Source organism: Lolium rigidum, chromosome 4, assembly GCF_022539505.1.
Source record: "Lolium rigidum isolate FL_2022 chromosome 4, APGP_CSIRO_Lrig_0.1, whole genome shotgun sequence".
Classification (NCBI taxonomy): domain Eukaryota; kingdom Viridiplantae; phylum Streptophyta; class Magnoliopsida; order Poales; family Poaceae; genus Lolium; species Lolium rigidum.
In genome coordinates, this window is record NC_061511.1 from 217,629,975 (window position 1) to 217,702,063 (window position 72,089).

The window sequence follows — 72,089 nt, forward strand, 5'->3', positions numbered from 1 at the left end:
TATCTACAAGTTGTTTGCACATGTCTATGTCCGGAACCAGAGGCCCCAAAGTGACAGAAACTGGGACAACCGGAGGAAGGCTTAGGTATGAGGATCACATGTTTTCACGAAGTGTTAATGCTTTGCTCAGGTGCTCTATTAAAAGGAGTGCCTTAATTTCCGGTAGATTCCCTAGAGGCCCGGCTGCCACTTAGCTGGTAGGACAAAAGATGTTGTACAAGTTTCTCATTGCGATCACGTATGACTATATATGGAAAACATGCCTACATGATTAATAATCTTGATGTTCTGTCTTAATGCTATTTCAATCCTATCAATTGCCCAATTGTAATTTGTTCACCCAACATTTGTTATTGGAGAGTTACCACTAGTGTAGATAGCTGGTAACCCCGGTCCATCTCTCGTCATCATATACTCGTTCTACATGTCATTGGAAGTAGTATCAACTATTTTCTGGTGCCATTGCTCTCATATTACTATTACTCTGCTTTGTGTTACTGTTACTATTGCTCTCATATTACTGCTACTTTCACATCACCCTGTTACTGGTGCTTTTCCAGGTGCAGCTGAATTGACAACTCAGTTGTTAAGGCTTATAAGTATTCTTTACCTCCCCTTGTGTCGAATCAATAAATTTGGGTTTTACTTCCCTCGAAGACTGTTGCGATCCCCTATACTTGTGGGTTATCAATAGTACGGTAAAGTCACCCGTGTAGAGAAGAGGTTGTGTAGTTTCATCTCTATCGACAATTGGGCTTTCTTTGCATGCAAATAAACAAAAGGGCCTTTTTGGCCAAAATCATGCAGCCTGAGCAACCAAACAACATGCCAATTATGCTCGTGTTAGTGCCAGTATTTTCAATAGGATATGCTATATTTAGTCAATCTTAGAATCAAACCATTTGGTACAAAAACTTAGCCTAGTACTAAGTTATAGTTCCATGGACCGTGGAGTTTCACCAGGGATCGTTGAGCTGCTTTGCATAAATATTTACCAAAAAATCGAAATTGGCGCGAGAGAAGAGAGCGACAAAAAGGGAGGTTGTTGAGCTATAGAGAATGTGATTATTCTAATTTCTGTTATGCAAATGGAGATTCTACTTCATTACTAGCTCTAACATTGGCCCTGAGTGGTTGTCAGTATGGAGCACATGTTGACCTTGCAGATTATGACAAAGCTAAGAAGCATCCACATACATTAAACCTTGTGAACTATATGAACTACAAAGTGGAGAAGTACTCCATTTGGTTTTATTTGTAATAAACCTTTTTACTTCATCACCAACTCAGCTTCTGTTAATTATGTGTTAACTTTAGTGAGCCATCCTTTAGTCTACTTTATAAAAAATGAATTTTATGCATAACTAGCAACATTATCAATGTAAACCTATTTATGTATAACATTTATTCTCATTTGTGAAAATTTTATAATATTATCACTACATCAACATTTTCAGTGCTGAAGTGAAGGTTTATCTTGTTGATACCTTTTGTTTTATTTAGTAGGATGTTTAATAAAATATTTTTCTACAACAACTTCATCCATAAATCAAATAATCCATGTGAGTTTGTAAGAAAATATATTTATAATAAATAACCTTAGAGAGATTTCTAGAGTAGTACATGATTTTTCGGTTTAGGTGTAAGCAAATAGAAAATTCTAGAGTGCATGAAGCATCAACCGTAGTCACATTATCGAGAAAAAAAATCAACCATACTCTATCCCCGAACCCCCTGTTAGACATCTCCAACAGCGGCGCTAAAAATTAGCGCTGTAATACAGCGCACGTTTTCCAGTTTTAGGTCACACAACCGTGTTGCAGTTTACCGGGTCCGCACAAATTTGCGCTACGTTGCAGGCTTGTGCTTTTAGAGAGCACGATGAGAGACCTTATTCAAAGAATAAAGGAAACTTTCTTTAAATCGTGGATCTTCTTGATGAATTCAACCCTGAGATTCCCAAAGTGGTGTCAGGGAATGCCCCGTATAATTCCAAATACACATCACCCAAAATTTAGAAGGAGCTCTTGAGTATGTTTGCAAGTAAAATCAGGAAGCATATCCGGGCTGAAATCGAGGAATCTAAGTTCTCTATTTTAGTAGATGAGACATCATGTAGCAAAGAGAGAGAAAATGGCGCTAGCTCTTAGATTTGTTGATAAAGGTAATATTTTGCAAGAGAGGTTCTTTGTCTTGATACATGTAGCAAATACAAAGTCTTTGACACTTAAAGATGAATTGATCTCTGTTTTATCAAAGCATAGTTTTAACATTCAGAACCTTCGACGACAAGGTTATGATGGGGCCAACAACATGAGAGGTGACTTGAATGGACTACATGCTCTTTTCGTCCAAGAATGCCCATATGCTTATTATGTCCACTATTACGCCCACCGTTTGCAACTTCCTCTTGATGATGCGATCTCCATCAGTGGTGGTGCTTGGGCCAAAAAAAATTGGGAAGGGGGTGCGATGGGCCAAATCCGTACATATGCTTCACTAAATCTTCATGGGCTGGGGGGGGGGGCTGACTTTGCTGTAGCTCCGCCCGTGAGCTCCATCAAGCCCAACTAGATGAACTAGAAACTGCAATTGCTAATGCTAGCATCGAGACATGTCAAGGGGCAAACCAGATCCGCTCACTTAAGCGACCAGGAGACACAAGGTGGGGTTCACTTCCTGGAGATGCAGACACTTGTTTCAGCTACATGTCCTCCTATGAGTTCATATTTACCTTATGTCTGATGAAAGAAATATTTGAGATAACTGAATTGTTTGGCCAAGCTTTACAGAAGAAGTCAGAGGATATTGTGATGTTGTTCGTCTAGTATCATCAACAAAGTAGTGTCTTCGACCATTTAGATCAGATGATGGATATGAAGAGTTTATTAGCATGGTTGTTGAATTTTGTGGAAAACAACCCATTGAGATTCCTGACTGACGAAGTTTACGTCATGCGGGGTGGTCGTGCTCGCCATCAGCCTAATCAGCTCACCAAGGAGCATTACTTCCGAGTGGAAATATTTCGTTGAACACTGGACACTCAACTATTTGAAACAAACCACAAGTTCAATGAGAAGGCAATGGATCTCCTATGAAAGCCTGATCAGTTCACCAAGGAGCATTACTTTCTTACTAGGTTTAAGGCATGGGTATTGTTGAGATTAAATCTATGTTCATGATGAAGAATACAGTCACCATATGCAGCTGCCAAATCCATTAACAACACTATACTCAGCAAGGGTGAAGTGATGGTTGACGTTTTCTCCGTCGGCATGTCACATACATAACTCTATTGGAGAAGAGCAAGCAGTGTATTGGTTGTTGACTACACTGATTACCCTGTAGTGAAACATGTATCTATGGACATAGATAGTACTACCAATGATGATTTAGCGTAGTGTTTCATCCATCAAATAGTTTTTTATTTGATGTTTTATTACCATCGAGTTGTACAGATGATATCATTTTACAAACTAGAAGCCACGAGAGCCAAAATATTTCTCGATTTCCTTTATTTTCCTGATTATATCTAAGGGATTGCTACTCCATTTGTGATTGTGTGTTCTTTCGTAATTTTATCTTACATAAAGAAAACCTAAGAACGGAGTACTAAAAAATAGATTGATGTGAATTTCACGGGATCGTGCGCACCTCTAAATCTGGTCGAGTGAATCGTCATGCATGTTTGTGGCTTGCAGGAGCACGCCGCATCCGAAGTTCTCGGCGGGTAGGTAACGAATGCCCAGGCAGCGCCGCGCTGCCGTAAGCGTGCGCTCCAAGTCGCGGCGCACGGTTAGTTACAGCTGTCCAACAGAAACGCACACTACACACGTCCCTCTGTTCCGGAAGACGGGCCCACCGAATCATCTCGATCGTCGCTCCGCTCGCCGCCGTGCCCAGCCCCAGCAGCATATACACTCACGGTTAGCGAGCGTCAGACTAGCGACGTCACCCACCCTCCCCTCCTTTTCTCTCCACAAATCCGCACCTCCGGTCCGGAATCCAGCGCCGCCCTCTCCTCCAGCAGCAGGCACGGAAGGCAGGCCGCCGGCGCCGATTCGACTAGCAGGTGCCGTACCTCCGACTCCGATCCTCCCCCGCTCCGATTAGCACATCCGGCGAGTAATTTAGTTGCGCTTCCGGTTTGCTTGCTGCCGTACCGTGCGAGACTCACCGCGCGTGTCGCTCTCCGCTTAATTAGCCAGAGTTTTCGGTCGATCGTTTGGGGATGCGTTGCAAGTGTTTGATCGGTGTCGCTCGTGCCGTGCTGTTTGGTGATTTTTTTTTTCTCCGATTTGTGTTCGCATGGATGCGTTGATGGGTTTGCGTTGATGAGTATGTTGCGACTGGATTTGAGATCATGAATGCTGCTAGCGGTTCGTCTCCCGTGTAAGATTTACGGGCGGTTTTTCTTCGATTTTCCCTGACATTTCGATCGGTTTTGGCTTGCAGGGAGCAGTTGGATCGCGGAGCCGCCACCATGCAGGAAGTTCTCCTCCCGGCCCACCCCGTGCCGTTCGGGTTCGGGTTCGGCCCAGGGCCGCTGGGCTTCGTCGATCGCCGCCTCTGCTCCCCCGCGCTGCTGCTCCCCACCGGCGACGGCCTCATCCACGGCGGCTGCTCCCCCTTCACCCCGAACCCCAGGGCGTCCCCGCCAGCGCGCGGCGATGGCGTCTTCTACCGCGGCTGCACCCCGAGCCCCATGGCGTCCCCGCGCGGCGCCACCCCGAGCCCCAGGTCGTCCCCGCCCGCCTCCACCACCTCCTCCTCGTCCGGCTCCCGCGTCTACGACGACACCGCGGCGGCGGCGACGGAGCACCGCCTGCGCATGGCCCGCTACGCGCTGCAGTACCAGGACGCCGTCAACCGCTACCACCTCTGCGTCTCCCAGCTCGCCGACGCCGCGCGCGAGGCCGACGCGCTCCGCCTCCACAACGCAGGGCTCCGCGGCGCCAACAACGGCCTCGCCGGCCGCGTCGTCATGCTCGGCGGCAACCGCGGCCCCGCCATCGCCCTCGCCGGCCAGCTCCGACGCCTCCACCTCGGGCCGATGCAGCCCATGCCGGGGGCTCCGACGATGCTGCCTATGCCGTGTCCCGCCTCCCCGGGTCCTCCGATGCTGTTGCCTATGGCGCGTCCAGCCTTCCCGGTTCCTCCGATGCTGCCTATTCCTCGTCCCGCCTCCCAGGGTCCTCCGATGCTGCCTATTCCTCGTCCCGCCTCCCAGGGTCCTCCGATGCTGCCCATGGCGCGTCCCGCCTCCCCGGCCGAGAAGCACGCGGTGCTGCCGAAGAGCATCTCCATCCGCTCCACCGGCTACCTCAAGATGGCCAGGAACGGCGGCAGCGGCAAGAACCGCGTGACGAAGCCAGAGAACGTCGGTTCGGTGAGGCCTAATCCCAACCCCTCCATTGCGACTCAATCGTGCTTGCATTGCAATCCATGTCGCTCACCTGTTCGGTCATTTGCTTGCCGGTGATCATGCAACAGCAGCGCGTGTTCGTGGGCATGGACGGCGCGAAGCCGGAGGAGCAGAAGGGCCAGCTGGTGACGTCCACGGGCGGGCTGGAGTTCGAGGTGTACAACCAGGGCATGTTCAAGACGGAGCTCTGCAACAACTGGGAGGAGACCGGGGCGTGCCGCTACGCCGACCAGTGCCAGTTCGCGCACGGCATCGCCGAGCTCCGCCCCATCATCCGCCACCCACGCTACAAGACCCAGGTCTGCCGCATGATCGTCGGCGGCGCCCTCTGCCCCTACGGCCACCGCTGCCACTTCCGCCACTCCATCACACCCGCCGACCACCCACTCCTCCTCGCCGCCTGACCGGCCGCCAGTCACTCTCTGTTATAGCAATTCCACGGAAGAAGCACAATCCAGAAAAAAACGGGAGACGTAGATAAGGTAAAGTTAGATGCAAAGCAAACGGCACAATGTGAATAGAGCTAGTTGAGCTATTCTTATGGGGTTGATCTGGGATTCTGGATCATGGTCTGCGACATAGGATCTTAAGTTGGGGGTTCTTTCTTTCTTACATGGTCTCTTGACATAGCCACTGGTTACAGTTACATCACCTTGTTTCTTAGTTGCGTTTTTGAGAGGAAATGGTCAGAGTAGTGCTGTAACTAAGTTTTTATTTGGGTATATCGTTGATGTTATTTTGGGGCACACCTGGGAAGTGTCCGTAGGCGACATCAGTCTTAGTTGTACTGGTTCTGGACAATTGGAGATATGTTTTTGAGGAACATGTTTGAGGAGCATGTAAAGCATGGATGTCATATTCTCTGTTTCTAGTTTCCACTGCTCTGTTTTCTCCGGCTCTTTAAGCTTGCTGTTCGCCTGTTAGGCTGTTACAGTTCCCAACTGCAGTCTTTCAGTCTAACACATCAGTTATGTTGTTTCACGGGCAATTCTTGAAATTCGCCATAAAATTTCTGAGGAACATGTCAAGGCTTGATATGTCCTACTCACTCTGATCCATATTAGTTACCACTAATAATATAGATGATCTAAACATATTTTAGTTCTAGATACATCTATAGTAGTGGCAAGTAATATGAATTAGAGAGAGTACCTATATCTAGATAAAGTTGTGAATCTTATTTTAAAACTCAAGAAGTACCTCATTATTTACTTGATTTTTTTTTTAAAACGGAGACAAAAGCTTTGGTGGTCCCTTGTGTTGGCTACCGTAGGTGTGCTGTGTTATTCGGGTCTATGTTAGATTTGGTTGTGGGTGTATGTGAGTGTGAGTGTGTTGTTTGTGTGCGATGTGGTTGTAGGTTTTCGCCCAGCATTGTCCTAAAAACTGAGCACTTTCTACTTGATTTTTTTATGTCAAGCATAGATGCCACATTATGTGTTTCTCGTTTTCTGTTGCTCTATTTACTACAGACCTTTGGCCTCTGATGTTCTAGTTCGCAACTAAAATTTGTCTGTCTAGCTATTAGTTTCGTAACAATGAATGAAGATCTCGTATAGTTTCGTGAAAGAGAAAATTTTCAATTTGGTCTATGAAGTTTGCTCCGAATGTGCGCTTTGGTTACGAACTTGTAAATCGTAAATTGTGGGTTAAGAAGTTTCCTCGCGAGAGCGTTTTGGTCATTCTGTCACGGCCAATGTTAGTTTGCTGATGTGGCCAACTATTTTTTTGCAAATAGTACCTAAAAAGGTCAAACCGAGGACTAAAAAAATAGAAATAAAAATTTTAGGCGGTAATTCGAAAAAAACACAATTGACCATGTCAGCAAACTAACAGTCACCGTGGCAAAATGACCAAAACACTCACGCGTGGCAAATTCGTGACCTAGAATTCCACGATCTGCAAGATCCTGACCAAAATACACATTTGGGGCAACTTCATAGATCAAATTGAGGTTTTTCTCTTCGTGAAACCACCTAATGGTGTCTAGCTTAGGGCATGTACAATGGAGTAATATCAGCCTTCTCTTATACTTACCATGTTGGATTTTTGCTTAGTTAGAGGAGAGAGAAGGAAGAAAGAGAAGGTTGTCTTCCCTTAACTACGGAATGATCTCTTATGAAATAAGAAAAATCTATTTTTCCCATTGTACCACTTGTCTCATCCTGCAGAAGACTCAGAGCGGATCTATCTAATGGCATGGCTGGATGTTTTCTCTTAGCCACACAATTTTCTACTAAAAATAGTTAAATCTCATTTATTACAAAGGATAGCAATAAGAGATAATACATTGTATCAGTTATATTTATCGTCTTCTCGACGTGACGCGGATTACTAACAGAAGGCACGTCCTCCCTATCACTGTATATGCCCTATACCCTCCGCATCAAGATCTAGTTGCCCAATGCTGGCTCTGCTTTTCCGGTAGAGCCAAATCTTAATTTGCTCTGTGGCGGCCATCTTGGGTGGGCTACATTGTGATGTTCGCTTCCGAAAGCCTGCATTAGGCCTCGTTAGTTTTATATGCGGAGGCAAAGGATCAGCCTGGATTAGGGCCTAATCACGGCCCAACGAACCAATGGTCTTTGTTTAGGCCCCAGCTGGATTTTGGTCCAGCCGATCCTATCCTGTTTGGTACCAATCCCTGAAGGCCAGCCAGCGACGGGCTGGAGAAGCGCACTAGAGCAGCGACGCGCGGAACCATGGCGGGCACCGTGACGCCACACGCCAGCATTATGCGCTGTCACGGGCGCGTATGCGCTGTACTTTGGCTGCCGCTTTACTCCTTGGTTGCTGCAAGAGCTGTAATGTATACTTTCCTTTGTTATTTTAGCTCTGTTTTTTTCCTACCAAATACCGAAATACACATCACAAAATACAAATTGCGCGAAAGTAAACTAAAGTATAAGTACACCAAAAATACATCAAAATGCAAGTACTCAGAAGAGCAAAATACACCTAATTACAAGTACACACCTGAAGATCTGACAAACCTTTTTTGTCGAGGTTTCCTTACAAATCTTCCACCATAAATCTACAATAATTGATTTTTTGTTTACACTCATCCTCGTCCTTGCATACTATTTTTCGGTCGCCGCCGGATCATCCTTCCGCACCATGTACAGGAGGACCCTTGCCTACACACTGGACAACTACAACTAGAATATGTTTGGCTCATGGGAATTCGACCCGTGACGCCAAGTTGGTTAATTAACTGGTGATGTGGCCTACCTCAATGCCCTGTTAGTCCTTCGCCTCTTCGACAACTACGGCGATGAGGACGAGGACGGGGAGGAAGACGAAGATGGCGAGCGCAACGATGGTGGGCAACCTGATCGGCCTACCAACAACCTTGAGATCCACCCGCCAAAGCTGACTGGGGACGAAGCCATCGAGCTCTCCGTTGCCCAGAGCGAGCTCGATGAGCTCGCCAAGTTGCAGGGCCTTGCCACCCAGCTACGAGAGTCCGCGCTGCCATCGGGAAGGCCCGTGACACCTCCAGTCACTCGGGCACGAGGTGTGCCGCCACCTCCTCCCGCACCAGTGCCTCCACCGCTACTTCTGTTCCACCTGCGCCTGCGCTAGCAGCTACAGGTGGACTTCCTCGGGAACCTTACTTGCCCTTGTTATGGACGTCGCTAGCCTTCATCGACCTCGGTGACGACGAATAGGCGGCAGCCATGGCATGAACCCTAATAGCTAGGGTTTTAATTGTCTATTTTATTTTAGTTTTTATCATCAGACTATGTAATGTTTATTGATATAATTTGTTTTCGAAAAAATCCAAATGCGTGGGGCGCTACGAGAGACCAGTGGCGGAGCCAGAACTTCAAGTCTGTGTTGTCATTCTAAATCTGTGATGTCAAACGCATATATTTTTAATTGTTTTTAATATTTTTTGACATGATTTTTACTAGCACACAAAGAATTTGACAAAAATCTGTGTGGTCATATGACTACACAGGTGTACATGTGGCTCCGCCACTGCGAGAGACCCGACCCAAACAGAGAAGCGCTGATCTGTAGCTCGACCCAAACAAAATAAAACAAACACATTTGATGTTTAAAATGTATATTGGTGCGATGAACATACCCTAAGAACAATCGTGCACGTGACATCAAACCTCAGCGACAAACAAAAATCATGTGTGCAAGTGCAACAACACAAAACTTATCCATTTATTATCCTGATCTCAGATAGACAACAAAAATTGCAGCTGAAGCAAGCTTAATCATCTCAATGCTTAACACCCCTGCTGCAGCCTGCAGCTACACTCCACAGTAGGCCTTAAGCTTGTCCTGGTGGCGCCCCCCCCTCCTCGGAGACGCAGAACCGAACGAATTCGTCGTAGTCGTAGTCCCTGAAGCGGCGAGGGTGGCCGCCGGCCTCGTCCACGAGCTCGTCGGGCGCCCGGATCATTGACCCGCCGGGAATGGAGAAGAGCATGGCGGAGTACCTCGTGACTTCCCCGCCCACGCTGATCCGGTGGAACGGCGCGTGCACTCGGTCGTTCGACCACGCCTGCATGCGCAGAGCAGCAAATCGATCAAGGCGAGGAAAGATCGGCTACAGGGGAGAGCAAAGTTCAAGAGTCAACTCGATCGTACCCGGAGAGCGTTGCCGGCCATGACGACGAGCGACGCCGGCGACGGGCGGACGAGGATCCACCGGCCGTCCCTGGCCTGCATCTCCAGCCCGTCCACCTCGTGCTGGCACACGAGGCTCAGCGAGTTGGTGTCCTGGTGCGACCCGTACCTCACCTCCCTCTCCTTCTCGTCGGCGGTGGGCGCCCCGTACTCTGATACTCGGAACAGATGCCACATGGGCTCGCTCTGGGCCTCGGCAACTCCGAGCCCCTCCACGACCATCCGCCGCACCGCCCCCTCCAGCTCTGCCATCCGCGCCGCCGCGCCATGAACGGTCTCGCTGCCGATCGTTCCGGCGAATCTTTGGTGTGCTATATCAGACCGGCGAAGCAAAGAAACTGATGTATTGACGGAGTGTAGATATATTACCAGAAGGCAACGTTGTCGGCGCCGGGGAACATGAGCTCGGCGAAGGCCTGGATCTCGTCCGGCCTGTGCCCGTCGACGATGGCGAGGCTTTCGTATGCGTCGAAGCCCGGGAGGTCCCCAAGGTAGCCGTGGAAGGGCTTGCCGGGCCCGTAGGTGTTGCGGCGCTTGATGTCGGCGGGCAGCGCGAAGAGCGGGCGGACGGCGCCGTCGAAGAGCGCCGCGCGGTGCGCCGGGGCGAGCGCCGGGTAGTGCGCGTCGAAGCAGCCGAAGGTGGCCAGCGCGTCCATCACCTGCGCGCGCACCAAGTCCCACCGCCCTGTCCCCGGCGCGGACGCGTCCACGCCGGTGAAGTCGACCCTCGGGAGCTGCGCCGCGCCCATCGTCCTCGGCTCCTCGCTGCCCGCCTCTCGGTCGAAGCTGGTTAGATGGTCAAGCTCAGCTGTGTCTCTGTGAGACTCGGACAGCGATAGGGTTGGTGGCTACGTGGGCCGCCACAGTTGACTCTGCATGCGTTTGAAATGGAAAGATTCCATATCTCCTAAAAAAGAATAACATACTGCTAGTTCAATCAGTGAGGAGAGACTGGAGAGTGGAGAGGCCATATGCCCATATCTAGTCCAATGGAGTAGCTTTGCCTTTTTCTTTTGAATTTGGTGTAAAATGGATTCTGATTTCGCCGTGACACATTCAGTGCCTGGAGAATGGAAAAGCATGAAAGAAAACGTCAAACTCTTCGACTTAAAGAAGTCTAAGATCAAGAGGTTAACTTGGGAGAAACTATCTCAGCTTCGTAGCCTCGTCGATCTACCTTGTCTTTCTTTGTACTCCGTATCTTTTTTTTTTTAATGTTGTGCATGTTCTCTTCTACCTGATGATGGGCATGTTTATGTTGTTGCTCTAGACATTTTACTTTTTCAAACTCTTGTATAGTATGTTTTTTTATTTATAAAACGAAACGTAAGCATTTATTTCAAAGGTGAAGTTCATTAAGTGAAAATTTCAAGTTCATCCATGATGCACCATGAATATGAACATTTCAAGTCAAATGAGTCCTTCGTAACTCGTAAGTTACGCTAGCTCTAATTCACAAGTAAGTTATGTTACAGAAATATAGGTTAAAAATGTGTGATCAGCATTGCCATGGTATTATTTTGGAAGTACAAATTACAAGTAAAGTTAGAGTATCATAAAATACTTTCCGAGATGAATATGCATATATGATTATCGATTTTTGAACTAAACAAAGACAATGCTAACAATCGAAGTTTTGATTTTTTTTCAACGTAGGTTCAAAACGTATATTGGTGGAGATTGAGGAAACCATGGCTTTGATTTATGTTAATCCAAACAATTGGGGGGGGGGGGATATCCAAGATTTAAAAAGAAAAATTAGATAAATGAGAAAGCAGTGATGATGCCAAATCTAGGAGTGTATGGAGTAAATTCACGCAAACTCAAATGTTTGAAAATTTGTTGAAGTGCATACTCGAATAAGAGGCCGGCCAAAAACACAAAAGCACCCATTGACCATTAATGTATAGTAAATTCCACCTTTTTTTAATCGCGCAAGGTGCATTTGTGACAACTGTTACGTCATTTAGTGTAATTTGTATTGACATATTCCATGCGGGAAACCTTGAACATGGTTTAGCATTTTGCTTTCTTTTAGATAGTACCAACATGTCACTTCGATAAGGCACGGAAAAAATGTAAAGATTACAGGGTGCCATTGACGACCATGTCCAAAATTTTGCACTAGAAAACCTTGCTTAATGGTCGTGCACTAGAAACAAGGATCCAATTTATTAAAAGAGGTAATCTAGTCGAATTTTCACTTGACCAGTCAACTAATGGCCCTACAAATGCAAAATTAGAGGGGGAAAATGAAATTATTTCTTTTATTTACAAAGATCTGACAAGCCTAGACACACAAGGGTCAGAAATCACAATAGGTCCAAAACAGTGGTGAAAGGAATTAAATTGGTGGAAATCCACTTTCACTCGATGCACCCAGTGTCTAAGCCACATATATTATGATGCTAAAAATATCCAAAAAAATGTCCAGCTGTGTATCTAAACATTTTATGTTTGTTCGCTAATTTTCGTGTGGCATGTGTACAAAAATAACTTTTGATGCTCAAACAGCTTTTCATTTGACAACTTACTAGAATTTGTACATCCAGTGATATTTTTGAAATATTTCAACATTTTAATATGTATTTTTTTAAGATGTACTTTCTCCGTTAAAAAAGCTTCTTAACTTTGTCTAGATTCGTATATATATAGACGTATTTTAGTTATAAATACATCTTTATCAAGAAAAAGTTGAGAAGGTTTTTTTTTTTTTTTGAAACAAAGGGAGTATATCTACATGTGAGCCAAAACACACTTTGCGGAGATCGGTAAACTCCCGAGCATGCCATATGGATCCATGTTGACACCTTGCAGTTAGTGGACCACAGAGTACTCGTACCGAGATGTATCAAAGACAGGCGTGACAGGCCTGACGAACTACGTAAGAGCGCACACGCATACAGGGCCGTACCTGAGAAAACGGAGGCCCCGTGCGAAACAAAAAAAATTGGCCCTCAACATAACCATTAGCAATTAGAAAAGCAAGGTTTATATTATATTTATTATTAGGTGGTATAATGTTTTTGGACGAATTACATCTAGTGGGAAAATAATCTCAGAATTCAAAAGTACTGTCTTAAACATGATATTCTTCTTGCATTTCTTGAGATAAAATGTTCAATTAGTTAGATGGTGTATTGAGGGTGGAGTCTGCAACGGATCTTAAATTTATTCATTGTATCAACAATCTATTCAGTGAAAGTCGTGACGGAATTAAATCCGGCGTAGGAGCTGCTGCGAAGAAACTTGGAAGATCTGCCGTCATGCTGTATGAGAAATAGTCATCAAAGTAAAAAAGATAAGAAGGGATAGAGAAAGGGAAGCGTGTGTGAGTTGGACCCTCGTAGGAGGCATGTGGAGTTAATTGTATGGCAAGTTCCTAAGAGGTAGTACTACAATGGGTCAATGCATTTAATAGGTCCATCTAATCCTTTTATTAGGAGTATACTAATTAATAGCTAAACATGAAAATTTGGGGGCCCTCTGATTTTGGAGGCCCTGTGCGTAGAGCATTCTGCACCTGCCTCTGAGACGGGCCTGCACGCATATCAATGCATCATAACCACAAGTTTCTCAACACTCAACCGACTCGTGGCGTGACGTACTGCTATGCTTCTAGTCTTCTCTTCTAGATGAACGATACAAGTACACGACTACTACTACCATTCCGCTAGTACGTACGCAGCCACGTGCATAAGTTGACAGTGAAATATTCATCAGGGATAAGAATCCGATGTGCAATAATGTGGTTTATACTCTCTATATTTGTTTTGTCAAACGCATGTGTTGGAAATTCCCAAGCATTTTCATTCAAAGCACATGGTCCTGAAGTCGGACCATTCGAGGCTTGATCGATACGGATGGCAATGAACGCAGCCATGGAAAAGTTTACCTTGACAGTAACGTGCACAAGACCAAATGGTGGAGGCATTTGAAACTTGGGATACCTTGGTACTACTTTGAACAGGTTGGGATTTCTCTCGTTCTTACAGCTTTACATGGGACGAACACATAGCACAATACTACGACTGCTTACTACTCCACCGAGTAATTCGTAGCAGCAATAATAATCTAACGGGAAGCGAGCAAATGAACTTGAAAATCTCGCTTCAGATCAACATGCAGCTGTGCTCGTTGTTGACACAGACACGCCTTACGGCAGTGGAACATGATGCTTAGCTAGCTAGGTTGATGACGACGCGGTTGTGGCGGAGGAGTGGAGCATGGTGGTGAGCTCCTTGGAGGCGACGATGGACTTGTAGATCTCCATGACCAGCCGCTTCTCGAACTCCGACGGCCCCTGTGCCGCCGCCGTGCCGGGAAGCAGCAGCTTCTGGTGCTTCCGCCTTGGCACCCGCTTTGTCCACATCCCGTCGCTAGGCACCGCCGTGACCGCCGCCTTCCTGGCCACAGCGAGCATGCCGCCCACGTACGCGTCCCGCAGCCGGCACAGCAGCCGCCCGGGTAACGCGACGACCGCCCGGACGACGCGCACACGGCGCAGAATCAGACCGCGCAGCCGCACGCGCCACCCGCCGCTGCCGCTGCCGCGCCGCGCGCCGCCGCCGAGGCGCTGCGTGCTCTTGGTCCTGCCGCCGCCGTCTCCGTTCTCCAGGCGCTGGTACTTGCGGCGGCGCCAGTGGGAGCGGATGCCCTTGGTGAACCCTATCGGGAACGCCTCAACCTCCATCGGTCAGCAGGTGTTTGGACTTCGGAGTCTGGTGAGGAGGTGGTGAAGCTTTGGCAAGCGTAGCTGCTCGATCGGGGAAATGGGTTTGTTGCTGAGGTGCAGGTGTAGTTTGGCTTTTGCTTTTGCAGGTGTAGTTTGGTGTGGAATGGCGATGCGGCGGCGTCCCTTTTGTAGGTTCGGGTGCTAGCTCCTACACCCGAACCTTCGATGCCGTTTCGCGGCACATGACACCATGGCCGACGATCGCCACGTTGAACCGCACACCTGGTGGTGACTTTGCTGCTGGACCGGTCGTTCCCCGCCATCGTTTTCTTACGTCACAGGAGTCCCATGCATGGCTATTTCCTTTTGGTCAAATTCGTGGCTAATCAAGTTGCACGAATTAATGGGAGACTAGGGTAACCAACGGCAGCACCTACATGTACCATGAACGTCTAGAAGGTGACCGGGATTAATTAAGTTGCGGTTTGGATGGTAGAAGATTCCGTTGCTTCACTTTTTTGTAAGCTTGCAGTACTACGTACTCCGTACTAGCTGGATCACTGGGATTGAGTAGAGGGTTTGTGTTGCTGGTCAGAGACGATGGTAAGTGTCTCGATCGGTCGATCCTACCATGAATGTTCCTTCAAATATGGAGTCTTGGATATCATAGCTTGTTTTGGTGGTCAAATTAAGCGGCAGGTGACGTGGTAATCGGAAGATATTGAAGTCGAGTAATCACGTAGAGCTCCACGTGATCTAGAGAAGAAAATAAATATAAGTTATGTAATGCGTTTTTTACTAACATCCCTTAGCTAAGCAAATTCAGCCTTCTCTTTCTTCATTTTTTCCCAACTGAGCAATTATCCGACTTGGGAACCATAAGAAAAGACTGCCGTCACCCTATTGTTTATGTTTTAACATAATGGTTCTTGGTCAAGGCAACATCCGCGAGGTTTGACATTTTATTGCGGCTCGTGTTTACCCGGAGTATACGCTATGTGGAACTTTTGACGCCACTGTGATTTTCTATGTCAATGTCATCTTCATGAGAGGAGGACATGAAGAAGGTTATGCTTCTCTCCCACAGAAATATGTATGGAGCATATAACACCTGATTACAAGCTTGTGATCTACAAACTCAGTTAATCTCCTACAGAAGTTAACATCAAAAAAGCTGGTATGAGAAGATGAAGCAAAATAAACCAATGATCGATGTGTATGGAAATGCACTTTTGATCGCAGATTCCCAGGTGTAGATGCTTCCTTTACCCAATTTTTAAGAAAATATTTAAAATTTTGGCCCATATATCTCCACATTCTTTGTGATCACTTAAAAGTTTCGTAAAAAAATGTCATTTTTCATGGCATATGTAAAAAGACAAAATATGCCTCACAAAAGTCTTGTTGTTGCACGAAATTTGTGTATTTTGCACATGCCACATAAAAAATTGATTTTTATTGAAAGAACATATGTACACACAATACTTTTAAAATATTTAAACATTTATACATTTTAAACAGAACCCTCGAAGTGTACCTTCTTTAGTTGTCCAGATATTTAACACACTGTTGACTTTAATTTTGTGTACTTTTCATCTAGAGTCATGGATCCTACTTTCGCATTGGAAGGCATGCCTTCCAATCCTCTTGAGAAATATTATGCCCCAGCAAGACCGAGCATTTAGCATGGCTTAAAAGTTGACATGTACATTTTTCATATAGCTGAAGTACATCAACTACCTTATATGCTTGCTTGACATTTTCTTGTAAGAACAAGAGGCTATCATACACAAACAAAAGGTGGGATATCCCTGTACTACTACAAATCTTCAGTTCTTGTAACATGTCCGACTGAATTTGATTGAACAACAAAGCGGAGAGGCCCTCACCAACAAATAAACATAAGTATGGTGACAATGAATCTCCTTAACGAATCCGTTGGGTGGGGTTGAAGCTTTCAAGCAATTTCCCATTAAACCTAACAGAAAAAGGGGCAACTTCCCATTAAACGCAAGTCACTTTCCATTTTAGCCATGTTTTTAGTATACCGAATATTCTGAAGGCTTCCTCTAAAAATCACGAATCAACTCGATCATCTTCTTTCATCAGGTCCAACTTATATGCACAAAATTGTACAATTGTTTGTGATCCGCTGTGAAGGGCATGTATACATTCAAAGGCGATGGTTGCATTGTCTCTGATCATATGCCCCGGCAAAAATGCGTTGTGACTTCCTAAAATAATATCCCGCAGAAGAGGTCTCATCATATTCACTAGGCATTTTGCAACAACCTTGTACTAAATAACACTGCAAAGACTACTTGGTTGAAAGTTTTCTAAAGTCATGGGGTTATTTATTTTTGGAATGAGGACAATACATGTGTATTTACTCCTTCAGGCTGATCAGGCATGTCTCCATCTTCAGAAAAAAAAAAAACAGAATGCTTCAATATTATCTTCTTTGACCGTACCTCAATTTCTTAAAAAAAACGCTGGCGGGAAGCCATCGGGCCTGGTGGTGCATTGGACAGACCAATGTGCAAAAGAGCAGAATTGATTTCCTCATGTGTGAATGGTGCACATAAGGATTCATTAATTTGTTTGGTCATCAACTTTTTGCTGGAATAAATTGGTTATGATTTCCGGAGCTACGTACGGATAGATTGGTCAACAGTGTACAAATCTCTGAAAAAAAAAATGTTGTCTGTTTCTGCATAACAATCTCGGATCAGTGGTTGCATCATCATCAGCCATCACAAACTCAGAAAAACTTTGAGCTTTCGCGGGATCTTGATCTTCCACATATTGGTCCATGATGACACTTATCCCCCTTGTACCGAGCTAGAGGAGCCGGCTGAACCATCAAGCCAAGCCTTGCCAAGACCTGCATCGACCACATGTGCTTGGGCCGCCGGTCAGTGACGGATGGTACACCAGGTTGCTAGGCTGATGCTGTGTTTGTGGTGAGGTGCGCGGCGGAGGAGTGGAGCATGGTGGTGAGCTCCTTGGACGCGACGATGGACTTGTAGATCTCCATGACCAGCCGCTTCTCGAACTCCGACGGGCCCTCTTGCGCCGCCGCCGCAGCCCCAGGCAGCAACAGCTTCTGGTGCTTCCGCCGCGGCACGCGCTTCGTCCACACCCCTTCGCTGGGCAGCGCCGTGATCGCCGCCTTCCTGGCCACCGTCAGCATGCCGCCCACGTACGCGTCCCGCAGCCACCCCAGCAGCCGTGCAGGCGCCGCGACAACCGCTCGAACCACGCGCACGCGGCGCAGGATTAGCCCGCGAAGCCGCAGGCGCCACCCGCCGGAACGCCGCGCGCCGCCGCCGAGCCGCTGCGTGCCCTTGGTCCTGCTTCCGCCATCGCCGGCCTCCAGGCGCTGGTACTTGCGACGGCGCCAGTGGGAGCGGATGCCCTTCGTGAACCCTATGGGGAACGCCTCCACCTCCATGGCCAGCTAGCTAGCTGCTGTTCTTCCGCGTGTGCGCCGGCCGGCTGGTGGTGAAGCTTTCTTTGACAAGCGTACCTGCTGGGGAAATGGAGTTTGTTGGTGAGGTGCAGGTGCAGCTCGTCTTTTGCTTCGCGCGCTGCTGGTGGAAGTTTGGTGTGGAATGGTGATGCCGCCTCGTCTCTTTTATGCAGCAGGGATGATCGAGGCCGTGTTGTTGGTGCGTGCTAGCTCGTACATCGGGTGACGTGACAATATCATGCCACGTTGAGTCGCACACCGGTTGGTGACATGGTTCTGGACTGATCGTTCCCGGCCGTCGTTTTCTTTCACCACCTCCCCGTGCATTAATTCATGGCTGCAGATAAGTTACGCGAAACGGAACTAGGACCAGCATAACATATGTTGAACATCTAGAAGGTCGCCGGGATTATAAGACTAGTCACGATGGGAATTATCATATCATACCTAGTATCATGCACATGATACTAGTTTATGATACTAACCCCACAATGCATAGTATCATAAAATAGTATTATAGTATCATCATATTTAATGTTTTGTAGAATCTCAATGCAAACGTGTGTACATGATGTGTTTGTCATTAAGTTTTCTAGTTTTACGTGCTATGATACGGTATCATATTAGAGCAAGTACAATAGATCTTTGTCAGCTGGCTACAAGGTACTCCACATCAGCAAAATCTGAGGTGGAAGAGAGAGAAGGCATGAGAGAGAAGAGAGCAGGTGCTTCGTATGTAGCCCGACTACACACAAAAAACGAGACAATGCAGCCAGCTTGTAGCTTGCAGAGAGTGCTTTGGCCGGCTCTTCCATCCCCATCTAGTCTTGCATGCACATGCAATCATTAATTATTAGATCTATTTAAATATATCATAGAGCCAACACAAGAGCTAGCTTATTGTACATGTGTAGGCTTCAAGTGACATGTGCAGACTATATTATTAACCATGCTCTTATGATACCACTCTCATCTCTCACCTCATTAATTGGTATGCCACATCAGATTTTTGCCAACATGGCATGCATGATACTACTTATGATATTCCCATTGTGGCTAGTCTAAGGGGTACGGCTTTTCCCACTTTGACTTTAAAATGCTCATAAACAACCAGGCTTAAAATGCTCATAAACAACCGCGGGCTTAAAATGCTCATAAACAGCTCTTCCCCCTTTGACTTTCGCTCTCCTCTATTTCTAGTAGACTAAGCCTGGTCCTGCTTTGCGAGTCCAATAGGCCTAGTATTCTTTTGGCAGTCATGCATCGTGATTATTATTTGCTTACTGCTGCACATTTTATCAAGATTAACCTGTGGGAATAGTCGTCCCTTCCTTACCAAGAAAATACGTAGCTTAATTTTAGTTGCAATCTCATGTGTAACTAAAAATATCAGTTTTAACCAATGCCACTCATGGCTAGCATAAATCACAACGCAATCTTATGATTTAGAAGTCGATTGAGAACTAAATTAATTTTCAGTCAACTGAAAATTAGTAAAACCTATTATTAAGTGGATGTTTGGACGAGTAAATTGGCTAAAGATTAATTCAGTCACTTCATTTAATACTTCATCTGTTTTAATGAACAAGGCATAAATTTTGTTCAAAAATTCAATAGTCTTTATATTTGACCGGTCTTATAGAGAGAGAAAAAGAACATCAAGCGTAAAATATACTTTTATAGTATATTTGCTTCATATATATTTATATTTTTCTTTTTTATATTTAGTCAAACTTACTAAGCTTTGATTGTTAACTAAATTTCTATAACTCTTTTGGAATGGAAGTACTAGTACGTACGCTTGTATTTGAGCATTGACCAGCCGCTAAGGTGGGGTGTGTGTGTTGGGAGCTCGTGCCACTGTCTTGTGGTTCCTCTGGCCAGAGTCGACCTTGGAACGAATCTCTCCTGCCATGAAAGTTCGTTCATACCAAGTCACGGTTATCATATTATAACTTGATTCGTTCGGTCAAATAAAAGCCTCAGGGTTGACAATTTAATACACGTGTGGTAATGGGCCTCTAGCAAAGATTCTCAGACTCTTGTACAGGTAATAGTCAATTCAGTGGCTTGGCTTACACGTTCTTTGAATGTACGAAACTCTCTGAATTAGAACTTGACTATTCTCTGAATGTACTTCCTCCGATAGGATTTAATTACAAAAGGATCTTTCTAACATTGATTAAACCCGATCAAAAGTAGTACAAGTTTGGACTTGCACTGGTAACTCAGTGACTGGTGAGTGATCGAAGCGGTCACTTTTGCTTCGGTGTCCCTCCCTGTTCAAACTTTGGTGAACTCAAACATATGAATGGCCATGATCTTTTCGTACCTCCATAAGTATTTCGTCGGCCACATCGGCTGGTAGAAACATTAAAAACACCTAGTATATCTAAACGGGTGTATATATAGAATTTGATATGAGTTTTTACGGGCTAAAAAGAATAAGGCACCGGAAAAACTTACCCCTTTAAGTTTTGGTAGGGGGGGGGGGGGGGTTACCTCGTGAAGGAATTTCACGCATCTTGGGTTTTCTGTGGTCAGTTTCCAGAGTTGAGGACATGAAGAAGGTTACGGCTAGTCACTCTCACAAAAGAATTTATGAAATGATAAAGACTTTCACAATGCATTGTATCGTAGTGCGCCATCCTCTGAAATTCAATTTCTTTTTCATATACATTGCCGGCATTGTCATCGGCACACCCCAAACGTGTCCGGCATATACACGCCGGCTACAATTTGGAGCTCGCCGATGAAGATCCTCTAAACTGGTTGAAGATTCCTTCGCTTGAATGTTTGATACACTCGTACTATTGGACCATTGACCAACGACCAAAAGTAAGTTGCAGAGCTGGTGGTGAGGTGCTTTTGGAGTGTGCCGCTGGCTGGTGGCTCCTGGCCTCGTGGGGTCAGAGTAGCACGAACGTTTATTTCATATCAAGTCTTGGATATCATATCATGACTTTAAAGTTGGTCTCAAGCTCAAGTGTCGTGTCTTATTTAAATTGCACATGGATGCATAGTCAATGGAAGGATGATCATGGTCTTTGGCTGCGCTGGTTTATGAGTTCTTTTAGCACAATCACGTACACATGTGTTTGGTTTTTTTTTTCGAAATGGGTACACATGTGTTTGGTATGCTGGGATAACTGAATAAACATATATGTGCAATTTTAGTTTAGAAAGGTTGGTGCGTGATCGCGAGGATCACTTGGCAGCTCATCCGACGTACACTGTTGACTGTTGAGTGAAGCGATGGAGTTAAGTGACGTGAGGTAACAACATAATAGTTCCTACATAGGGATGTTTTAATATCAACATGATATTCAGCATCTCCGACAACACGATGAGGAAGTAGACATCGAGGACACACACAACTAACAATAAAGGGAAAAAAAGATCTACCATATTATACCCTATATAAAGTTTAAACAGATTCATGCCCCCAGATTGCTCGAGTACTGTAGACGAGCTAATTTCTTCCAATCGTTTGACAGCACGTATGCCACATTTACCCCATCTGTTACTGTAGATCCATCAAATTGGTTTGGCCACATTTTTTTTCCTCTTCGGTTACCGGTTGCTTCCCGGTTGCCCTCCCGGTTGCTTTCTTTTCATGTGGACATGTGGAAAAAGCGGCAAGACAAGCCCACCATGCGTTGGTCAAAGCGGTGCTGGTAGTTCCCACTTCCCACCAACGAATAATCCAGGAGCTCCTCCAAATTTCCGCTCCCTCCTCTACCACGAACCTCTCCCCTCTCTCCAATCTGCCGGCCGACAATCCCTCCTCCTGCGCCTCCATCCTGCCCTCCGACAGCGTGATGGTGCGAGACGGTCACGGTGGTGTGCGTGTATGTGCTGATGGTGGTGGTGCTGGGCCGGCGCCGGCGCCGTCGGCTAGGCGGAGCCCAAGAGGCACATCATCCTCCCGTGCCTCCATGTCGTTGCCCAATCGTTTCCCCTCACCATGGCACAGCGCAACAGCCCCCGAGCGGCCTACACGCCGAACGGAAGATCCGGCGGTACCGCCGCCATGGACCACCTCACGTTGGTGGCAGCCGCCACACAAGCGATGGGCGCGTATGAGGAGCACATCCAGCCGAGATGGCGATGGATGGGGAGTAATTGGAGGAGGAGGGGGAAGGAGATGCTGATATGGAGGAGGTCTGGAGGACAACGACGAGATGGACAGGCAGCGGTCGAACCAGGTGGCCACCCGAACAGAGATGCTGATGCCGCGACTTCTGCGGCACAGGAAGCTCCCCATCAACCAAGGAGAGATGACCACTGCTGGCATCGGGGTATTCAGGTGTCTTCAAACGAATGCCCAAGATTCAGTGCAGAGTATAGATCTGATGCAACTCCCTTCACGTGATTGTACAAATTAGGGGAGAAATCAGCAGACAAGGTAGCGGATTAGCTTCTAATTTCTGAATTTTCCCCTTTCTTTTCTTCCATTCAGATTTTTTGTTTACCATGAATACCTAGCATTCAGAATCTAGCGCCCCCACTGGAGATAACGATGGAGGAGGATCTCACGCAGGTCGCCAGGAGGATATGCGCAAACGCCACCGTCTTCACACGGAGCAGGGGTGGAGAAATTGACTTATTAAAAAGAGTAAGACAGATATGAGAAATAAAAAAAAACACACAAATAAGAAACTGGATCTCAAAACATTGTATATTGATGATGATTCGGAAGGGCAGCAGCCAGGACGCCATGGTCGTTTGGGATGTGTGCTGCTGCTAGGAGGCCACCGTCTTCACAAGGAGCAGGGGTGGAAGGGCAGCAGCCAGGACGCCATGGTCGTCGGAGGTGCGCTGCTGCCAGGAGGACGTGTGCCAAGGACGCGGCATTCACACTCAGCAGGGGCGGAAGAGCCCCAAAGAGGATGCCATGGTCGTTTGGGAGGTGAGCTGCCGGAAACTGTGGCTTTTGTTTCTTTGTTCTAACACACAATCCTGACTTGGCATGATTTCTGTGCTTGGTGGACGCGCTCATGGTGCATCTTCTAGCATACTTTAGAGTCTGTTTCATCCCAATCAAGCAGTGGATGGAGCCAGGCTATTGATCACCTCTGCATTTCGGATTTAGCTATCAAGATCAAAGACAGGCCAGCCTGCACTCCTAGCTTTGCTACCACAAAATGCTTAGCCACGCACTTTTGCATGTTCCTAGCCTCTGGCGGTTTCATTCCCTCCTCTGTTATGCCCCCTACTTATGCCGCACTAGGCTTATAATGGCAGAATATGTACTTTGAATTCTGGTTCTAGCCAACAGGGTATACTACATTAATATATTTGGCTATATATGATAATAAATAAGCAAGAGTGAACATATAAGGTACTTTGTGTGTTTTACTAAATGGCACGGTGTTATTCTTAAATTACATTGTTCACATATGCATGTAATTCTACTTTCAAATAACACGGGAACAACTATACAAACAAGCCAAAAAAAACCTACCTTAAATGTGAATTTCTCCTTGATAGATTCTCTAGGTCTGGTGCTATTTATATTCAAATGTCCTCCTATATTACAGGGTCTAATGTGCCATCTACCTTGGATATCACTTGCATTGAAAGCAGTTTGGCTAGCGGCCAGTTCTTGCATGGTCTCGACATGCCAGATGGTTAACCTATTGTCTCTCTTTCTGATATTGGTCTCTATCCCACCTGTGGTTGAGCTTTCAACTGAAAGTTGATGAATTTATAGGACGAATCAGAGACTGAACATCATTTGAACCTATCAATTCATGTAGGTGTAGGTTACCAATTTAAGATATTCCTTTCAGCTTATTTATGTAGTTTTCTGTTGTCTTGCCGTCCTAGATGTTAGTTATGTACGGTATCTACTGTCTAATTTCTTCTCTGATTTGTAAAAATTATGTACATATAGTGATGGTTCAGTTTGTTTACTCCAAATGTAGTTGTATGCTCAATTTCGCTATCAGATTATTCTCAGATTTTCTTATTTTACTCACTTCAATATCGTTCATCTTCAGTTTTTTTCCCGAAATCTACTGATTTTTTGTACTTTCTCGGTATGTTTTCTCAAAGATAGCACCAATTCTATTCATCATTTGTTTTCAGGTAATTGGCTGCTCAGATCAATCTGGCATACTCTCAATTCATTTATCGTTATGGTTCATCTCCAGGAAATGTTCAGTTTCTTCTGAGATTAATTATCCACCTACCATTAGCCAACACCAAGACAACACACTCTTACACGGGAACATACTCTTCGAACGACATAATTTGACAGTGAAGCTATAGGCCTACTACAACAATCAACAAAGTTATAGGAAGCCTACAAGCATTTCTATAGTTTTGCTGTCATACTTGGAGCTCCAGTTCAGATTATTGATCTTTGCGTATCAGTCATGTGTTCATAATTTGATACTAGGACCATAGAAGCATTTTGTCTCACGCATTTGATTATCTTTTCTCTTCAAATTTTATACCTCAAGTTCAGATCATGGTCTTTGCATGCCATCTTTTTTAGCTTCTCAAACAGGTAATCTAACAAGGAAGAACCACATGTTTTAGAAATATGGGAGGGAGGTCACAGGTACGAGCAATGGTGAATATGATTAGTTCTTTCCATCTAAAAGATATAGTTGGCTTCATGTTTGTACAGACACGTTGAACAAAAAAACAAATTTCCATTTCCATGACTTCAGTATGCAATCACATGTGATTGTATCAGTATCAGTATGCAGTCATGAACAAGTATTCCAGAAAATGCAGCAGTTCAGAATGTTCTTATATGTCTTGAATGAGAGAAGTTAGAGTGTTCCAACCTTTACTAACAGGTCCAAGGTTCTCATACTAGATTGATGAATCTGGAGCACACAACTTGTGATCCTTACCTTGGATTTTCTGACAGTTGCCTTTGGGCTTTTTGTGAAAAGCAAAACTTTCACACATACACACTCTAGGATAGTACTGGGGTCGTCGCTCCAGGTGTGCTACTCCCTAAAATCCTGTGGAAAAATAGGGGTGAAACCAAGGTGTTGTGTAGTGAGATAACTACAAGTTCCAGGCACTTCCTCTTTTATTTAAACATCATATGCCTTGTTGTTGTTTGCCCTTTGTTAACCTTGCTGTTTTATTTTCTTTTTCTTTGCAGATGTTCCAGTTTTTTTATTTGTATTGGATCATCTTTTTTTAGAATAACAAATATTGGATCATCTTCAGTTGTGCTACCATAATTTGTTGAGCATCCGTTCTTTAGTTTCTTTTTATTTGTTTGTTTCCTGCAAGTCTTCACAAGGGGCCTTCCGCAGATCTGTATTTTTCGCCTCGTGTACATTGGGCCTGTTCTTTCGGGCAGGTAGTTTCTGTAGATGCAAATTTTCCTAATAGTGATCAATGTTCTTGGGCCAGCAAGATCGAATAACAAGGTTCGGTAAGCACAAAAATAGATCAAATTTAAACAATACTGTTTACTCTTTGCTCAGCAAGCTAGCAGGATCCATCATTTCGTTAGATCTCAACATATCAAGTTTCAGCAAGCTGGCACGATTCCCTGAGGCATGATGTGTCAGCGAAATTTGTTCTTCTCTGGTTTCCTTAATGTGTTAATTTTAACTCAAATCTGTGTACAAGAACTAAACTACTAACAACCCTGATAAGGTTTTAAGAATTCCAACATATATCAAGCTACATAGTTTAGTATTGGATTGAGATTGCTACATAGTTTATTCCAGTGCTTCACATTAACCATACAGGGAAGAGCAACATACCACTTAGTGTCAGCTACTCAGCTAGATCTGCACTCCACTGCCATTCCACACGAGCCACTGAAGCAAAAAAGAGCAGTACCATCAGAGGAGCACCAAAAAGACCAGCAACGCCAAGAGAGGGAGCAGGCGGGAGCATTACCATCACAAGAAGAGCAGCAACGGAAAAGCAGCGCCAACAGAAAGAAGTAGGTGCACCATTCTCCACATGTTCTTGAATCCGCCTTCCCATTGCCCCGCTTAGCTCCAATTTGCCCTTGCCTCTACCTCTCTGCTGCCCCAGTTTCTCCTCCTCTTGCAATTCCCGCTCGCAGGGTCAGCAATTGCTCTGTGTTTTCCATTGCCCAGCTTCGATTTCTCCTTGCCCCGTCTCTTCACGACCAGCGACGCTGCGCCTCCACGCTCGCGGCCTCAACTTTGCCGCTTATCGGTGAGGAGATCGGCCCCCTCCACCTCGGTCCGTTGCTCTGCTGCATATCCACGTCCCACCTCCACAAGCCGCTGGATTTTTGTCGCCCCCTTCTAGAGGAGCACGGGGAGGACGCCCATGAGGGAGAATGGCAGAGCGTACAGAGGAGAGGAGGAGTCCAGGGAGCCGCAGGCCGAGCTATCAAGCTTCAGGACGCGCGCCGTGCTACAAGCTGCACGGTCGAGCTGCAGGCCGCGTGCCGGAGCTCCAGCCCGCGCTCGATTTTGGGGGACGTAGCGGGTACCGTGGGGCAGGAAGGAGTCGGAGGAGGAGGACACCGGGGGAGGGAATGAGGGAGGTGAGGCCATCAGGGAGGGGAGGGGAGAATGTTGTCGAGTCGGTGTCGATGCAGGGCGGTGCCTGTTGTCTGTTCTGTGTGGCAGTGTGGGGAACTGGGAGACAAGTGGAGAAGAAAGGGGGTAGCGCCTGCTGTCATTTGGATTTTTTTTGAAAGGAGTCTATTTGGACAGAAGAGAGATTAATAAGATAATAAAAAACATATGTAAAACTAAATAAAAAATATTATTTTTTGTAAAAAGTTGATTTTTAGTTTTAAAAAGGAATTCAAAACAAAATAGTAGTGACTAAAGTTTGAGTATGTAATAATATAAATTTTGGTGTGGACCATTTATCATTAGGTTCATGTGAATTGTTCTGATGTGTCGACATTATGTTGTGTTTGAGAGATGCAGAGATTTGGTTGTTATGGGCAATTAATATAATACTATATGGGAGTGGGATATAGAGAGTGAAATTTTCCAAAATGTCAGTTCAAACCGAAGCAGAAAATCTTTTAAAGAGCTCTACAAATAGAGATACAAATAGTTATATTTGCTGCTTCTCTTGGATTCACTCTTATATCAAGTCAGCCATTCTATCTGGGCTGGCAAGATCACATTTGCCATTTTTGATCAAAAAATCTGTTCCAACTGAAGAGACAATCAACTCGACAAATTTATTGAATTTGCTCTTATATCAAATCGACCATTCTATCCGGGTCAGCAAGACCAACTTTAACAATTTTGATTAAAAATTGCGCATGATATAAAACGGGTGCGGCGTGCCGCCGCGCCAAAGCATACTAGTAAACCATTATAGTTGACAACACTATGACTACTTGAAAAGGTTGTCCACAAGTGAAGCCTTCTTAAAAGAAAAGACGAGTGAGCATGACCAACGCAGGATCTAACAAAGGCTGGATCATGGGTTTTCACCCTGGACAGGAAGTTCGAGCAATCTCCACACAAAGCTATGGGTGATAGTGCTTACGCGTTGCATTAGATACTTCAATGACAACAACTAAATACCAAACTTGCCATAGTAAACGAGGAGTCATACCCCAAATGTAGATGCTTCACATAGCAGCAGTGACAATGCCTACTGCTTGCATCAGATCATGACTTCGACTGTTCTAATTACTATAATAGAAAGAGTTTTTGGGGATACATTCCAAGATGTCGTTGATAATTTGACTGGAAACCAAGGAAAAGATGCAATACTCATCATAACAAGTCAAGACATGCATGAACTGAAAATAGGTCAGCTTTGACTGAGAATGTTTTTAAGAATGTCCTTTACAACTATCATGGTAAGTCCGTTGTTGCATGTTTGGTGATGCAAGCTCTGTAAACGAAACCCTTTCTGAAATACTGATTCAGTTATCTATGTGGAACTCGTGTAAGTCTTGATTTAATTACTATTGTAATTTTCTAGGATTTTAATAATTTACCAAACTTTTTAGTTGTAACAATTTATTTACATTTCATTCTCAAGTTGTGGCTGTCATTTTCCATGCGAAATAATTTCTAGTTATAATTTGGCCTACCTTTCCATGTTTTCATGTCATTATATATTTTACCTCTATATGTTTTCTTCTATACATGAAAACTCTATTATTTTGATTAAAATTTATTTGTTATATTTTTTGGTAGATACATCAAACATGAGCTCATTGTGAAATCTACAAAAGTATATTTTATACAATGAACCTTACCTGTTAAGTGGGCTGCGTCAACTAAATACTTGGCGTTAAGCCCAACAGAAATAATGGGAGGCCCTTGTATGCGCAGGTATAACCCAGCTCGTTACAAAAGCATGTTAACCTTTTTTTTTTTGAACAAGCACTAGTAGAAAAAGGGGATTCCGTCCAAGCCTTTAGTACCGGTTTCCTTACGAACCGGTACTAAAGGGTGCATTAGTACCGGTTGCACTGCCCAGGCCGCCTGCAACCTTTAGTACCGGTTCGTGCGGGACCTTTCGTACCGGTTCGTGTCACGAACCGGTATTAAAGGGTACTTTAATACCGGTTCGTGACACGAACCGGTTTTCCTGCTCCCCACGCACCTCCACCACCACCACCCCCCTGGATCGACTTTTTTTGCTTGTAAAATACAAATGAAAATGATAGAAAATTCAAAAAAATAAAATGTTTTCAGATTCTTGTATGTTATGCAACCTACTATTCGGTGAAATTAAGAAATTCGAATTTTGACTTTTTTGTAAAAAAAGTTTGAAAAATGGTAAAACCGCATTAACTTTTGCATACGACGTTGGAAAAAAACGTATAATATATTAAAATCATCGTGGGAAAAAGTTACATCCGAATTCACCTGGGTTTACCTGGTTAGCCAATTTTCAGATTCTCAAAATTTCAAATGAAAATATGAAAGCAGGAAGATTTTAGGTTTTTTCCAGAAATTTAGAATTTTATATATTTTTATTTTTTAAAAATTAAAATTAATAATTATAAGATTTTTAGAATCCCATAATCTTACTATTACTTTTAGCAAATTATAAGATTTTCAAATTTTCAGGTTTTAGGTTTGGCAAAAAAATTATTAACAATTTAAGAAATAATTAAAAATAATAGGATTGATATGATACTTTCGTTTATTTATTTATTCAACATTATTATTACATCATTACTTTTGTTTATTAAAATAATTATTTGGAATTTAAACAATAAAGAAGTGTGACATCAACCAACATGTTAATAGGATTGATATGATACTACTATCAACAACATGCACACGAAGCACTTGGAAGTGGAACAGGAAGGAACTTGAAAGTTAAGCGTGCTAGTGTTGGAGTAGTGTGAGGATGGGTGACCGACCGGGAAGTTTGACCACGAGTAAGTAATTTGTCTAGACATTAAGTATAGTTAGAGACTAACGAAAATACTAGAAATTCTGAAGAAAAAAATATAAAAAGAGGGAGTGAAAAATAATTAGAAAAAATGGATAAAAAAAATTAAACGAAATAGCCCCACGGGCTTCTCCGTGCCCCGTGCCCACGTGGAGGCACTTTTAGTACCGGTTCGTAAGGAACCGGTACCAAAGGTGGTTTCTCTACTAGTGAAGGGTTGGATCCCGAAGGATCCCGAGCTGCAAATATTAAAAGCGGTGGGGACAACTTACAAGCCAGACCCAGAAATAAAAGAAAATTACAGTCTCAAACTAGAAATTTGCAACAAGGACCCTAGAAAGCGAAAAGGAAACGCGATCAGGTCCTTGTATCCCAACACCGGCAGAGAGCTTCCAACTCCGGCCGCCTGAGCACCGCCGGGGACAAACCACTTGGCAGCACACAGGGGGTAACTCCGGCGAGGCTCTCGGAAGGGGGCCTCCGATTTGGACGTTGAAGATAGCGCCTTCTTGGCGCTTTAGCTGACCATGCCTTCGGTCGGAGAAGAACGCAGCGGCAAATTTGGCAGCCGCGTGATGTGCTCGGGGATCTGCAGCATAAGGGGGAGCTGGAGGAGGAAGGGGAGGCCAGCCTTCCTCCGCGAGGACACCGTCTCCTTGACGGCATTGAGCAGAAGGAAGACCGCAATCCCATCCACGCTTCAGCTCCAGGTGGTTGTCGATGGGGTACCAGATCAAAGCCAGGACGACGACTCACTGCCCTCCCTCGCCACCACGGGAGGCCAAGGGGAGGGAGTCGGAGAAAGCCAGCAAGCGACAGAGCCGCTCCTCCTCGCCACCACAGCCAGCCAGGAGTTGCTCCGCTGCTTCTTTTCCGTTGATCTGGAGATAGCGCTTATTGACCGAGCTTGCCTCCAAATCCTGCTCCATGTCCTTCCACCTCGGAAGCAGCGCCAGGGCATCAGGACGTAGAAGCTCCACTCCATAGCCTTATTGAAGGAGATCCCCAGGGCGCGCTCCTTCCTCCCCAATCGCGCTCGCCACCAGCGCGTCGTGAAGAAGAGGAACGTCCACAGGACGCACAAGATCCGGCCAGGAAGATCTCGCGCACTACTCCTAGACGCCATAAAGGACCAAACAAACCAAGAACTAGACCTATACTGTACACTACGGTGGCCGGCGCCTCGCCTTAGCACCTTCCTGGCGGCATCACCGCCGGGAAGAGCCTTGGCTCGGCCCAGGAGAAAGGATAAGGCTCCCAAGCTACTATAGTGAAGAGAGAGAAGAAAGGGGGGTGAATAGCATGTTAACCTCGAGTACAACTTCCAGCCCGTAGTACTCCCAATCGAGCGTATGCTCAGAAAACAAGAAAAAAATAGTACTAAATACTACCTATTTTATGTTGCGTATAACATTTCGTGCAAGTTAAATTATGCAAACATTGATAAAAAAATATAGATAATAGACAAAGATCTACTATGACAGATGCATATAATATCAAAATATATTTCATGATAATTCTAAAAAATATTATTTTTTATTGTATATATTTATATTTTTAACAATATATATAGATGATAAAACTTTACGAAGTTTGACTTTGACTAAACCTTAGTATGCAACATACTTTGGGTAGGAGGGAGTAGTTCAGTCCATGAGTCCTGTCTCCCGAGTATAGCTGGGCCTAGGCATGGGCAGCCCGGCCCACACGGCCCGACCTGGCCCAACCCAAAAATCTAGGGCTTGGCTGGGCCAAGATTGTATGTCAGACTGTGCTTGGGCCGAGATTTTGAGCCCGACTGTCGGGCCGGGCTTCAGGGCGCAGAAAGCATGATTTTAGCCATAGTTAGGCCGGGCCAGGACTGGTTTTTTCGAGCTTTGGACCGGGCTCGGGCTCAATTGTTAGGCCCAACGGTCGGGCTAGCTTGGGCTTGGGCCTAGACTTTCAACATCGGGCTTTTTTACTCCAGCCTGTAGTACTCCCAATCAAGCATATGCTCGAAAAACAAGAAAAAAATAGTACTAACTACTACCTATTTTATGTTGCGTATAACTTTTCGTGCAAGTTAAATTATGCAAACTTTGATAAAAAAATATAGATAATAATACAAAGATCTACTATGACAAATGCATATAATATCAAAATATATTTCATGATAATTCTAAAAAATATTATTCTTTTATTGTATATAATTATATTTTTAACAATATATATAGATGATAAAACTTTACGAAGTTTGACTTTAACTAAACCTTAGTATGCAACATATTTTGGGTAGGAGGGAGTAGTTCAGTCCCTGAGTCCTGTCTCCCGAGTATAGCTGGGCCTGGGCATGGGCAGCCCAGCCACATGGCCCGACCTGGCCCAACCCAAAAATTCAGGGCTTGGCTGGGCCAAGATTGTATGTCAGACTGTGCTCGGGCCGAGATTTTGAGCCCAACTGTCGGGTCGGGCTTCGGGCCGCAGAAAGCATGATTTTAGCCATAGTTAGGCCGGGCTAGGACTGGTTTTTCGAGCTTTGGACCGGGCTCGGGCTCAATTGTTAGGCCCAACGGTCGGGCTGGCCTAGGCTCGGGCCTAGATTTTCAACCTCGGGCTTTTTTGGCCTAGCCTGAAGCCTAGCTCGGCCCGAATTTTGCCTAGCTACAGGCCCGAGTCCACACCTTCACGCTGCAGAGCCCGTGGGGGTGGATACGGACGCTGCAAGCGTTCGGATGCACGAGACAAGGAAGACAAGAGCGTGCATAACCAGCAGATGGACAAACCTGCAATGAAAGATGATGCCCAAGAGCTGAGATTTTTCACCGTGTGGAGAATTATGATTTATTTATGCAGTGTAGGTTATCTATTGATGATTTTTTTTTGCTTTGTTTATGGTCTCTTTTCAACGTATGGAGAATCACAGCCTATCTATGAAGTGCCTACCTGATTGGAGGACAAGCAGTGTAAGTTATTTACCGATGAACAATTTTGCTTTCTTTATGGCCGTTTTTACAACGTATGGAGAATCACGGCCTATCTATGAAGTGCCTACATGATTGGAGGACAAGAGGAGTGATATATTTAGATATCTACGGATTATTTATCCACCATCTTACGCGAATTGGAAATTTCGGAGGGGAATACATGTATTGCAGTTTTTTGCTTTTATCTTTTGATACGCTTAGAATTGAGTGACTATGTGATCTTTGTTACGTAGATGCCGGATTTAATGTTTAAAACTTTTAAATAATACAACACTTTTATCAAAGAGAAAAAATTAGACTTGCAAATAAATCATGTATCCTTTTGTTGCTATTTACAACAGTTTTGCTTTTAGGTTAAAAGTATAGTTCATAACCAAAAACCTGAACTTTTCTTCATTACTAACTACATGAAGTATTTTATGTGTCACATTAAACCTAAGGGGGTGGCGGGCGGCCCATTCTTTTTGACGTTCCTGGTCGTGGCACTGATGTCTACGGGTGCTTCTATTCTTGTAGACAGTGTTGGGCCTCCAAGAGCAGAGGTTTGTAGAACAGCAGCAAGTTTTCCCTTAAGTGGATCACCAAAGGTTTATCGAACTCAGGGAGGAAGAGGTCAAAGATATCCCTCTCATGCAACCCTGCAACCACAAAGCAAGAAGTCTCTTGTGTCCCCAACACACCTAATAGGTGCACTAGTTCGGCGAAGAGATAGTGAAATACAAGTGGTATGAATGAATATGAGCGAGTAGTACGGCGCCGGAAAATAGCTCGTCGGCGTGCGGTTGATGGTAGTAATATTGCAGGAAGTAAACATGCGAGTAGTAACGCAAGCAGTAGTAATTCGAGTAAAACAAGTAACAAGCAGTGATAGCAGTATTTAGGAAAAAGGCCTAGGGAATAGACTTTCACTAGTGGACACTCTCAACTTTGATCACATAACAGAATAGATAAATGCATACTCTACACTCTCTTGTTGGATGATGAACACATTGCGTAGGATTACACGAACCCTCAATGCCGGAGTTAACAAGCTCCACAATTAAATGTTCATATTTAAATAACCTTAGAGTGCATGAAAGATCGACACGACTAAACCAAGTACTAGCATAGCATGCACACTTGTCACCTTCACACCATGTAGGAGGAATAGATCACATCAATACTATCATAGCAATAGTTAACTTCATAATCTACAAGAGATCATAATCATAGCCTACGCCAAGTACTAACACGGATGCACACACTCGTCACCATTACACCGTGCAGGAGGAATAAAACTACTTTAATAACATCACTAGAGTAGCACATGGATAAATTGTGATACAAAACACATTGCAATCATAAAGGGATATAAATAAGCACTTCACTATGCCATTCATAACAGTGAATAATTATTCTGTGAAATATAGCCTAAGAGACCCACACGGTGCACACACTGTCACCATTACACACGTGGGACAAGGAGTCTCCGGAGATCACATAAGTAAAACCCACTTGACTAGCATAATGACATCTAGATTACAAGCATCATCATATGAATCTCAATCATGTAAGGCAGCTCATGAGATTATTGTATTGAAGTACATAGGAGAGAGATTAACCACATAGCTACCGGTACAGCCCCGAGCCTCGATGGAGAACTACTCCCTCCTCATGGGAGCAGCAGCGGTGATGAAGATGGCGGTGGAGATGGCAGCGGTGTCGATGGAGAAGCCTTCCGGGGGCACTTCCCCGTCCCGGCGGCGTGCCGGAACAGAGACTCCTGTCCCCCCAGATCTTGGCTTCGCGATGGCGGCGGCTCTGGAACTTTTCTCGTACCGTGGCTTATTCTGTCGGGGTTTTTAGGTCAGGGACCTTATATAGGCGAAAGGGCAGCCTCGGAGGGGGCCTGGTAGGCCCACACACTAAGGCGGCGCGGCCCCCCCTCTGGTCGTGCCAGGGTGTTGTGTGGGGCCCCCAGGGCTTCTCTCTGGCGGCTCTCGGGTGTTCTGGATGCTTCCGGGCAAAATAGGAACCTGGGCGTTGATTTCGTCCAATTCCGAGAATATTTCGTTACTAGGATTTCTGAAACGAAAAACAGCAGAAAACAGGAACTGGCACTTCGGCATCTTGTTAATAGGTTAGTTCCAGAAAATGCACGAATATGACATAAAGTGTGCATAAAACATGTAGATATCATCAATAATGTAGCATGGAACATAAGAAATTATAGATACGTTGGAGACGTATCAACATCCCCAAGCTTAGTTCTGCTCGTCCCGAGTAGGTAAAACGATAACAAAGATAATTTCTTAAGTGACATGCCATCATAACCTTGATCATATTGTAAACATATGTAATGAATGCAGCGATCAAAAACAATGGTAATGACATGAGTAAACAAATGAATCATAAAGCAAAGACTTTTCATGAATAGTACTTTCAAGACAAGCATCAATAAGTCTTGCATAAGAGTTAGCTCATAAAGCAATAATTTAAAGTATAGACATTGAAGCAACACAATGGAAGATTAAGTTTCAGCGGTTGCTTTCAACTTGTAACATGTATATCTCATGGATAATTGTCAACATAGAGTAATATAACAAATGCAATAAGCAAGTATGTAAGAATCAATGCACAGTTCACACAAGTGTTTGCTTCTTGAGGTGGAGAGAAATAGTTGAACTGACTCAACATAAAGGTAAAAGAATGGTCCTTCAAAGAGGAAAGCATCGATTGCTATATTTGTGCTAGAGCTTTGGTTTTGAAAACATAAAGAGAGCATAAAAGTAAAATTTTGAGAGGTGTTTGTTGTTGTCAACGAATGGTAGTGGGCACTCTAACTACCTCATCAACCGGACTTTCAAGAGCAGCTCCCATGAAGGACGTTATCTCTACCGAGCAAGGTAGATCATCCCTCTTCTCTTTTGTTTACACATGTACTTTAGTTTAGTTTTTCTTTATTTATGGATGACACTCCTCCCAACCTTTTGCTTACACAAGCCATGGCTAACCGAATCCTCGGGTGCCTTCCAACATTCACATACCATGGAGGAGTGTCTATTTGCAAAATTAAGTTGCTTACCGATGAATCGGAGCAAAACATGTGAAGAGAATTATTAATGAAAGTTAATTAATTGGGGCTGGGAACCCCATTGCCAGCTCTTTTTGCAAAATTATTGGATAAGCGGATGTGCCACTAGTCCATTGTGAAAGTCTGTCAAAAGTAAATGACAAGATCGAAAGATAAACACCACATACTTCCTCATGAGCTATAAAACATTGACACAAATAAGAGGTAATAACTTTTGAATTGTTTAAAGGTAGCACTCAAGCAATTTACTTTGGAATGGCGGAGAAATACCATGTAGTAGGTAGGTATGGTGGACACAAATGGCATAGTGGTTGGCTCAAGGATTTTGGATGCATGAGAAGTATTCCCTCTCGATACAAGGTTTAGGCTAGCAAGGTTATTTGAAACAAACACAAGGATGAACTGGTGCAGCAAAACTCACATAAAAGACATATTGTAAACATTATAAGACTTTACACCGTCTTCCTTGTTGTTCAACCCAATACTAGAAATTATCTAGACCTTAGAGAGACCAATTATGCAAACCAAATTTTAGCAAGCTCTATGTATTTCTTCATTAATAGGTGCAAAGTATATGATGCAAGAGCTTAAACATGAGCACAACAATTGCCAAGTATCAAATTATTCAAGACATTTTACCAATTACTACATGTAGCATTTTCTGTTTCCAACCATATAACAATTTAACGAAGCAGTTTCAACCTTCGCCATGAACATTAAAAGCTAAGAACACATGTGTTCATACGAACCAGCGGAGCGTGTCTCTCTCCCACACAAGCATTTATTCAAACAAAACAAAAATAAAAACAAACATACGCTCCAAGTAAAGAACATAAGAATGTGACGGAATAAAAATATAGTTTCACTAGAAGCACTAGTAGGAAAACCCTTATAGGCTGAGCTTAGTTCTGTGGCGCACCACTAAAAATGCGCCACAGAATGTTATTTTGTGGCGCACCATGCTAGGTGCGCCACAGAAATAGCTTAATTTTGTGGCGCACTACTGAACAATGCGCCATAGAAATTATATGGGGCCCACATCCTGCCACCACCAATTATTAGTGTAGGTATTTCTGTGGCGCACATAGCTTGCTGCGCCACAGAAATAACTCTTTCTGTGGCGCACGTGCTTCGGTGCGCCACAGAAGTAGTTGATTCTGTGGCGCACTTGTTCGGGTGCGCCACAGAACTAAGGTAAGTTATATCATCGCACGTGCCCTCCCCCACGCCTGTTCACCTCTCCCCTCTCCCCTCTCCCCTCCCCTCTCCCCTCTCCTCCGATCCGCCGCGCGCCGCCATGGTCGTCGCCATCGCCGTCGCCGCCGCCTTCCTCCGCGAGGGCCGCATGCCGCCACGGTCCTCCCATCCCCGCCACCTGCAGCACAAGCTGCCGCTACGGCGAGGAGGGGCCGCCGCGAGGAGGGGCCGCCGTGGCGTGAAGGTGGAGGAGCCGCCGCGTCCTCCTCCTCCTCCACCGCTGCCGTCGTCGTCAACCTCCTCCTCCACTACCCCTGTCGTCGGTGAACTCTCTCCCCTCCCCTCCCCTCCCCTCCCCTCCCTCTTCTCTCCCGCGCGAGCACAAAGTGCTCGACGAAATGCTCGTGTGCTGCTCTGGTTGTGCTGCGCTGTTGCTGTTGCTATGCTAGCTGCTGTTGCTGTTGATGTGCTACTGGATGCAATCTTTCTATCTATCCTAGCTTGATGTCATTGTTGCTGCAGCTAGATGCATGCTCTGGTTGTGCTGCGCTGTTGTTCGTTGATGTATCGGCTGCTCGTTGCTCGTTGATCTATCTATCCTAGCTTGTTGTCATTGTTGCCGCAACTAGATGCATGCTCTTGCGGCTTCTCACCATTCCTGGTGAACTATACTGTTGCTATTGCTTGTGTGTCCATGCTCTAAATGGTCAAATGATCATCATGTGCTAGTGATTTACTTACTGGCTCATTGCTCATGGTTGATGTACCTCAGTAGTGGTTCTGGATGCATTGCTGCTGTTGCTCTGGATGCATTGCTGCTGTTGCTCTGGATGCATTGCCCCTAATTGTTATTGATGAACCATGTGATGGTAATGATTCAATTTAATTCAATGATGTTAATTTGATTTCCATCCTTTGTTGGAAATAAATCCATGTCTGAACCTCGTACAAGGTAATGAAGACTTGCTCACTTGGTATTGCTTGCTAGTTGGACATTTGGTTGGTTTTGATGCTACTGGTTCATTTAAATGCATTAAATGCTACTATGGTATGCTACTGTGGTATCCTTGTGAAGAAAATGATGGATTCTTGTGAGCTTATGGTATGCTACTATGCTACTGTGGTATCCTTGTGAAGATTTACTTGATGCTACTGTGGTATCCTTGTGAAGATTTACTTGATGGATTGTGTGATTTAAATGGAATGCTTATGATGGTATACTAAAATAGAGATATTCACAATAGGGGATCATGTAAATGAATTCCACTGTGGTATCCTTTGAAGAAAAAGGACTGTTTCTGATGGTTTTAAAAGGCTAGGTGGTGATAGGTGATTAAGTTGGCTACCAAGACTTGTCTCATCTGGTTAGCTGGGATATGCTATGTGTTGTTGCTTGTTTAGGCATATCTATCACTTACTGGATTTACTCGGTTCTTGATTGGCCTCTCTTTTGCCAGCATCACTTGGTCTATATACCAAGTGATGAATAATCCCTTTGGAGCATCTCGCTCCATGCATGCTATGTGTGTTTGAGCATCTTGACTTATGTCACCATGGTTGCTGGTTTGGTGGTGTTTTGAACTCAACCGAGTAATGATAAATTTCTATTTCTTGTTGGCTTTGATGAAAATAGAGATATCCACGGTAGGGGATCATGTAAATGAATGCCACTGTGGTATCCTTTGAAGAAAAAGGACTGTTTCTGATGGTTTTAAAAGGCTAGGTGGTGCTAGGTGATTTAGTTGGCTACCAAGACTTGTCTCATCTGGTTAGCTGGGATATGCTATGTGTTGTTGCTTGTTTAGGCATATCTATCACTTACTGGATTTACTGGTTCTTGATTGGCCTCTCTTTTGCCAGCATCACTTGGTCTATATACCAAGTGATGAATAATCCCTTTGGAGCATCTGCTCCATGCATGCTATGTGTGTTTGTGTTGACTGCCAAAACCCACCGGCGGGCAGCGGCCTTGTCAACAATGTAGAGCCGGGGGGAGCCTAGAGCTGCGGCTGGCTGAGACCCCTCCGAGCGACGGCCCGCAATGCTCTTCTGGTCACACGCGGCGTTGCGAAGTGCAAGGGCGTGCCACCCGACCTATACCCGGTCGGGAAGGTGATGAGATTGCCTCGCTTAGTTTCTCGCAGGGCATACATGTAAACGTTAAATACGAGCCTCGATCGGCTCTCGGGTTATCCCGTGAATCGGCTCAAAGAGCCGATCCACCCATGATCCGTACGGGGTGTACGAATACTTGGTGGTCCCGCTTGATCAAGATGAAGCTAATGAGATCCACGACGATTTAGGGTTTTCACCACATAATCGGATCATCCTACTCCGAGGTTGGGCCGGATGGCCACGCACGGTGCTCGTAAGCCGATCCTAAACAAGGCCGGAAAACCAACATGAAGTTGATCCTAGGAACATCCCGTTTAGGACTTGCGAACGCCACCCTACGTGCCACAGGATCCTCCCCCTTTGTAAGGCCAAACTATTGCAGATATTAAACTAATCCTTGTAGAACAAGGAGCAACCGTAACGGATCAGATCTACTAAATAATGATCAAGCGGGGTGCCGCCCCCACACCCGGGATAGGCGTGAGGACGGCTAGATATGCAAGGGTTGCACTACGTAAGCATGCTTAAACGAAGAACAATGCTAACCCTAACACATCTAATGATAACTACGTTGCTCGCCATCAAAAGCGCTTCGATACGAGCAACGCATGAACAACGTGGGGCTTGTGCTGCCTAGATCGCAAGATGCGATCTAGGCAGACATGTCGCTACCTGATAGAAACCCTCGAGACGAAGGAGTTGGCGATGCGCCGAGATTGGTTTGTTTTTGGGGTTGAACGTGAGTTGTTGTTTATTCCATAAACCCTAGGTACATATTTATAGTCCCGGGGACTTTCTAATGTGGGCATGCACTAAACCGTGCACGACTAAGATTCTATCTCTAAACTAAAATACGATCTAATATATTACAGATACACGGGCAATTAAGCCCAACTTGGTATAAAAGGCCGATCCACATAATTCTCCACATATATTCCTTTAAGCCCATCTTGGCTGCGGCCCACCTCTGACTCGGTTAAATCTTGGTGATAACACATGCCCCCCTGGTTTTGGAATTGGTAATTCCAAAATCACTCGCTTTCCTTCGTCGGGTCATGTCGTGGCAGAACCGTCGCAGTATCCCTCATGATGATGCCTTGCCTTCTCAACTTCTCCGCGTGACTCGGCAGCTTTTTTTTTTTTTTTTTTAGGCACCACTTCCTCGGAAACTGCTGTGGCATTGAATTTCCACTATATCCTCCTTTGATTTAACCGCTCTGAACAGTTCTTCCTTTGTATCTCCTCCGCATTAGCACTCCAAAAACCCTCCCAGCCACCATGTCTTCCTCCTCCTCTGGCTCCATCGGATCTTGCTAGCCAATCCTCCACGTCCCGTGAGCCGACGCCGGAGTACGACGCGGCGGCGGTCCACGCGGCCAACACCCGCCGCGCCATTGCGGCGGGGAGGAATCGGACCACGACTTCTCCGTCCGGTCCGAGGACGACCCAGTCCTTGACGGACGGGGAGAGCGACCTCCGCTTCCTCGCCGTTGGGGAAACGGAAGAGGGGAGTGACGACGACAGCTTCTCCTGCGACTTCACCTCTCCCGGGGAGGAAGAGGAGCAGGAAGAGGAGGAGGAGGACGACGACGAGGGCTCCTCCAACGAGCCGCCGGCCAAGCGGTTCTGCCCTTGGCCGGGCAATCTTAGCGACTTCGACAGCGACGAGGACGACGCTGACGAAGAAGATGAAGACAACGAGGGCCCGGTCGGCGGCCATTGGAGCGACGACGAGCCCGCCGGGAGCAGCGCCGATAATGGCGACGACAGCGACGACGAGGGCAGTGATGGCCCATAGATAGGACCCCTAGAATAGGGCCAGTAGTAGTAGATGGGGCAAGTGGAACCCCTAGTATTCCCCTTTTGAGAGCAATTAGCTCCTTATGTAAGAAATCTCCTCTTAATCAATGAAGAACTTTTCCCCAATCTTGATTTTGCCGATTCCTTTTAATTGAGCCGATTCTCTCTTCTACCGACCTTGCCGATTCGTCCCCTTTGCCAATGCGTAATGAGCCGATCGCACCGCATCGGTCCTTTGAAATTCACCCTTCTCTTCTTCAACCGATGATTTTCTAAATCTGGTGGAAGGTGCCGGACTTTCGAAACAACCTTCGAATTTTTCCAACCAAACCAAATAATCCTTTTCAGTACCCATCATTGTGAAGAGGGTTGCAATGAAGGATCAGCCGATGGTATCCTCATCGGTTCTTTAAACAGAGTATCCACTAGGTCCGTTGCCCCCGAGCCTTACTCGAGGCGAGAATGTCAGAGAGAATGCGCCACAGCCGATCCTCTTTCTTCCTCCGACAGCTGATAATCCTCCGTTTCCTCTTTGACGGAAAAGGTTCAGGAACCCGGATCGGCTCGAAGCAGCTGGAGAAGTTTCCATTGCTTTACTCCCTCGAGGCAACAGAAAGCACCACCATTGGCCTAGATTTGGTGGAGACTCGATAAACACTGCATAATTCCACTAAAGTCGATGGCTGCGCATCGGCTGCCTCTCAATTCTAAAGTCGATGCCCTCGCATCGGCTGTAAAAATTTTTTTTTTTATTTGGCCGATTTTTCTTAATCGGCCCCCAATGTTTCAATAACCATCAACAAAAGATGAGATGCTTCTGTTGTATACCCTCATATTTCCATATACCTGGGTGCCCCCCGAGCCGATTCTGTCAAGAAAATTGATGGTATCGGCTCTGTTGGAAAATATGTTGAATCCAGGCAGAGAGGTAGGTGAGGATAATTTTGGCCGATTGCTGGAATCGGCCTCCACGTTGCTTGTTCGTTGAAGGTTTTGTAAGTTCCCTTCGTAAATTTTTTGGGGCCGATCACAAGGATCAGCCTCTCCTGGTTTGCCCATTGGTTTGATCTTGCTACTTGGTCGAGCTGGATGAAACCAACCCAACCTCCGACTTGATGCGCCCGCTGTCGTCCACCTTGTGTGCTCCGTAGAGTCGTGGAGCGCTACGCTCCGTCGGCAAGACGAGTACCATGTTTGTGCCAGCCCGATGTCTCATCATCGGCTTTCCTCTCGTTTAGGGCGCCACTCCATTTTCCGTGGACGACCCTCTTCATCCAGGGTTCGCTGAACCTTTGCAGCCAGATCGGGCCGTGCCTTTCTTAGCGTATGCAGGTACAACCTTTCGGCTTCCTCCAGGCCGCGCAATCGCCGAACCCTGCGCTTCTGGGAACGGCTGAGTCCGTCGGGGCACCACCTTGGCCGGTGGTACTGTCTTCTTCCACTTCTCCCTCGTCTTCCGAATCTTCAAGATCTGCCCAACGAGGTGACTCAGCCGCGTTTGCTTTGTGGTGGGAGAGGCCCTAAGCGCTCGAACACGTACACGTTGGCTGCCTCCTTCTTTTCCCGATTGCATTCGGGCAATTGCCGATTGTGGGCAATCGGCTCATTCCCGAATCCCAGCAAGTGTCCGAAGAAGGGGCAGTCCCAATGCCCGGCGTTGTCGTCTTGCTCCCTTGATGCTTCCGTGGCATAGCGCTCATGCTCCTCCTCATCGTGATCCCGCCGACGATATCTTCCGGCTTCTCTAGCCAAACGATCTTCTCTCGTAATAGGGTTGCCGGCGTTGACCATATTGATTAACATATTTGTTGAGGAGGTGATCGAGAGGGGTCGCCGATATCTTATATTCTTCACCTCTCCCTCTCGTGACATAGCGCTTGCCATCATGACGGAGCCGATCGCATGGAGCGGCCTCATCCGTATCCTTGCTCGTGAGAGCAGCTGCCCTCATCTCCATCTTTGCCGGAGTGGTTTCCGGGCCCTACCATATTGATGCTCGAACGAGGGGCCTGGCTGGCAACCTTCGGGGTAGGTGATTCCTACCATGTTAACGGCGGGGAAGGGTTGGGTGTCGACCTTCATGGCGTACTGGTTGAAAATTAGTCGCCCCTTCTCTATCGCCGCTTGGATGTGCTGACGCCACACCCGGCAGTCGTTGGTGGCATGGGAAAGCGAGTTGTGGAATTTGCGGTACGGCTTTCCGTTTAGCTCTTTCGCCGTGGGGAACTTGAGACCTTCAGGAACCGTCAACTCGTTTCTCCTTGAGCAGGAGGTCGAAGATTTGTTCAGTCTTGGTCACGTCAAAATCAAATCCCCGGGCGGCCCCGGCGGCTTTACCCATTTGCGAGGCCACAGGGGTTCCTCCCTGCGTCCACTCAGCCCATCGCTATCTCTTGGCCTCCCGCGGGCACTTCATCCTCCTCCGTATCGACCATGACTACCGCACGTTTGAACTTGTCTTGGTACGGGTCGGGGTGGCGCTGTTCATATGCCGATAGTTTCCGAACCATGTGCGCCAATGAGGGATAATCCGCTTGGGAGGCCATGTCCTTGAGCTGTGTTGCAAGTCCTGCTACTGCCAACTCGATCGCTTCCTTTTCAGCTTATACGAACCGAATAACATCGGTTCCTAAGATTCCCGAAGCGCTGGATGTATTCGTCACCGTTTCCCCGCGCTTCGACGTAGTTGTGCTAGATCGGCAATGCCGGACTCGGAAGCTTCGTATGGTATTGCATATGGAACTGTTCTTCCAATTGCTTCCAAGACTCGGATGGAGTTCGCTGGTAGAGAGGTGTACCATCCAAAAGCCGATCCCGTGAGGGACCGTGAAAAGAGCCTCACGCGTAGCTGATCCGACACCGAAGCCGGTCCTAGTTGAGCCAAATATCGGCCGACGTGCTCGATGGAGCCGGAGCCATCCGATCCACCGAATTTGGAGAAGTCGTGGAGCCGATATTTTGGTGGCAGCGGGATCATCTCGTAATCGTCCGGTACGGCTTGGAATAGCCGACCGCCCTTCTTTTCGGCATCATGCCGAACTGGTCTCTCAGTATGGTACTGATCTGATCCGCTGTGCTGGCCGTAGGAGTTGCACTCTGAAGATTCGCCGGGGTGGCGTACTTGGCCTGCCACGTTTGCTTTTCCAGCTCCGAGCCAGCTGCAGGAGCTGGGCTCGGGAGTTTCGTCGGTGTGGCGTATTTAGTCAGCCACGTCCGCTCCGCCGCCGACGTTCCTCCTCGTCTTCGCCGGAGTCCCCGATGTTGTGGCCTGGTTTGTGAGTGCCCGGCCACCACAATCCGGCACATACATGCATGCGTACCCATGAGGGATCTCCTTAGGCGCCTCCATTAAGAACCGGTAGTCACCGGGGTCGCCACCAATTCCGTAGACGAGGAATGCCGGTGTAGTCGGCACTTCAGCGAGTGCTGCCAACGCAAATGGCAGCGGTGGACGGGACTCGGAATGGCAATTCTCCTTGATGCGTCCCGAGAGCTGGTCCCGACGGCGAGTACCGGTGGCTCATGATCTCTCGGATCACGCGCAGAGCGACACGCTCCAGGCACGTTAACCTAGTTCTCGGAGTGGCGGTATAGCGAGTGAGCCACCGTGTAGTTGATCTCCGCCGCGGCACCCCTGGTGCGTTCCTCCGACGGGGAAGAAAGGTCTATCCCATCGAGTGCACCTTCTGGTGAGAACCCCTTCCATCTGATGCCACCCGAACGGGTTCTCTGAAAAGAGCCGATGAGGTCGGCTTCGAGGGTAGCCTTGATCTCATTGTATTGCTTCTTGAGGTCGTCGAGCGGATCCTCGTAGGTGACCGGCGTGCCGTCCGCCATCTCGGATGTAGATGGCGATGTGGTTGATGTAGACGATTGTCCCACCGGGCGTGCCGTGAATGTGTTGACCGCCAAAACCCACCGGCGGGCGGCGGCCTTGTCAACACCGTAGAGCCGGGGGAGCCTAGAGCCGCGGCTGGCCGAGACCCCTCCGAGCGACGGCCCGCAATGCTCTTCTCGGTCACACGCGGCGTTGCGAAGTGCAAGGCGTGCCACCCGACCTATACCTGGTCGGGAAGGTGATGAGATTGCCTCGCTTAGTTTCCTCGCAGGGCATACATGTAAACGTTAAATACGAGCCTCGATCGGCTCTCGAGTTATCCTGTGAATCGGCTCAAAGAGCCGATCCACCCATGATCCGTACGGGGTGTACGAATACTTGGTGGTCCTGCTTGATCAAGATGAAGCTAATGAGATCCACGACGATTTAGGGTTTTCACCACATAATCGGATCATCCTACTCCGAGGTTGGGCCGGATGGCCACGCACGGTGCTCGTAAGCCGATCCTAAACAAGGCCGTAAAACCAACATGAAGTTGATCCTAGGAACATCCCGTTTAGGACTTGCGAACGCCACCCTACGTGCCACAGGATCCTCCCCCTTTGTAAGGCCAAACTATTGCAGATATTAAACTAATCCTTGTAGAACAAGGAGCAACCGTAACGGATCGGATCTACTAAATAATGATCAAGCGGGGTGCCGCCCCCACACCCGGGATAGGCGTGAGGACGGCTAGATATGCAAGGGTTGCACTACGTAAGCATGCTTAAACGAAGAACAATGCTAACCCTAACACATCTAATGATAACTACGTTGCTCGCCATCAAAAGCGCTTCGATACGAGCAACGCATGAACAACGTGGAGCTTGTGCTGCCTAGATCGCAAGATGCGATCTAGGCAGCATGTCGCTTACCTGATAGAAACCCTCGAGACGAAGGAGTTGGCGATGCGCCGAGATTGGTTTGTTTTTGGGGTTGAACGTGAGTTGTTGTTTATTCCATAAACCCTAGGTACATATTTATAGTCCCAGGGACTTTCTAATGTGGGCATGCACTAAACCGTGCACGACTAAGATTCTATCTCTAAACTAAAATACGATCTAATATATTACAGATACACGGGCAATTAAGCCCAACTTGGTATAAAAGGCCGATCCACATAATTCTCCACATATATTCCTTTAAGCCCATCTTGGCTGCGGCCCACCTCTGACTCGGTTAAATCTTGGTGATAACAGTTTGAGCATCTTGACTTATGTCACCATGGTTGCTGGTTTGGTGGTGTTTTTGTACTTGTCGATGATTAGATGGTTGGTTGATCACTCGTACACTCCGGGGTGTCGCTAGTGAGCCTGGTGTGATGGCATAAATATCAATCTCTTGTGCATCCTACCTGGCCTCACTAACGCCATCCCGGGATGTTCATATTTGTTTCGACCAACAAAGTATGAGGCATTCCATTTAGTTCATACTAGCTACTTCTTAATTGCATTGGCCTTTCTTCCATTCTAGTGCCGATGATTAAATTGTTTGGTCACTTGTACACTGCGGGGTGGGGCCACCGAGCCCGGTGCGATGGCACAAATATCAATCTCTTGTGCATCCTACCCGGCCTCGCTGACCCCATCCCCGAATGTTAATATTTCTTTCGACCAACAAAGTATGAGGCATATGATATCTAGTTGAGATACCACTTGGCTCTTTCTTCCATTTTAGTGCCGATGATTAGAATGTTTGGTCACCTATACGCCGCAATATACTTTGTAGACGGGCCCCCCTTTCCCCGGCCGCCGTTCGTTGAACGAGTCCTTGACGAGACAACAACACCGACATGTCTCTTCGGCGCAGAACCACGCCAGTCCCAGCCGTCTCCCTTGTGGCCGTGTCTAGTGGGCTCTGCGCTTTTCTCCATGGCCGGACCATGATTGGACTCACCGGGGAAATATCGATAATCGCCATCACCACTATCGTCGAGTCCACGAGTGTAGAGTACTTTGCAGCAGATGTCGCTTTCTTCTCTCGCCGTCCAGGTGAACGAGTCCTTGATGCAAAGACCGTGCCGGCCTCCGGGCAGGCCGGCACAGCTCTTTGCATCAAAGACTCGTTCATCGCACGGCGAGGGAAGAAAAGTGGCATCCGCCGCAAACTGCTATGCTCCCGTGGAGTCCGGCGATAGTGTTGATGGCGATTATCATTATTCCCCGGTGAGTCCAATCGTGGTCCGGCCATGCGAAGAGCGCAGGAGACGCGGCCACAAGGGAGGCGGCCGGGACTCGCCGTGGTTCCGCGCCGGAGAGGCGGATCAGCGTTGTTGTGTCGTTAAGGACCCGTTCACGGAACGGCGGCCGGGAAAGGGGGCCCTTCCGCAAAGTATACTGCGGTGTATACCGCAACTATGGTTTCTGACCATAGTATTTGTGTTGACCAATAATGTATGAGGCACTTATTCCATTTTGTCATTCCATTTGCTTTGAGATTTTCAAAATGCCGATGATTAAAATGTTTGGTCCCCGTACACTTGGGGGTGGTGTAAGTGAGCCTGGTAAGATAGCACAAATATCAATCTCTTGTGCATCGGACTTGGTCTCACTTACGCCATCCCTAAATGTTAATATTTGTGTTGACCAACAATGTATGAGGCATTTATTCCATTTCTCTTGTGCATCGGACTTGTTGGTCTCACTTTCTTCCATTTTCATCATAGTACGAACTGGATATGAAGACCCCGATGCAAGCGAGCCTGGTGGGTAGAGATGAGGGAGCAAAGGAGGAACCGGATCGAGCCTGGTGGGTAGAGATGAGGAAGCAAAGGAGGAACCGGATGAAGACTACTTTGTATCTCGAAAGTGTGAAATTTGTATGAATTAAGAGTTGTATGCAAAACATTTGACACTTAATTGCCACTATATATGTATCTCGATCGGGCTCTAAGTAATGTGATGATGATGTCTATGTTATATTTGTGCAATGTACATGATATTTATATTATATCTGAATGTTGCTGTATATAACATGTATCTCTGTATATTGCTGTGTATAAACTGCATGTGTATAGCAGGCAGCACAAAATCGAGTATAATACAAGCAATTTCTGTGGCGCACCGAAAACCAATTCCGTGGCGCACTCTTTTCGTGGCGCACCTAGGAACACGTGCGCCACGTAAACCTTAATTCTGTGGCGCATGGGAAGGTGCGCCACAGAAACCCTATTTTTGTGGCGAAGTTTCTGTGGCGCACCTCCCATGCGCCACAGAATCCATTTTTGGTGCGCCACTGATGAGGCTTTTCCTACTAGTGAAGTGACCTGATAATGTTGTCGATGAAGAAGGGGATGCCTTGGGCATCCCCAAGCTTAGATGCTTGAGTCTTCTTAAAATATGCAGGGATGAACCACCGGGGCATCCCCAAGCTTAGACCTTTCACTCTTCTCGATCACATTATATCACCCTCTTCTATTGACCCTTGAAAACTTATGCCACACCAAACTTCAAGCAAACTCATTAGAGGGTTAGTGCACAATTAAAAATTCACATGTTCAGAGGTGACACAATCATTCTTAACACTTCTGGACATTGCACAAAACTTCTGAAAGTTAATGGAACAAAGAAACTCATTCAACTTAACAAAAGCGGCAATGCGAAATAAAAGGCAGAATCTGTCAAAAACAGAACAGTCCGTAAAGATGCATCTGAAAGGGGCACTTAACTTGCTCAAACGGAAAAACTCATAACTAATGAAAGTTGCGTATATATCTGAGGATCACGCTCGTAAATTTTCAGATTTTTTTGAATTTTTTACAGAGACTTATGCCAGAATTCGTGACAGACAGCAATGCTGTTTCTGCGCAGCGATCCCAAATATAACATCAACTTTAGCATAGAAACTTTACTTGGCACAAAAACATGATAAGGAGAGGTTGCTACAGTAGTAAACAACTTCCAAGACTCAAATATAAAACAAAGTACTGTAGTAAAAAAACACATGGGTTATCTCCCAAGAAGTTCTTTCTTTATAGCCATCAAGATGGGCTAGCAGTTTTAATGATGCACTCCTAAGAAATAGAAGTTGAAGCAAAAGAGAGCATCAAGAGGCAAATTCAAAACACATTTAAGTCTAACATGCTTCCTATGCATAGGAATCTTGTAAATAAACAAGTTCATGAAGAGCAAAGTAACAAGCATAGGAAGATAAAACAAGTGTAGCTTCAAAAATTTCAGCACATAGAGAGGTGTTTTAGTAACATGAAAATTTTTACAACCATATTTTCCTCTCTCATAATAACTTTCAGTAGCAACATGAGCAAACTCAACAATATAACTATCACATAAAGCATTCTTATCATGAGTCTCATGCATAAAATTATTACTCTCCACATAGGCATAATCAATTTTATTAGTTGTAGTGGGAGCAAATTCAACAAAGTAAATTTTCTCCTCAATGCTTGGGGGACTAAAAATATCATGCTCATCAAAGCCAGCTTCCCCAAGCTTAGAATTTTCCATAGCATTAGCAACAATAGTGTTCAAAGCATTCATATTAATATGTTCCATGGGTTTTTTAATTTTCGCATCAAACCATCCATGTCTTAAATCAGGAAATAGAATAAGAAGGTCATTGTTGTCCATTATGCCTAACTAGTGTAAACAAGAAACCAAATGTCGCAATTGCAGAGTCTAAAGGAAATAGCTTCGAGTACTTACAACGGCGCCGGAAAATAGCTTAGTAGCCGAGATCCGGAGTGTGGGTACCTTTTACCTTTCCTCCCCGGCAACGGCGCCAGAAAATAGCTTGATGTCTACTCACGCTTCTTTTCCTGTAGACAGTGTTGGGCCTCCAAGAGCAGAGGTTTGTAGAACAGAAGCAAGTTTTCCCTTAAGTGGGTCACCCAAGGTTTATCGAACTCAGGGAGGAAGAGGTCAAAGATATCCCTCTCATGCAACCCTGCAACCACAAAGCAAGAAGTCTCTTGTGTCCCCAACACACCTAATAGGTGCACTAGTTCGGCGAAGAGATAGTGAAATACAAGTGGTATGAATGAATATGAGCAGTAGTACGGCGCCAGAAAATAGCTCGTTGGCGTGCAGTTGATGGTAGTAATATTGCAGGAAGTAAACATGCATTAGTAACGCAGCAGTAGTAATTCAGTAAAACAGTAACAATCAGTGATAGCAGTATTTAGGAACAAGGCCTAGGGAATAGACTTTCACTAGTGGACACTCTCAACTTTGATCACATAACAGAATAGATAAATGCATACTCTACACTCTCTTGTTGGATGATGAACACATTGCGTAGGATTACACGAACCCTCAATGTCGGAGTTAACAAGCTCCACAATTAAATGTTCATATTTAAATAACCTTAGAGTGCATGAAAGATCGACACGACTAAACCAAGTACTAGCATAGCATGCACACTGTCACCTTCACACCATGTAGGAGGAATAGATCACATCAATACTATCATAGCAATAGTTAACTTCATAATCTACAAGAGATCATAATCATAGCCTACGCCAAGTACTAACACGGATGCACACACTGTCACCATTACACCGTGCAGGAGGAATAAAACTACTTTAATAGCATCACTAGAGTAGCACATGGATAAATTGTGATACAAAACACATTGCAATCATAAAGGGATATAAATAAGCACTTCACTATGCCATTCATAACAGTGAATAAGTATTCGTGAAATATAGCCTAAGAGACCCACACGGTGCACACACTCGTCACCTTTACACACGTGGGACAAGGAGTCTCCGGAGATCACATAAGTAAAACCCACTTGACTAGCATAATGACATCTAGATTACATGCATCATCATATGAATCTCAATCATGTAAGGCAGCTCATGAGATTATTGTATTGAAGTACATAGGAGAGAGATTAACCACATAGCTACCGGTACAGACCCCGAGCCTCGATGGAGAACTACTCCCTCCTCATGGGAGCAGCAGCGGTGATGAAGATGGCGGTGGAGATGGCAGCGGTGTCGATGGAGAAGCCTTCCGGGGGCACTTCCCCGTCCCGGCGGCGTGCCGGAACAGAGACTCCTGTCCCCCAGATCTTGGCTTCGAGATGGCGGCGGCTCTGGAACTTTTCTCGTACCGTGGCTTATTCTGTCGGGGTTTTTAGGTCAGGGACCTTATATAGGCGAAAGGGCAGCCTCGGAGGGGGCCTGGTGGGCCCACACACTAAGGCGGCGCGGCCCCCCCTCTGGCCGCGCCAGGGTGTTGTGTGGGGCCCCCAGGGCTTCTCTCTGGCGGCTCTCGGGTGTTCTGGATGCTTCCTGGCAAAATAGGAACCTGGGCGTTGATTTCGTCCAATTCCGAGAATATTTCGTTACTAGGATTTCTGAAACCAAAAACAGCAGAAAACAGGAATTGGCACTTCGGCATCTTGTTAATAGGTTAGTTCCAGAAAATGCACGAATATGACATAAAGTGTGCATAAAACATGTAGATGTCATCAATAATGTAGCATGGAACATAAGAAATTATAGATACGTTGGAGACGTATCAGGCACTCGTAGCGACAAAAGCTCGAATTTCTTTCTGCGATGCAGTGGTGTTCAGGGCACTCTCGCAAGGTACCCGCTATCGGCGTTATCGGCGGCGACGATTGATGCGTGTAGTTGACACGTCCGTTGGGAACCCCAAGAGGAAGGTGTGATGCGCACAGTAGCAAGTTTCCCTCAGTAAGAAACCAAGGTTTAATCGGACCAGTAGGAGTCAAGAAGCACGTTGAAGGTTGATGGTGTCGAAATGTGATGCGGCGCAACACCAGGGATTCCGGCGCCAACGTGGAACCTGCACAACACAACCAAAGTACTTTGCCCCAACGAAACAGTGAGGTTGTCAATCTCACCGGCTTGCTGTAACAAAGGATCAAACCGTATTGTGTGGAAGATGATTATTTGCGAAGAAAACAGTAAAACAAGTATTGCAGTAGATTGTATGCGATGTAAAGAATAGGACCGGAGTCCACAGTTCTGTTGGCGTCAGAAACCCACCGGCGGGCAGCGACTGGCCAACACGGTAGAGCCGGGAACGACTAGGGCTGCGGCTGGCCCCAGTCCCTCAGAGCGACGGCCCGCAAAGCCTCCTGGTCGCGCGCCGATGCTTGGGTCGCAAGGGCGTGCCACCGACCTATACCGGTCGGGAAGGTGTGGATGATGCCTCGCTTAGTTTCTGCCAGGGCACACACGTACACGTTAAATACGAGCCTCAATCGGCTCTCAGGTTGTCCTGTGAATCGGCTCAGGGAGCCGATTCACCCATGATTCGTCCAAGGTGGCCGAATATATGGTGGTCCTGCTTGATCAATGTAAAGCGTATGAGATCCACGACGATCTAGGGTTTTCACCGCATAATCGGATCATCCTACTCACGATTGGGCCTCGCGCTCACGCATGGTAAACGTAAGCCAGCCCTAGACAAGGTCTAAAAACCAACACTAGGTTGATCCTCGGAACGTCCTGTCTAGGGGCAGCAAACTACACCCTGCATGCCGCTGGATCCTCCAACCCTTTGTAAGGCCTAACTATTGCAGATATTAAACTAATCCTTGATGAATCAAGGATCGACCATAACGGATCAGATCTACTAAACACAGATCAAGCGGGGTGCCGCCCTGCACCCATGATGAGGCACAAGGACGGCTAGACGCGCAAGGGTTGCACTACGCGAGCATATGATGCTAAGAACGATGCTAACCCTAACGCGTCTATGATAACTACGTTGCTCGCCATCAAAACGCTTCAGTACGAGCAACGCATGAACAACTAGGCAGGCATGTGCTGCCTAGATCGCGAGATGCGATCTAGGCAGCATGATGCTTACCGGAGGAACCCTCGAGATGAAGGAGTTGGCGATGCGCCGAGATTGGTTTGTGTTGAACGTTGGTTGTTTCTTCCATAAACCCTAGGTACATATTTATAGTCCAGGGGACTTTCTAATGTGGGCGTGCACTAAACCGTGCACGAAATAAACTCTAATTTCTAAACTAAGATGCGATCTAATATGTTACAGATACACGGGCGGTTCAGCCCAACTTGGTAAACCAGGCCGATTCACGTATTTCCTTCCATGTATAATCTTCACGTCCATCTTGATCGCGGCCCACCTCTTGCTTGGTCAGATTCTGGTGATAACACATGCCCCCCTGGTTTTGGAAATGACATTTCCAAAATCATTACGCTTTTCCTTCGCCGGGTCATGTCGTGGCAGAGCAGAACCGCCACCGCATTTTCCATGATGACGTCGTGCCTTCTCAGCTTCTCTCGCACGATTTGACGGTTCTGGCACCACGTCTTCGGGAACTGCTTAGGCATTAAACCGTAAATTCCCCCTTTTATTTGGCCACTTCCTGTAGCTTCCTCCTTCATCCCCTTTCGCACTAGCACTTCCCAAAAGCCCTCCTCTGCCGCCATGTCTTCCTCTTCTTCCTCTTCATCGGGTCTCTCTGCTCAGTCCTCCCCCTTCCGCGAGCCAACGCCGGAGTGGGACCCGGTGGAGGCCCATGCGGCCAACACCCGCCGCGCCATCGAGGCCGGGGACGACCCGAGCCACAACTTCTCCATTTGGTCGAGAGGACGACCAGTCCCACGACCGATGGGGAGAGCGACCTCTGCTTCCTCGCCAATGAGGAAGCGGTGGAGAAAGCGACGACGACCACCTTTCCCGGGACGGGGCCCCCTCCTCCGAGGAGGCGGAAGAGAAGGAGGAGGAGGAAGAAGATGACAGCTCGCCCGACGAGCCACCGGCCAAGCGCCACGCGCCCCGGCCCGGCAATCTCAGCGACTTCGACAGCGACGATGACGCTGACGAGGTGGATGAGGACAACGAAGGTCCCGCCGATGGCCGCCCCAGCAGCGATGATGAGCCGGCCGGGAGCAGCGCCGACGACAGTGATGAAGACGACGACGAGGGCAGCAGCGGCCCCTAGATAGGGTAGAGCTAGGAGTAGTAGACGGGGCAATGTTCCCCCTAGCAATGCCTTTTGAGAGCAATCGGCTCTTTATGTAAGAAATCCTTGTTTATCAATGAAGAATTCCCCAATTTGATCTTACTGATTTCCTTGGTGACAATTTAGCCGATTGCCCTTCGTACTGAATCTACCGATTGTCGATTCGGTCGAAGCTCAATGAGCCGATGGCAGCACATCGGTCTCTTTCTTGATAATTCTTGAGATAAATCCATCCGGATCTCCAAACTCTTGGTCAAACAGGGCCAAGCCCCAATCGTGCAAACCCCAGAACTTGGAAATGCAGATTCAACTGAATGGGATATTAGACTTAGCGGCCAACTCCAACAATAATGTCCAGCTTCCTTATTATCTTTAAATTTCAGACATTCTTCTGCCGCATTATCCTCTCCAAATTCCGCTCACTTAGCTCCGGCAGTTTCCTTCTGCAATAATTCATCATCTTTCAATGAGCTGTGACGAAGAGTGAGCCGATCTCGACAAAACCGGCTACACCTTGAGGGCGAGCTGCCCCCCGAGCCTCAGTCAAGGCGAGGATAAAAAACGGACCAGCCTAATGGACCATCACCAGCTTCCCAACTGTGGTGCCGCATCAGCCGATTCCAACAAATCGGTTACCCAGATCATCGACATTTTAGGGCTGGCTCGATCACATCCAAGAGAGCTATCCTGCAGGGCCACCAGCCGATCACTTTTCTTCCGTTGGCAGTCGATACGGTGGATGACTACCCACAGCTCCATGGACAAGGCTGACTTGCATGCCAACATTCCTCTGGTAGTACTGCTGAAACTAGCAACCTGGCAACTTTGCGCACTCGTACTAAGGTCGATGACCGTGCATCGGCTCTACATCTCGAAACACCTCAAAAGGGATCATTAAACCTGATCATGAATCTAACCAGCCCATCTACCAGGCTGGCAATCTGGCTCAGGCGGTGTCCACGACGAGCCCCGGGCTTGTCGCCGAATCGACCGGCATGCTCGAAACTGATAATCTTGCAATATCAGCCCCGTTCTTCAGACAAGTTGTGATGCAAAGCCAACCGATTCCAACAGAATCGGCTTCCTGTAGCAAAGGATCCTTCGGGGTAAGCTGCCCCCGAGCTTCAGCAGCTCACATCTTGCACCTGGCTGATCAGATGGGCTCATCGTCTTTGGCAGGCTGAGGCAACTCCCGGTGGGGATGTTTTTGAACTTCTGATGCCCTTCAAACTCTGGACGTAACACCCCCGGAAGTGATAGCTACCAAGTCCCCACCTTGGTCAAAACATTACAACCGATTGCTTCGTCATCGGCTGTCCCCCTGGTCTTAGGCTGAACTCGAAGACTTGCCACCGAGAATTAGGGGTCCTCGAAGCGAAGATCCACTTCCTGCTCCATTGATCCTTAAGTCGATGTCTGCACGTCGGCTGTGCTTAAAATTTTTCAATTTTTTTTTTTTTACGGCCGATGTATGCATCGGCCCCCACACTTTAATACCGCTTCTATTGCATATCCTCGTGTATCATCCATCTAGGTGCCCCCCGAGCCGATTCTGTCAAGAGAATTGATGGTATCGGCTTTTCAAGTAGTCCCTGTTGGGTCAAACGTTGAGCCCAGGCAAAAACGGATGGTGAGGATAATTTCGGCCGATTGCTGGAATCGGCCTCCACGTTGCTTGCTCGGTGAAGGTTTTGTAATGTTCCTTCACAAATTTTGGAGGCCGATCACAGGGATCAGCCTCGCCATCTCTGTTCATCGATGTTGTTCTTGCTACACGGTCAGTCCGGTGGATAAAACCAGCCTCACCCCGTTCTTTGTTACATCGATGCGTTCGCAATCGTCCGCATTGATGCCCGAGAGTGGCTCTTGGCCCGATGTCTCCCAAATGTCCATGCCGAGCTGTCGAAATCTCAGCTGAATCATCTGCGTGGACGACTTCCACTTCATCTCCATCCCATTGTATTAGGCATTGATGCATCGTGGATGGAATGCAACGATTGGCGTGGATCCAATCTCTTCCCGAGCGATACAGCATAGGTACTCTTGCTGTCGACGATAAAGAACGTCGTAGGGACAGTTTTCCTTCCTACGGTTAGATCCACATTCAGAACACCTTGCGCGTCAGATGCTTGGCCGTTGAAATCGCTCAGTGTTACGTTGGTCTTGATCAGATCTGAGCTGGAGCGTCCCAACCGACGTAGCATGGAGTATGGCATAATGTTAACTGCCGCCCCGGTGTCCACCAACATCTTGTTGACAGGATGCCCATTGATGCAACCTCGCAAGTACAGGGCCTTCAGATGCCTGTAACTCCTTTCTCGTGGCTTCTCGAAGATGACCGGCCGTGGGCCGTAGTCCAATTGCGCCACAGGTGCTTCATATAACCTTGGAGCGCTAAATTCCGCTGGAAGGATGAAGACCATGTTCGTGCCAGCCGATGTTTCATCATCGGCTTTCCTTTGCTTAGGGCGCCACTCTTTCCTTTGTGGCCGACCTTCTTCGTCCAGGGGTTCGTTGAATCTTGGCAGCCAGGTCAGGCCGCGCCTTCCTCAATGCGTGCAAATATAACCTTTCGGCTTCTTCTAACGCACGTAGTCGCTGAACCCTTCGCTTTTGGGAGCGGCTGAGCCCATCAAGACACCATCTTGGCCGATGATACTTATCCTCTTCATCACCGTCCTCTAGTTCCTCGAGATCTTCTATCTGCTCGGACTCAGCATGTTTGCTCCGAGGCGGGAGAGGCCCTAAACGCTGGAACACAGATACGTTGGCTGCCTCCTTCTTTTTCTGGTTACATTCTGGGCAATTGCCGATTGTTGGCAATCGGCTCATTCCTGAATCCCAGCAGTGTCTGAAGAAGGGGCAGTCCCAGTGCCCATCCACGTTGTCCGGCTCCCTTGACCCTCCCCTGGCGTGACGTTCGTACCCGTCGTCGCCTTCGTCATGCTGACGGTACCTCCTGTCCTCTGCATTGGACCTATCGTCTTCGTCGTAGTGCCGACGTCGGTCATATTGCTGCTCATACTTGTTGAGGAGATGTGCGGAGCGTGGGTGTTGATACCATATGCTTTTCACCTCCTCTGTGGTTAGGTACCGTCTATCGTCGCCTTGGGGCCGGTCGCGTGGAGCGGCCTCCTCTTTCTCTTTGCCACGAGAGTGGCTGCTCTCTGCTTTGTCCGCGCCATGGCGAATCACGAACCCTGCCATATTGGCATCGAAAGAGAACCCTGGTTCTCTTATGGAATGGCTGAGATCGACCGTGTTGGCATCAGGCAACGGACGTGTGTCTCCGTCGAGCTTGATGTCGTGCGAACAGGTCTTCCCACAGGAGCCGACGGGTTTGGTTCCGAGGACCGCCTTGACCTTGTTATGCTCCTTCTTGAGTTTGTCAGCCAGGTCCTCGTAAGTGACCGGAGTGCTTCCCGCCATCTCCGATGTAGACGGCGATGTGGTTGATGTTGAGGATTGTAGATGCCGTCCCACCGGGCGTGCCGAATGTGTTGGCGTCAGAAACCCACCGGCGGGCAGCGACTGGCCAACACGGTAGAGCCGGGAACGACTAGGGCTGCGGCTGGCCCCAGTCCCTCAGAGCGACGGCCCGCAAAGCCTCCCGGTCGCGCGCCGATGCCGGGTCGCAAGGGCGTGCCACCCGACCTATACCTGGTCGGAAGGTGTGGATGATGCCTCGCTTAGTTTCCTGCGGGGCACACACGTACACGTTAAATACGAGCCTCGATCGGCTCTCGGGTTGTCCTGTGAATCGGCTCGGGAGCCGATTCACCCATGATTCGTCCAAGGTGGCCGAATATATGGTGGTCTCGCTTGATCAATGTAAAGCGTATGAGATCCACGACGATCTAGGGTTTTCACCGCATAATCGGATCATCCTACTCACGATTGGGCCTCGCGCTCACGCATGGTAAACGTAAGCCAGCCCTAGACAAGGCCTAAAAACCAACACTAGGTTGATCCTCGGAACGTCCCGTCTAGGGGCAGCAAACTACACCCCGCATGCCGCTGGATCCTCCAACCCTTTGTAAGGCCTAACTATTGCAGATATTAAACTAATCCTTGATGAATCAAGGATCGACCATAACGGATCAGATCTACTAAACACGGATCAAGCGGGGTGCCGCCCTCGCACCCATGATGAGGCACAAGGACGGCTAGACGCGCAAGGGTTGCACTACGCGAGCATATGATGCTAAGAACGATGCTAACCCTAACGCGTCTATGATAACTACGTTGCTCGCCATCAAAAACGCTTCAGTACGAGCAACGCATGAACAACTAGGCAGGCATGTGCTGCCTAGATCGCGAGATGCGATCTAGGCAGCATGATGCTTACCGGAGGAACCCTCGAGATGAAGGAGTTGGCGATGCGCCGAGATTGGTTTGTGTTGAACGTTGGTTGTTTCTTCCATAAACCCTAGGTACATATTTATAGTCCAGGGGACTTTCTAATGTGGGCGTGCACTAAACCGTGCACGAAATAAACTCTAATTTCTAAACTAAGATGCGATCTAATATGTTACAGATACACGGGCGGTTCAGCCCAACTTGGTAAACCAGGCCGATTCACGTATTTCCTTCCATGTATAATCTTCACGTCCATCTTGATCGCGGCCCACCTCTTGCTTGGTCAGATTCTGGTGATAACAAGTTCACTAGAGGTGTCTCTCCCATAAGATAAAAGCATGTTGGGTGAACAAATTACAGTCGGGCAATTGACAAATAGAAAAGGGCATAACAATGCATATACATGATATGATAAATATAGTGAGATTTAATTGGGCATTACGACAAAGTACATAGACCGCCATCCAGCATGAATCTATGCCTAAAAAGTCCACCTTCAGGTTATCATCCGAACCCCTTCCAGTATTAAGTTGCAAGCAACAGACAATTGCATTAAGTATGGTGCGTAATGTAATCAACAACTACATCCTTAGACATAGCATCAATGTTTTATCCCTAGTGGCAACAGCACATCCACAACCTTAGAACTTTCTGTCACTGTCCCAGATATCAATGGAGGCATGAACCCACTATCGAGCATAAATACTCCCTCTTGGAGTTAAGAGCAAAAACTTGGCCAGCGCCTCTACTAATAACGGAGAGCATGCAAGATCATAAACAACACATAAATAATAGATTGATAATCACCATAACATAGTATTCTCTATCCATCGGATCCCGACAAACACAACATATAGTATTACGGATAGATGATCTTGATCATGTTAGGCAGCTCACAAGATCCAACAATGAAGCACAATTAGGAGAAGACGACCATCTAGCTACTGCTATGGACCCATAGTCCAGGGGTGAACTACTCACTCATCAATCCGGAGGCGATCATGGCGATGAAGAGTCCTCCGGGAGATGGTTCCCCTCTCCGGCAGGGTGCCGGAGGCGATCTCATGAATCCCCTGAGATGGGATTCGCGGCGGCGGCGTCTCTAGAAGGTTTTCCGTATCGTGGCTCTCGGTACAGAGGGTTTCGCGATGGAGGCTTTAAGTAGGCGGAAGGGCAACGCGGGGGGCCACACGAGGGCCCCACACACCAGGGCCGCGCGGCCAAGGGCTGGGCCGCGCCGCCCTAGTGTGGCGGCGCCTCGTGGCCCCACTTCCTTTCCCCTTCGGTCTTCTGGAAGCTTCGTGCAAAAATAGGACCCTGGGCGTTGATTTCGTCCAATTCCGAGAATATTTCTTTACTAGGATTTCTGAAACCAAAAACAGCAGAAAACAACGAATCGGCTCTTCGGCATCTTGTTAATAGGTTAGTGCCGGAAAATGCGTAAATACGACATATAATGTGTATAAAACATGTAGATATCATCAATAATGTAGCATGGAACATAAGAAATTATCGATATGTCGGAGACGTATCAGCATCCCCAAGCTTAGTTCTGCTCGTCCCGAGCAGGCAAACGATAACAAGGATAATTTCTGGAGTGACATGCCATCATAATCTTGATCATACTATTGTAAACATATGTAATGAATGCAGCGATCAAAACAATGGTAATGACATGAGAAAACAAATGAATCATAAAGCAAAGACTTTTCATGAATAGTACTTCAAGACAAGCATCAATAAGTCTTGCATAAGAGTTAACTCATAAAGCAATAAATCAAATTAAAGGTATTGAAGCAACACAAAGGAAGATTAAGTTTCAGCAGTTGCTTTCAACTTATAACATGTATATCTCATGGATATTGTCAACATAGGGTAATATATCAAGTGCAATATGCAAGTATGTAGGAATCAATGCACAGTTCACACAAGTGTTTGCTTCTTGAGGTGGAGAGAGATAGGTAAACTGACTCAACAATAAAAGTAAAAGAAAGGTCCTTCAAAGAGGAAAGCATCGATTGCTATATTTGTGCTAGAGCTTTTATTTTGAAAACATGAAACAATTTTGTCAACGGTAGTAATAAAGCATATGAGTTATGTAAAGTATATCTTACAAGTTGCAAGCCTCATGCATCGTATACTAATAGTGCCCGCACCTTGTCCTACTTAGCTTGGACTACCGGATCATCGCAATACACATGGTTCAACCAAGTGTCACAAAGGGGTACCTCCATGCCGCTCGTACAAAGGTCTAAGGAGAAAGCTCGCATTTTGGATTTCTCGCTTTTGATTATTCTCAACTTAGACATCCATACCGGGACAACATGGACAACAGATAATGGACTCCTCTTTAATGCATAGGAATGTAGCAACAATTATTATTCTCATATGAGATTGAGGATATATGTCCAAAACTGCAACTTCCACCATGATTCATGGCTTTAGTTAGCGGCCCAATGTTCTTCTCTAACAATATGCATGCTCCAACCATTAAGGTGGTAGATCTCCCTTACTTCAGACAAGACGGACATGCATAGCAACTCACATGATATTCAACAAAGAATAGTTGATGGCGTCCCCGAAGCATGGTTATCGCACAACAAGCAACTTAATAAGAGATAAAGTGCATAAGTACATATTCAATACCACAATAGTTTTTAAGGCTATTTTGTCCCATGAGCTATATATTGCAAAGGCGAATGATGGGATTTAAAGGTAGCACTCAAGCAATTTACTTTGGAATGGCGGAGAAATACCATGTAGTAGGTAGGTATGGTGGACACAAATGGCATAGTGGTTGGCTCAAGGATTTTGGATGCATGAGAAGTATTCCCTCTCGATACAAGGTTTAGGCTAGCAAGGTTATTTGAAGCAAACTCAAGGATGAACCGGTGCAGCAAAACTCACATAAAAGACATATTGTAAACATTATAAGACTCTACACCGTCTTCCTTGTTGTTCAAAACTCAATACTAGAAATTATCTAGACCTTAGAGAGACCAAATATGCAAACCAAATTTTAGCAAGCTCTATGTATTTCCTCATTAATGGGTGCAAAGTATTTGATGCAAGAGCTTAAATATGAGCACAACAATTGCCAATTATCACATTATCCAAGACATTTTAGAATTAGTACATGTAGCGTTTCCCGATTCCAACCATATAACAATTTAACGAAGAAGTTTCAACCTTCGCCTTGAACATTATGAGTAAAGCCTAAGGACATATTTGTCCATATGCAACAACGGAGCGTGTATCTCTCCCACACAGTGAATGCTAGGATCCATTTTATTCAAACAAAAACAAAAACAAACTGACGCTCCAAGTAAAGAACACAAGATGTGACTGAATAAAAATATAGTTTCAGGGGAGGAACCTGATGATGTTGTCGATGAAGAAGGGGATGCCTTGGGCATCCCCAAGCTTAGACGCTTGAGTCTTCTTAAAATATGCAGGGATGAACCACGGGGCATCCCCAAGCTTAGAGCTTTCACTCCTCTTGATCATAGTATATCATACTCCTCTCTTGACCCTTGAAAACTTCCTTCACACCAAACTTCAAGCAAACTCATTAGAGGGTTAGTGCACAATTAAAAATTCACATATTCAGAGGTGACACAATCATTCTTAACACTTCTGGACATTGCACAAAGCTACTGGACATTAGTGGATCAAAGAAATTCATCCAACATAGCAAATACGGCAATGCGAAATAAAAGGCAGAATCTGTCAAAAACAGAACAGTCCGTAAAGACGAACCTGAAAGGTGCACTAGACTTGCTCAAATGGAAAAACTCAAAACTAATGAAAGTTGCGTACATATCTGAGGATCACGCTCGTAATTTTGCAGATTTTTCGAATTTTTTTACAGAGACTTATGCTCGAATTCGTGACAGACAACAATGCTGTTTCTGCGCAGCGATCCCAAATATAGCATCAACTTTAACATAGAAACTTTACTTGGCACAAAAACATGATAAGGAGAGGTTGCTACAGTAGTAAACAACTTCCAAGACTCAAATATAAAACAAAGTACTGTAGTAAAAACATGGGTTGTCTCCCATAAGCGCTTTTCTTTAACGCCTTTCAGCTAGGCGCATAAAGTGCAAATCAAGTAACATCAAGAGTAGAAGCATCAACATCATAACTTGTTCTAATAATAGAATCAAAAGGCAACTTCATTCTCTTTCTAGGGAAGTGTTCCATACCTTTCTTGAGAGGAAATTGATATTTAATATTACCTTCCCTCATATCAATAACCAGCACCAACGGTTCGAAGAAAAGGCCTTCCCAACACAATAGGACAAGATGCATTGCATTCGATATCCAAGACAACAAAATCAACGGGGACAAGGTTATTGTTAACCGTAATGCGCACATTATCAATCCTCCCCAAAGGTTTCTTTTTAACATTATCGGCAAGATTAACACACTACAAGAGATGGGGGATTTGTTGACGAAAACCCTGGTGACAAAAATGCATACCGTCAAGGATGTGTCCTTATAGGTGACAAATTCATCTTTCGTCAAGCATTTAAGGTAATGCTTGACGGTATGATTTTTCGTCAACAAAAAATCGTCACCCATTACCCAAGCGGGAAGGGCTTCCATCGTGTCTGTTAATAGGTGACGAAATCAAAGATCGTGGTGACGAAATAATACTAAGTTACTTTATTAAATGTTATTAGTTTTATATATCATGCGTGACCCACTTGTCAGGAACATATTTAATTAAGTAAAAATTGTGGTTTGGAAGAATCGAACCAGGGCTTTGGCGTGACCGACGCGGAGTCTTACCGCTAAGGTAGATATGGAATTTTGATCTGGATCCGTAACTTGTCTATTCTACATATTTATTTCAATGGTGTGATCTAGATGTTACGACATAATAATTCCCTTATTAATATTTATGTCGGCCGAGGGTGCCTCGTTTAAGTCGCGCCGCTAGCAGACACGGCCTATATAGGTGATCTTGCTAACGGTCGAATCGACTAGGGTTCTCGTCGAGGTGAGAAGAATTCCGTGAAGGCTCCATTGTGGTGGCGGCGAGACGCATCATCGGTGAGTTCTCCCGATTGTTCGTTAGGTCTAGATTTTTTAATCGAGTTGTCAAGATCTGTTCGAAGAATGTTGGCATGTTCTTAACCGAATTGTAGGCAATGGATCGAAGTTGGATAACCGATGGCACCAAGAAGTTCACAACAAAGTACGTGGCAGGTGTTAGGGATTTCATCAAGTTTGCGCAAGAACACTTGGACAATACAGATGAACCAATCTTGTGCCCTTGCAAGGACTGCCTAAATCCGATACGTCGGGATATAAAAACAGATCGAGGATCACCGCAATTGTTCAGGTATGTCCATGACGTATACAAGATGGACTAGACATGGGGAAGATTTTAGTGATGACGAAGGGCGGGATAGAGACGACGATGGTGCGTATGATAGTGACAACGATGAAGAGGAAGACAATGGTGATTGTTATGTTGATGATTCGTCTAGTATGATCGATGAACTGCAGAAGATCTGGAAATAAAGGTCCTGACCTGCCAAATATGTATGCTAATCTAATTGAGTCAGCGAAAAAAGAACTTCATAAGGGATGCACCACTTTCACTAGGTTGCCGTTCATTATTAAGCTCCTTCATGTCAAATCATACAGCCGGATAACAAACAGAGGATTTGATCTCTTACTTCAGCTTTTACGTACAGCTTTGCCAGATGTGGACTTTCCCAAATCATATGCTGATGCTAAGAGTGTTCTTTCTGATGTTGGGCTTAGTTATGAGACAATTCATGCATGCAAGTTTGATTGTTCTTTATTTTGGGGAGATCACAAGGACGATACGCACTGCCATGTTTGTGGAGTATCAAGATATAGAGACCCTACTCGGAAAAAAGAAAATCCCTCACAAGGTGTTAAGGTACTTTCCTATAATTAAAAGGTTGCAGTAGATTATTTGTTAAAAAGGAAATGTCGACACATACTAGATGGCACAAAGAGAAGAGGGTTGTTGAGCCCAATGTACCGAGGCACCCTGCTGATGGTGAGGCATGGAAGCACTTTGATGGCAAGTTTGATTGGTTTGCTAAAGATCCTCGTAACATAAGACTAGGTTTTGCCACAGACGGCTTCAGTCCCTTTGGAAGTATGATTAATCCTTACAGTATGTGGCCTGTTTTTGTGATTCCTTACAACTTCCCACCATGGATGTGCATGGATCAATCGAATTACATGATGGCATTGCTAATTCCCGGAAAGTATTCCCCAGGGAAAGATTTTCATGTATTTATGCAGCCACTGATAAAAGATATGATGCAGCTATGGAGTGGTGTGCAGACATTTGATGCATGCACAGAAGAATATTTCCCATTGCATGCTGCGTTTCTTTGGTCTATTCATGATTATCCTGGATATGCCACTATGTCGAGCCGAAGCACAAGAGGATTTCATGCGTGTGTGCATTGCGATGAGAATCCTTGCGCTGAATCTTTGAAAAACAAAATTGGATATATTGGGCATCGGCGATTTCTTGATAAAAGTCACCCATACAGGAGAAGCAGACTTTTCAATGGTAAAGCTGAGACTAGAGATCCACCAAGGAAGTACACACCCAAAGAGGTAGCTGCGAAGGTAGAAAGGGTTAAGGATTTTGAACATGGGAAAAATCCAATAAGTAGAAAGCGGAAGCGTGCAACTGTACCCGGTGAACCAACATGGCACCTGAAAGTCAGCTTACATCATCTACCGTACTGGCCAGAACTTAAGATAGCTCACAACTTAGATGTGATGCATATTGAGAAGAACATATGTGACAATATTGTTGGTACACTACTTGAACTTGAGGGCAGGAATAAGGACACTGTTAGTGCTAGAATTGATTTGAAGAAATTCAAAATGTGGGAGAAGTATTGGTTGAAGAAAATTGTGAAGGATGATGGTGATGCAGCAGTAACTTATGTGAAGCCCCCTGCACCGTGGACGCTTTCGAAGGAACAGAAGAGACATTTGTGTAGGTATTTGGCAAACACTAGGTTCCCGCATGGTTATTGCGCAACCGGGGAAGATGTGTGAATATTGATGGTTGTAAGGTTACCGGTATGAAGACGCATGATTGCCACATACTTCTGCAGCGAGTGTTGCCGGCTGGGCTCAAGGGAATTGCATCCAAGGAAATGTATGTGGCTATTGCAGAGCTAGGAAGATTTTTTAGGGAGCTGTGTGCCAAAACACTGAAAGTTGATGTGCTGAATCGATTGAAGGTTGAAATTGTTGTGATCCTATGCAAACTTGAGAAGCTCTTCCCCCCAGCTTTTTTGATGTAATGGTGCACTTAGCTATTCATCTTCCTGAGGAGGCTCTTTTGAGGGGTCCTGTTCATTATGGTTGGATGTATCCAGTTGAGAGAAGATTAGGTTATCTAAAGTCTACGGTCCGTAACAAAGCAAGGCCAGAAGGTTCTATCGCAGAGGGGTACATTGTTGATGAGTGTTTGATTTTTTGCTCTAGATTTTTCAAGGATGGCACAGAAACAAGATTTAACAGAGATGATAGGAACCAAGACATACGGCGAAAACCTGATCGTGACGAGATGGAAGTATTTTCAGTTGGAGCTAAAGGTCTTGGGAAATCCATTTTGAATCATTTTGACAAGGAATTTGACAAAATGGTTTGGTATGTGCTGAACAACTGTGACGATGTAGAACGTTATATCAAGTAAGTAGTTAGCTTCACTTTAATAACTACTTCTCAATGTTGCGTACATAATTGTCCCGTATTTCATATGTGTTTTTTCTATGTTTCGGTGAATTCCGACAAGAATTGGGAGGTAGGGGTGTGCGTGACACCGAGGAGACGGTTCGGAGAGAGTTTGCAGGTTGGTTTGCAAACCATGTGAGACAGCTTGGACAATGCATCGAAAATTTGAAGTCTCCGGCTGCCGGGCCGGACCGGCGTGTAGTAGTATACGCTGGTTGCAACGTAAAGGGTGCGAGGTTTCGCACGCCGATGCGCGTAGATGTACACGTCCGTTGGGAACCCCAAGAGGAAGGTATGATGCGCACAAGTGGCAAGTTTCCCTCGTAAGAAACCAAGGTTTAATCGGACCAGTAGGAGTCAAGAAGCACGTTGAAGGTTGATGGTGGCGAAATGTGATGCGGCGCAACAACAGGGATTCCAGCGCCAACGTGGAATCTGCACAACAAAACCAAAGTACTTTGCCCCAACGAAACAGTGAGGTTGTCAATCTCACCGGCTTGCCGTAACAAAGGATTAAACGTATCGAGTGGAAGATGTTTGCAAAGAAAATAGTAAAACACAATTGCAGTAGAATTTATGCTATGTAAAGAATAGGACCGGGGTCCACAGTTCACTAGAGGTGTCTCTCCCATAAGATAAAAGCATGTTGGGTGAACAAATTACAGTCAGGCAATTGACAAATAGAGAAAGGCATAACAATGCATATACATGATATGATAAATATAGTGAGATTTAATTGGGCATTACGACAAAGTACATAGACCGCCATCCAACCGCATCTATGCCTAAAAAGTCCACCTTCAGAGTTATCGTCCGAACCCCATTCAGCATTAAGTTGCTAAGCAACGTGACAATTGCATTAAGTATGGTGCGTAATGTAATCGACAACTACATCCTTAGACATAGAATCAATGTTTTATCCCTAGTGGCAACAGCACATCCACAACCTTAGAACTTTCTGTCACTGTCCCAGATTCAATGGAGGCATGAACCCACTATCGAGCATAAATACTCCCTCTTGGAGTTAATTGTACAAACTTGGCTAGAGTCTCTACTAATAACGGAGAGCATGCAAGATCATAAACAACACATAAACAATAGATTGATAATCACCATAACATAGTATTCTCTATCCATCGGATCCCGACAAACACAACATATAGTATTACAGTATAGATGATCTTGATCATGTTAGGCAGCTCACAAGATCCAACAATGAAGCACAACAAGGAGAAGACGACCATCTAGCTACTCGCTATGGACCCATGGTCCAGGGGTGAACTACTCACTCATCACTCCGGAGGCGATCATGGCGATGAAGAGTCCTCCGGGAGATGAATCCCCTCTCCGGCAGGTGCCGGAGGCGATCTCCCGAATCCCCCGAGATGGGATCCGCGGCGGCGGCGTCTCCGGAAGGTTTTCCGTATCGTGGCTCTCGGCATCGGGGGTTTTGCGACGGAGGCTTTAAGTAGGCGGAAGGGTAGGTCGGGGGCCACACGAGGTGCCCAGGGGTAGGGCCGCGCGGCCAGTGGCTTGGGCCGCGCCGCCCTGTCCCCCGGCTGCCTCGTGGCCCCACTTCGTTGACTCTTCGGTCTTCCGGAAGCTTCGTGCAAAAATAGGACCCCGGGCGAAAGTTTCGTCCAATTCCGAGAATATTTCCTTACTAGGATTTCTGAAACCAAAAACAGCGTAAAACAAAGAATCGGCTCTTCGGCATCTTGTTAATAGGTTAGTTCCGTAAAATGCATAAATATGACATATAATGTGCATAAAACATGTAGGTATCATCAATAAAGTAGCATGGAACATAAGAAATTATCGATACGTTGGAGACGTATCAGCATCCCCAAGCTTAGTTCTGCTCGTCCCGAGCAGGTAAAACGATAACAAAGATAATTTCTCGAAGTGACATGCCATCATAATCTTGATCATACTATTTGTAAACATATGTAATGAATGCAGCGATCAAAACAAAGGTAATGACATGAGTAAACAAGTGAATCATATGACAAAGACTTTTCATGAATAGTACTTCAAGACAAGCATCAATAAGTCTTGCATAAGAGTTAACTCATAAAGCAATAAATCAAAGTAAAGGTGTTGAAGCAACACAAAGGAAGATTAAGTTTCAGCGGTTGCTTTCAACTTATAACATGTATATCTCATGGATATTGTCAACATAAAGTAGTATAACAAGTGCAATATGCAAGTATGTAGGAATCAATGCACAGTTCACACAAGTGTTTGCTTCTTAAGGTGGAGGGAGATAGGTAAACTGACTCAACAATAAAAGTAAAAGAAGGGTCCTTCAAAGAGGAAAGCATCGATTGCTATATTTGTGCTAGAGCTTTGGTTTTGAAAACATAAAGAGAGCATAAAAGTAAAAATTTTAAGAGGTGTTTGTTGTTGTCAACGAATGGTAGCGGGTACTCTAACCCCCTTGCCAAACAAACCTTCAAAGATTGGCTCCCATTTTATTTTATTTTTGGGTGGCACTCCTTCCAACCTTTCTTTCACAAACCATGGCTAACCGAATCCTCGGGTGCCTGCCAACAATCTCATACCATGAAGGAGTGCCTTTTTATTTTAGTTTTATTTAGATGACACTCCTCCCCACCTTTGCTTTCTCAAGCCATGGCTAACCGAATCCTTCGGGTGCCGTCCAACAATCACATACCATGGAGGAGTGTCTATTTTTGTTAATTAATTTGGGACTGGGAATCCCATTGCCAGCTCTTTTTGCAAAATTATTGGATAAGCGGATGAAGCCACTAGTCCATTGGTGAAAGTTGCCCAACAAGATTGAAAGATAAACACCACATACTTCCTCATGAGCTATAAAACATTGACACAAATAAGAAGTAATAACTTTTGAATTGTTTAAAGGTAGTACTCAAGCAATTTACTTTGGAATGGCGGAGAAATACCATGTAGTAGGTAGGTATGGTGGACACAAATGGCATAGTAGTTGGCTCAAGGATTTTGGATGCATGAGAAGTATTCCCTCTCGATACAAGGTTTAGGCTAGCAAGGTTATTTGAAGCAAACTCAAGGATGAAACTGTGCAGCAAAACTCACATAAAAGACATATTGTAAACATTATAAGACTCTACACCGTCTTCCTTGTTGTTCAAAACTCAATACTAGATATTATCTAGACCTTAGAGAGACCAAATATGCAAATCAAATTTTAGCAAGCTCTATGTATTTCTTCATTAATGGGTGCAAAGCATATGATGCAAGAGCTTAAACATGAGCACAACAATTGCCAAGTATCACATTATCCAAGACATTTTAGAATTACTACATGTAGCATTTTCCAATTCCAACCATTTAACAATTTAACGAAGAAGAAACTTCGCCTTGAACATTATGAGTAAAGCCTAAGGACACATGTGTCCATATGCAACAGCGGAGCGTGTCTCTCTCCCACAAAGTGAATGCTAGGATCCATCTTATTCAAACAAAAACAAAAACAAAAACAAACCGACGCTCCAAGTAAAGAACACAAGATGTGATTGAATAAAAATATAGTTTCAGTGGGAGGAACCCGATGATGTTGTCGATGAAGAAGGGGATGCCTTGGGCATCCCCAAGCTTAGACGCTTGAGTCTTCTTAAAATATGCAGGGGTGAACCACGGGGGCATCCCCAAGCTTAGAGCTTTCACTCCTCTTGATCATAGTATATCATTCTCCTCTCTTGACCCTTGAAAACTTCCTTCACACCAAACTTCAAGCAAACTCATTAGAGGGTTAGTGCACAATTAATAATTCATACATTCAGAGGTGACACAATCATTATTTTCACTTCTGGACATTGCATAATGCTACTGGACATTAATGGATCAAAGAAATAAATCCAACATAGCAAAAGAGGCAATGCGAAATAAAAGGCAGAATCTGTCAAAAACAGAACAGTCCGTAAAGACGAATTTAAAGCTGGCACCAGACTTGCTCAAATGGAAAAACTCATAACTAATGAAAGTTGCGTACATATCTGAGGATCACGCTCGTAAATTAGCAGATTTTTTCGAATTTTCTACAGAGAACTGTGCCCAAATTCGTGACAGACAGCAATGCTGTTTCTGCGCAGCGATCCCAAATATAACATCAACTATAACATAGAAACTTTACTTGGCACATAAACATGATAAGGAGAGGTTGCTACAGTAGTAAACAACTTCCAAGACTCAACAAAACAAAAAATTGCTGTAGTAAAAACATGGGTTGTCTCCCATAAGCGCTTTTCTTTAACGCCTTTCAGCTAGGCGCAGAAAGTGCAAATCAAGTATCATCGAGAGTAGAAGCATCAACATCATTATTTTCAGAGTCGGGAGCTTTCTCAACAATGCATTGTATCTGGTCTATATAAGTAACTCCTCTCTCATTACTCCTAGGCTTACTATTCTCATCAAACAAATTTTCAGGAACAAGCCAAGCATAATTATTTTCCAAAGCTTCATGCATCCCTAGTAGCTTACTAGGTATTGGCGCTTTAATTTCCCTACCATCATTAACATTACTAGTATACTTAATTCTATCCATATCCATCTTTTCAAGTATTTGTTTAAAATCAGGAAAGAAACCAAGCCTCTTATGCTTGATAAAAACTTTTCTAGCTTCTTTAGCTATATCTTCAAATTCTCTAGCAAGGATTTTTAAAACAAAATTTCTCTTTTCTCCCATCTCTATATCCGTAAGTGTAAGAAACATATGTTGTATTATGGGATTGAGACTAACAAATCTAGTTTCCAACATGTGTATTAAACAGGCAGCAGAACTTTCATAAGTAGGGGCAGTTTTTAATAATGGTATATCTTTAAAATCTTCATCCATACTAACATAGGTGAAAAATTCTTCTATATTATCTCTTCCAATGATACACCCTCGTCCTACTGGTATCTCTTCCAAAGTAAACTTAGGATTAAGCATGATGAAATAAGCAAAAAGTAAACTAGGCAAATAAAGTAAAGACGAGTAAATAATTTTTTTGTGTTTTTGATATAGAGAGCAAGACAGTAAATAAAGTAAAACTAGCAACTAATTTTTTTGTGTTTTGTTTAGGTGCAGCAAACAAAATAGTAAATAAAATAAAGCAAGACAAAAACAAAGTAAAGAGATTGAGAAGTGGAGACTCCCTTGCAGCCGTGTCTTGATCTCCCCGGCAACGGCGCCGTAAATTTGCTTGATGCGCGTAGATGTACACGTCCGTTGGGAACCCCAAGAGGAAGGTATGATGCGCACAGTGGCAAGTTTCCTCAGTAAGAAACCAAGGTTTAATCGGACCAGTAGGGAGTCAAGAAGCACGTTGAAGGTTGATGGTGGCGAAATGTGATGCGGCGCAACAACAGGGATTCCGGCGCCAACGTGGAATCTCGCACAACAAAACCAAAGTACTTTGCCCCAACGAAACAAGCTGAGGTTGTCAATCTCACCGGCTTGCTGTAACAAAGGATTAAACGTATCGAGTGGAAGATGTTTGCAAAGAAAATAGTAAAACACAATTGCAGTAGAATTTATGCTATGTAAAGAATAGGACCGGGGTCCACAGTTCACTAGAGGTGTCTCTCCCATAAGATAAAAGCATGTTGAGTGAACAAATTACAGTCGGACAATTGACAAATAGAGAAAGGCATAACAATGCATATACATGATATGATAAATATAGTGAGATTTAATTGAGCATTACGACAAAGTACATAGACCGCCATCCAACTGCATCTATGCCTAAAAAGTCCACCTTCAGGTTATCGTCCGAACCCCATTCAGCATTAAGTTGCTAAGCAACAGTACAATTGCATTAAGTATGGTGCGTAATGTAATCGACAACTACATCCTTAGACATAGAATCAATGTTTTATCCCTAGTGGCAACAAAGCACATCCACAACCTTAGAACTTTCCGTCACCGTCCTGCATTCAATGGAGGCATGAACCCACTATCGAGCATAAATACTCCCTCTTGGAGTTAAGAGTACAAACTTGGCCAGAGCCTCTACTAATAACGGAGAGCATGCAAGATCATAAACAACACATAAACAATAGATTGATAATCACCATAACATAGTATTCTCTATCCATCGGATCCCGACAAACACAACATATAGTATTACGTATAGATGATCTTGATCATGTTAGGCAGCTCACAAGATCCAACAATGAAGCACAACAAGGAGAAGACGACCATCTAGCTACCGCTATGGACCCATGGTCCAGGGGTGAACTACTCACTCATCACTCCGGAGGCGATCATGGCGATGAAGAGTCCTCCGGGAGATGAATCCCCTCTCCGGCAGGGTGCCGGAGGCGATCTCCCGAATCCCCCGAGATGGGATCCGCGGCGGCGGCGTCTCCGGAAGGTTTTCCGTATCGTGGCTCTCGGCATCGGGGGTTTTGCGACGGAGGCTTTAAGTAGGCGGAAGGGTAGGTCGTG

General features: G+C 45.7%; 4 protein-coding genes across 4 annotated transcripts; 1 reads left to right on the forward strand and 3 right to left on the reverse strand.

Moving 5' to 3' along the window:
• Positions 1 to 4,483: 4,483 nt before the first annotated feature.
• On the forward strand, positions 4,484 to 5,829 carry LOC124648265 (zinc finger CCCH domain-containing protein 39-like). Its single transcript, XM_047188056.1, has 2 exons — positions 4,484 to 5,389; positions 5,497 to 5,829. Exons 1-2 carry the CDS (start codon positions 4,484 to 4,486, stop codon positions 5,827 to 5,829), a joined length of 1,239 nt encoding a protein of 412 aa, XP_047044012.1.
• A 3,884-nt stretch (positions 5,830 to 9,713) lies between these two features.
• Positions 9,714 to 10,821, reverse strand: LOC124707011 (probable 2-oxoglutarate-dependent dioxygenase AOP1). The gene is made up of 3 exons (XM_047238674.1): positions 10,442 to 10,821; positions 10,034 to 10,352; positions 9,714 to 9,947 (listed from the first exon to the last, which is right to left on the reverse strand). Exons 1-3 carry the CDS (start codon positions 10,819 to 10,821, stop codon positions 9,714 to 9,716), a joined length of 933 nt encoding a protein of 310 aa, XP_047094630.1.
• Positions 10,822 to 13,954: 3,133 nt separating this feature from the next.
• LOC124705697 lies at positions 13,955 to 14,819 on the reverse strand. The gene has a single exon (XM_047237404.1). The coding sequence runs from the start codon at positions 14,763 to 14,765 to the stop codon at positions 14,259 to 14,261; it is 507 nt and encodes a 168-aa protein (XP_047093360.1). The 5' UTR covers positions 14,766 to 14,819; the 3' UTR covers positions 13,955 to 14,258.
• A 2,869-nt stretch (positions 14,820 to 17,688) lies between these two features.
• On the reverse strand, positions 17,689 to 18,201 carry LOC124648266. Its single transcript, XM_047188058.1, has one exon. The coding sequence runs from the start codon at positions 18,199 to 18,201 to the stop codon at positions 17,689 to 17,691; it is 513 nt and encodes a 170-aa protein (XP_047044014.1).
• Positions 18,202 to 72,089: the final 53,888 nt, after the last annotated feature.

Excerpts from the sequence above, each read along its gene's own strand:
- LOC124648265 (XM_047188056.1), top strand. The coding sequence starts at position 4,484 with ATGCAGGAAGTTCTCCTCCCGGCCCACCCCGTGCCGTTCGGGTTCGGG. Across the intron at positions 5,390-5,496 it reads AGCCAGAGAACGTCGGTTCG|CGCGTGTTCGTGGGCATGGA; the intron begins GTGAGGCCTAAT and ends ATGCAACAGCAG.
- LOC124707011 (XM_047238674.1), bottom strand. The coding sequence starts at position 10,821 with ATGGGCGCGGCGCAGCTCCCGAGGGTCGACTTCACCGGCGTGGACGCG. Across the intron at positions 10,353-10,441 it reads GCCGACAACGTTGCCTTCTG|CGAGACCGTTCATGGCGCGG; the intron begins GTAATATATCTA and ends AACGATCGGCAG. Across the intron at positions 9,948-10,033 it reads TGGCCGGCAACGCTCTCCGG|GCGTGGTCGAACGACCGAGT; the intron begins GTACGATCGAGT and ends CTGCGCATGCAG.
- LOC124705697 (XM_047237404.1), bottom strand. The coding sequence starts at position 14,765 with ATGGAGGTTGAGGCGTTCCCGATAGGGTTCACCAAGGGCATCCGCTCC.
- LOC124648266 (XM_047188058.1), bottom strand. The coding sequence starts at position 18,201 with ATGGAGGTGGAGGCGTTCCCCATAGGGTTCACGAAGGGCATCCGCTCC.